General features: G+C 33.9%; 1 protein-coding gene across 1 annotated transcript; it reads right to left on the bottom strand.

Annotated features, from left to right (window-relative positions):
* Window positions 1–21,230: 21,230 nt before the first annotated feature.
* LOC140433479 (uncharacterized) lies at window positions 21,231–38,348 on the bottom strand. Its single transcript, XM_072521467.1, has 3 exons — window positions 38,216–38,348; window positions 36,706–36,874; window positions 21,231–21,579 (listed from the first exon to the last, which is right to left on the bottom strand). Exons 1-3 carry the CDS (start codon window positions 38,289–38,291, stop codon window positions 21,339–21,341), a joined length of 486 nt encoding a protein of 161 aa, XP_072377568.1. The 5' UTR covers window positions 38,292–38,348; the 3' UTR covers window positions 21,231–21,338.
* Between the last annotated feature and the right edge of the window lie 33,741 nt (window positions 38,349–72,089).

Below are 72,089 nucleotides of genomic sequence, written 5' to 3'. Positions count from 1 at the left end.
CAGCTATGGCCTCGATGTTCTGGCCGTTTTGCATATCGAATCCGCCGGGCTGAACCTTTCCTTTGATTATATTTGACACTTGTCAAGACCGAAGTGCATACTAATATCATTAGAGAAATTTCCTACTGTTTTTAGCATCAGATACAGGTGGCTTCGAGTGGAAGCTAATAGTTTTAAATCATCCATATACAATAGATGATTAAGCTTTGTAACAATAGCTTATATTATTATTATCTGCTATCTTAGTAGGTATGTCGTAAATTTACTGATGGAGGACCTTAATCTTTTGTTAATAAGAATTGTACAAAGAAGTAGGTATTTACAAAACAATTCAATTGGAGTTACTACTTCTCTGTCTATAGGTTTGTCTGCCACTCAGGTTCTTTCAATACTTATATCCGGAGAGTAGAGGAAGAGGGTCCCGGAAGTATTAAACCACTTGCATTAACTTTGTCTTCGTTGAGACAATCGGCACACTCCGGAAAGACAGATTTTAATGCACTCCTCAAGTTCTCAAGCGGCAATAGAAGCGTTAGTCTGCACATGTAATCCGCGCAAGAAATATTGCGATTTACGGATGTGAGTGATTTACCATGCGAGATTAGGTTCTGCTAGATCCTGCAAGCTATCCTTACGCTTTTTATATTCCACCGAAACATCTTAGTTATCAATTTTCACTTTTTTTTTTCAACTTTTGATGACATTACAGTATGAAGTCCAAAAAGAACTTACAATACAGTTAAAGGATTACCCGTAAAAGATAAACAAAAGGAACAAAATAACAATATTGTACAATACAATCGAGGGATTCCTCGTAAAACAAAAGAAAAGGATTGCCACCTTGGGAGATTTTAATTCCATAGTTTTTTTTTTATTTAAGTAAAAAAACAATTTTATGTAACGCGTTGTTTGAACCCCCGTCCCTTCCCTGTAACGGACCGTAACGTTTTACAAGACCCTTCCCCCCTAATTGTGTTACGTAATACTTGAACGACCCTTGAGCTCTTCATTTATACGCGTAAATTTAGTCATATTTACTTTTAATACCCTATTGTTGGCTTGTTTTATGTATGTTACTTTCTTTAAAATTTGGAAGATAATTTTACTCTTCTGTGTGTACTGTGTCCAGATTTAGGCATTGGTAGCCTCCATGACAATTTTTCAAAACTACATCATAGGATTTCTTCCAGTATCTAATACCCTAGGCATCTAATACCACTGGAAAAGGCATGTGCAATTTTCTATTAGACAAGCTATTACCTAGTCTGCAGCTCAAAGTTCAAGATATACGGGATCAGGGTTCTGTTTTTTTTTTTTATTTTGTTCAAGTGGTTTATAATAATTGCTTTATATTTATAATTGATTTACTAAAAGAGCACGTGAAAAGTCAAATTATAAATCAGTTAAGTGAAACAAGATGGGAAAGTCGTATCAATGCTATTAGATCCCTAAAATAAGACCCAAAGAACATTATTACTGGATTAAATGCCTTAATTGAAGATCCCACCAGACACAGAAACAAAAATGCGTGCTAAATCAATAATTAAAAATTTAAAAACAATAACATTTTTGCATTCAGTTGTAATTTGGCACGATTTATTATCAAGAATTGATTGTCTTTAGTAAAATACTTCAAAATTCTAAATAAAAATAGAGGAACTCATTCAAGGCTTAGATAATCTTAAAAAATTTGGAATTCTAAATGTCTGACGATAATGTGAAAATATTTGTAGAATCAGCAACAATACTTTCTAGAGATTTAGGTATTGATCCTGAATTTCCTATCTCGAAGCTTAGGGAAAAGGTCCGTTTATTTGATTACGAGGGCAGTGCTGAACTAATAGTTTCAAATCTTGTCCAGCAGTTCAAGACAACTTTCTATTTTGAAATTCTTGAACACGTCATCTACTCAGTAAATAAAAGATTTACCTTATTATCTGAGTGCTATTCAATATTCTGCTTTCTGTATGAGTTTCATAACATCTATAATAATAACCTTATAAAAGCCTGCATGGACATATATTTGAAGTTACAGCTACAGGATGAAGAAAGTATCATGAAAGATATAGACAAGTTTTTAATGAAATAACTTGCAATGGAATAAGTGCAATTCTTGGCCAACTGCTGTTATTCTTGACTTAAAAGAATAAACAAAAATATTAAACTGCGTATTTACAGCTGGTACGTAGGCTGGCAGTAGGTTAACTCTAATAGCCCCAGAATTATGGGTCGAATATTATGAACAAATGCTGACAGAAGATCGAACAGAATTCCAAGATATTTGCTACCAAAAATATGATATTTCCTACCGCGAAGAAACTGAAATAACACCAGAAGAAATTAAAAAACACGCCAAAGCTATGAAAAATGGAAAGGCTCCAGTACCGGGGGGAGTACCCATTGAACTGATTAAATATGGCCCTGACAAACTATTTCAGCTATTGGCTTATACTTTTAATTTATTCCTGAGAGGAGAAGAGCTACCCCCAGAATGGAAAACTGCATATATCAGCAATCTATACAAAAATAAAGGCGACAGAAAAGATTGTAAGAACTACCGAGGGCTTAGTGTAACTAACTCAATCTGTAGAGTCTACGGGAAGATAATTAAAAGCCGAATTGAAGATTGCTGGGAAGACGCTGAAGATCAGAGTGGCTTTCGTACTGGTCGTTCTTGTATAGACAATGTGTTCTGCCTAAAACAAACAATAGAAAAGCGTTTGGAACATAATATGGAGACACACATGGTATTTATTGATCTTCAAAAAGCGTATGACAGTGTCCCATTAGCCAAGCTATGGCAGGTGCTAGAAGACAAGAATATTCCACCGATTTACATTAATGCTGTAAGGGAGTTGTACGATGATATGACGAGTGTAATAAAAATTGGACAAAAAGTGACAAAAAAGATAAAAGTGACCAAAGGACTTCGCCAAGGCTGCTGCATTGCACCTACACTCTTTAAGATTTATTTGGAGGGGGTTTTGGATATTTGGAAAAGAAAATGTGAACCTATGGGTGTTAAAATTGGAGACCATACACTGTACAGCTTGCATTTTGCTGATGACCAAGTAATACTTGCAGAAGATCAAGATGATATCCACTACATGTTACGAAAAATAGATGAAGAATATACTAAGTGGGGCTTATCAATTAATCCATCAAAAACAGAGTACGTAGTAGTGGGAGGTGAAGGAAAGCACTTAGAACTAGGAAGCAAACAAATTAAAAATACTGATAGCTATAAATATCTCGGTGTAAACATTACAAACAATGGTCGGAATACAAAAGAAATAGCTACTAGAATTGGTCAAGGAAATTCAGCAATACGTCAACTGAATAGTATACTTTGGAATAACCACATCACCCGAAACACAAAAATTAGGATATACAAAAGTATCATAGAAAGCATTGCTACATATGGTTCAGAGCTTTGGGTAATAAATAAAAATGACGCATCCAAAATAAAAGCAATGGAAATGAATTATCGGAGAAGATGTTGCCAACTCACTAGAAGAGATAGAGTAAGGAATACTGAAATCAGAGAGCGTATGGGCATAGACATTGACGTCCTGGAAACTATAGAATGCAAAAGGCTGAAATGGTATGGCCATGTAGAAAGGATGAATGATCAACGATGGTCAAAGAGAATGTTACAGTGGATCCCCACCAACCGCAGGAAAAAGGGAAGACGAAGAAGATCGTGGAGACAAGAAGTAAAAGATGCAATGGAAGATAGGGGTCTACAAGTAGATGACTGGAACGATTGCAAGCGTTGGAAGCTAGGTTGCGAGAAACGGCGGCAGCTGTAATAAACTCGTTATATATATATATATATATATATATATATATATATATATATATATATATATATATATATATATATATATATATATATATATATACGTAAACACCATTGGATATAATGAAATTTATTTTCTTAGTAATACGATAAGAATTACTATTCGGCGTCGCTATCCATTGAGACTACACATACGTTACACGAGGTTTAATTGACTATATATGTATATATTAACCAAATTTTCTTACTATAACGAATATTCGAGAATCTTTGATGAAATCTTAAAATACGTAAGTTCCGTATAAGCCATTTTCCCCTGATAGGGAAATTCATTATTCCTAATATTCCGTGCCATCAACAACGACGCGAAATATCTATGGTGAACCGTAATTATCAGAGATAATGTTCTCTCGGCAAGAGAGTAATAATTAAGGCAGCCATTTAAATTGAGGTCTACACTAAGAGGGAGAATTGTTAATTTCGTCGAAATTAAAAATACAGATTTTTAAGGAAGTAAATATGTTTGTTGAAATATAAAGAAAAGTAAGATAAATTTACATGAGGAAAAATATTAACGAATGAACTAAGCTTCTAAAAACACAGGGATGGTTAAAAAATTTAAGGACAGAATAGAACCCAAAGGGATGGGATATATTATTATGAAATAATTCAAGAATATTATTGAGGTTTCTGCAACTTCAACAAAAAGATCAAAGATCTTCAAACAGTTGGAAATAAAAGTTACTAAAAATCATACTTCAGGTAGTACGTATGGGATATGAATTTGAGAAAAGTTCAACTTGAAATTACCACATGGTTTTGATTTCTGAAATCCGCCAAAATATTTATAGCTGTATTGGACGGTTGTATGAAAATGTTAAACTCTTTCAGAGAACCAAATATTGGTCAGGCAACGAATTATAGGGCAATAAGAGAATGTGAAGAGGGCCTTGCACTAATTTACCAAAAACTAAAAGAGCTTTCGTTTTTACAGAAAACAGGTTTAACAGACTGTTACAATGCTCTCAAGACAGAATTGGTATTTCTACTCGAAGGCTGGACCAACGTTTTCGATTGTCATATAAGACTGTCCAGAGAACATTGTCCAGAAATTATGTAAAATATTGAAAAAGAAGGAAGTGTCCGAAACACTCTTCAAAGGGTTACTGTATGTTGCCTAGCTTTCAGACGACAGCATTTTCTGAGAAACTGTGTCACAGTAATTGAATATGGTACATATTTTACGCTCTCACATTCTAAAATAAAAGTCAACGATGGATTTACACCTCTAATATTGAAAACTATTTAAACGAAGTTAAATTTAAAGCATGCGGAATTTGCTGACAAAGTTTAGTTTGTTGTGCAATTTCAACACTATATATATTTGTTGAGTTTGAGGAAAGGCTTTAGATGCTAAGTTACCCAGAAATGTTTATCGAAGATTATGCTTAATTTCATTAATATCCATGAAAGATGAAATACTGTTTTGGCGTAATCTTGTTTAGCGTTATTATATCAGGAATCGCGAATGCTTGGAGCAGCATAACATCAATTATGTACCAGGAGAACATAATCCTTCAAATGCCCCACAATCTAGTTTAATAGTAGAATTTTAGTTAATATTAAGTCGAAAGCTTTGTGGAAAAAGTTGGGTAGTGCAGCACCAATAAAAATCAGTGTGAACAGCAATAGTGCGTCTTAAAAACTACAACGAAATGGAAGATTTCTTAATAAAAGAGGGAGTAATTCAAGGATGGATACTTTCTGTAATGTTGTTTAATTTATACGTAGAGTGGACTTTAACAGAGACAGTGGCAGATTCTAGTAAGGATATAACTTCTTTTAATTGATCTAAGTCTCGCAAGTGAAGCTTTGAGTTCGAAAATAAATATCAAATATACGAAAACTATGATTTAAGGTAGAAATATTTATCCAAATGCAAAGGTACCTAGCTGTAAATGAAATTATGAAGTTTTTTTTTTTTTTTTTTTTTTTTTTTTTTTTTTTTTTTTTTTTTTTTTTGTGGAATTTATGGCTTTGGCGAGAACCAATTAGCCAGACTATGTTAGATTGAATCATCAGGCCTGAGCATGAAGTATTCATTTATTTTGTTAGTAATATATAAAATGTGTAAGGTGTTTATAATTTTTTTTTCCGCGTTAGGGCGTCAACCCGGTTCATCCCCTCGGAGGTTTCAGCCCTCTTTGTGTGCTTTACATTTAGTTTCTTTCGCAGAATTGCTTACAAAATTGGTTAGTAATTTTACAGTTTTAGTTTACAGTTTATGATGTGTTGATGAAGTACATAAATGATATCATTATTTCCTGAAAAAATAATACAATTTAGGTCTATTGGAAGGTTTATCTTGTAGTGAATTAAGTTTTTATATAGTTTATTAACGTTTACATTATTTATTGGACATTCAAGTAAAACATGTACTAATGTACCCATTTTACCACAACTACACCGTGGATCGTCTGTAATTTTCATTTTGTGCTTATAATAAGGTGTTAGTGCATGATTAGCACGAACTCGATTTATTGTGGCGACAAAGTTTCTGTTTGGTATTTTGTGAAACCATGGTTTTCTGGAATTCTTTGCTGGTGTTTACAAAAGTTTGTTCCGGTTGTTGAAGCGTTGTGTAGGTTTTGCCACATCTCATTTATTTTGTTTCTTTGGTTTAAGAATAGGTCGGACGGGGGTAGTTTAAGATTTAGTTCTTCTCCTGATGTTGGGGCTGATTATGAAGTTAACCAGATTAAATGCGCTGGTAAACTACAGTTATAATCCTGAGACTAAAATAAAGATCAGGATAGAACAAGCCAGTATTGTTGTCTTGAAAATGCGTAATTTTATGAATGATCGCCAGTGGCGTAATGTGGACTAATCTAGACATGGGGGATGCCACATTAGCGAGGCCTTTTCTTTAAGTATCTGTTTCAAAAATCTACCCAACAGATCAATTTCTATGACATACCGATTTGAAAAAGATGCCTAATATTTTGTAACATGAATACCTAAAATTTTACGAAAATGCCTTTTGGCTAAAATCCATTAGTAAAGATTTCTACTGCTTCGATTGATATTTCTAAAGCGAACAATATGTCCTGCTTCATACAGTTTCTCAAATAATTTCTAATAATTTTGAACTTAAAACACTTCTTTCTGTGGAAGCTGTACTTACAGACATATTTCTTCTTAAGGTAGGTACCGTCTTCTTTCGAAGGTTGGTGATCAACATGACTATTTGTATTTTCTTTACAGCTGCCCTAAAAAGTTGATTTAAAGAACATTTGAACCACTCTCTCAACGATCCGTTTTCCTATAATCTTCCCCTGCATGATAACTTGCAAAAGGGGTACCCTTTTTAGTTCTCCTTTGCGAAAATAATTTTAGTGCTTCAGAAAACAGGCCAAAGTGTGAAAAGTACTACGAATTCAAACGAACGAAAGCTAGCGGTTCAGCAGTACATGAGTTAATTAGGCAGTGCACACTCAAGCAGAGACGCGGCGTGTAAGCTACTAACAAGCGACTTGTTAGCGATGTGGGCTGGGAGGACACCATCTTTGGTGTCGAAAATGGCCTCGAAAAATGCTAAAATTGCCTTTTTTCATAAGAAATAGGTTGTTGTGGAAAATTTTCGGTAAACTAAATTATTTACGAAGTTTATTAAAGAAGTATATATTAATCATAAATATTTATGTTTTCCAATAAAACTTACCTCAAATATTATTAAAAAAAATTAAAACCTGAAAAAAAATTAAATTGTTTAAACAAATTAGATGGTTTCTTTACTAATTTAATTATTTAAATAATACATATTCGTAATGTACGCAAAATATACATATAAATTAAAAAAAGAACGTCGAAATCCGTAAACAGGAGCTGGAGATACATTTAACAGTTCCTTCCCCCTCCAACGTTTTCACGAGTTACAAAGCCGGCCGATTTTGAGGACCGCATTTTTGTATTATAGCTTTGTGAACGATTCTATTAAAATACAATCTTTTTCGAGTTTTGCACAATAAAACTTTAAAGCATGTTCTTTCAGATGACCCTAATAAGATTTCTTAATTGTTATACATAAAGTTACTATCAATTTAAAAAAGCCACCAACTTCTTCCCAAATTTATAAAAAAATACAGGCTTTCTAAATATGAAACAATAATTTTCTTACAGGCAATTGTTAAAAAGTTATTATAATTGTTTATAAGCAAAAAATCGACATTATTATTACATCGACACAAAATTATTTTGCAATATTTAAAATTATTTTTCCTCGTTTTTTTTAATAATATTTATTAAATACATCTTCTTCTTTCAGAAACTACCCGTATAATTACTATAACTACATAATTTTCTGACTTATATTGTTGCAAAAAAATTAATTTCAGATAAACAAATTAAATAACCAAAATGTTTGACTTATTTTGCAAAAAACGTAATTTTGAAGGTTTTTATATGAATTAAAAGTTTCTTACTCTCAAATTTGTTTCAAATGCTTCACTTTTTGCTGATAGATGGAAAAATCGAAAATTTAGCGTTTTTGGACTTTATTTGTTAATAATTAATTAAGTCCAAATCCATACTACTCAAAACAACTGTCGTTTGCCTGGACGGTTTAGTGTCACAAACAGGGTACTTTTTTTGCTTATATCCCTGGGCTAATAAAAATTATAATATGTACTTTCCCTTCTCATAAATTAAAGACCTACGATCAGCATGACATGATCTTCTGCGCCTGCCAGCTTTTTAACATGCAAACTATTCAAACCTAACTACCCTAAACAATTTTGTTTATTTGCGTTTGGAATGTTACAAGAGAAGATTAAAGCATCTAATGTTTTATGTATAAATATACAAAGTTTGCATGTTTATAAAAGCAATGATTTATCAAATAACATTGAAGTTTTAATTCTATAAAGTTTCTTTTTCTTCTGAAATATAGAAACATTCAGACAGTATCATTCATTATTGTATACCTGATTTTCATCTAGTGGCAAATTCTGCTTCCGATTTTCATCTAGTCGCTCAGGTGTTGCGAGTGATACTGTAATCTGGGTAAAAAATATGTTGCCTCGCAATATAATAAGCTCTCTAATTATTACAACATTTTTGTACGCCACTGGAAGACCAGGAATAACGCTGAATCAGCTTCACCATAGCTTGGAATTTAGTGCCTACAATTTTGAAACTATACTATATTATATGTGTGATGATTGGCTACTTTTTCAGCATTCTACTGTATTAATTTTTTTAATTCATTATATTCACCTGAGTTTGTTCCTTATTTCTACCTATTAATCTAGTTCTGTATCATTTTAATGGTTTTAGTGGTTCGATTAATGACTCCATGATTTTTGATCTAATTCAAACGTCATGATTTTTACTGTTTATTTTTTTACTTTTAATTATCAAAGAGCGAACTTTTTAAACACGTCAATTTGCAAAGGCCTCTCCGCTTAACAAGCGGTGATGGGGACAGCTGTGTCCGCCCGTGTCGAGCAGTATAGTCGCCGTCACCACCAACAGCCGGACCAGCCAACTTCAACTTCAAGTGCAATAATCCATAACCGCAGGCATGCGAAGCACGATACGGTGTACATGAAAACAATGTAGGACGTGCAGAAGTGCCCTGCATGGTAATATCCAATCATCCGCTTTGGAGAGAATCTAACCCCGAAACTAAATTCCCACATATTAATAAGCTATAGCTGGTAGCGGCATAACTTTAAAGAGAAATCCATAAAGCATACTTGGTCCATTACCGAAATAAGTAGACATGCCGATCTAGAGACGCACATAGTCTTGAAATTAAATTTTGACATTGTATGCCAATGGAGTGTAATGCAGTTTTTATGAATAGAGTTTTTTGTCTGAATTGTATTAAGTTAATAGCATATGGTACATACAAAATGGACAGTACAAACGCTGTATTGCGGTAGTATATTAGACTTCACAGAAAATATGCATGTCAATAAGGAGATTTAATCAGAATTTAATTTTAAACATAAATATATTTGAAAAATCCTCATATTCTTTGTACACACTTATGACAAATAAAAGAATGAAAAAGATAAGTAACTCGGCTCTGCCCGTAAATTCTACTCTCACGTCCTCGAAGACATTATGTCTCGTAACCACCGGGTATATGGCGTACAATGGATGTGCGTTATATAGCAGCCGATAGAAGGCGAAAGGCGAGTTTCTGGCGCCTTAAAACTGGAACATGTCGACTAAGGGAAGAAACCCTAACAGAAAATCCTGGTCCTCCAAGCTTGGGGGTTGGAGCGATGGGCCAGTCCCTCATCATCTGGAAAAAACTCTTTTGACTAAAAATTCTAACACCGGGCCTCGGAATATGGCTGGAAACTTACGACGACAACACCTGGCAAAGAAAAGGACTTTGAAAATTGGTACTTGGAACACTTAAGGCATGATTCACAAGACAACGGAAATTTTAACTGAAATGACGAAGCAAAAAATAGACATCATAGTGCTCTTTGAAACCAAAAAGAAAGACCAAGGAAATGAACAGATTAAAGACTACATTCATATATGGCCAGGAGTAGAGAAACACGTACACGCTAAATCAGGGGTCTCAATTCTTATAAAAAAATTGTTAAAAAAATATATAAAAGACTATGCGTACATTTCCGAAAGAATTCTGACAATGACTGAAATAGACTGAAAGAAATTTACTTTAAATAACATTAGGCAAGAATACTATTTATTAAAAAAAATGCAACAAAATATGCAAAACTATGAACAACGGGTTAATGACACATATATTTATTTTATACCGAAAATTTAGCAACGTGTAAACATTATGGAGAACACCAGTGCAGTTTACCATGCCTTTTACTACGACGAAAGGTTTTCTGAGAATCCCGTTAATCGTTTAGAGGTGTAAGTTGGTTGAATGTACTGTATGTATTAACTTTCCCAGCGCAGTGGACCGTTAAGACAAAGCTTTATTTCCTACTCCAAAATGGCCGCAAATTCTTGAAATATACTTTACATACCTATTCTAAAGAACCTTCAGTGGGGTTTTTCCATAACTGACGTCTAACGGCATCCCTATTAAAAAGGAATCCGTTGAGAATTGATCTCTTTCTCTGAAATATTTGCTTAAAAAATTTACCTTTCACATTCAAGTTTCAAAAACTGTTTTACATAACAATGAACATTATCCCAGAAACCCTCTTTTACACCAAAATTGAAATTCGTTTTATACCGTTTTCGCTTTCATGTAATTTAATCCTCGCTCCATTTCACTACAAACAGCTGGAAACCAACAAACGTTACTATTACAATTTTATTACCCCATTCTGCAAGTAGTTTTGATTCGAGCTCTTATCACATGCCACTTCTCTTTTCAAATTAGGGTCTGCGTCTGCAGTTCAGAGTACAACTTTGTACAAAATTTATAATTCTTTGTAAAGCCTTTTATTTGGAAGGGGTGGATTTGCTGAAATATTTGGAAAGTAAAATTTTACAAAACATTAAACCGAAATTCTAATTCACACACACACACACACACACACACACACACACACACACACACACACACACACACACACACACACACACACACACACACACACACACACACACACACACATATATATATATATATATATTTATATACAGTGTGTCTGTAAAGTATGGAATAAATTCGATATTTCCTAAATGAAAAGCCATTTAAAAAAATCTAAAAAACGTCGATTTTTAAATTTATTGTTCTACATTTTACAATAAAATTTCATTATACAATGTGATACACATTACAGTGATGACATCATCGGCTCTTTTTTTAAATGTAACACCCTATAGGGTGGACATTTTTAGATCGATAAAAAATTGTAATAATTCGTGACTGTTCTGTATTATTGCTTAGAATTAATTTTAAGTAGAAATGAATTTGAGTGTAAAGCAAAGAATTGGAATACTCATTATGATTGGGTATGGAGACAAATCGCGAACTAAGATGAAAGTGTGTAATTTATTTAATGATAAATATCCAGAAATACCCATCACGCAGTAACAGTAAGTAAGATTGAAAAAAAATTTCGAGAAACTGGTACGGTTGAAAATGCACGTAAATCAGGTCGTCCCTCTGTAAATTATGTTACAACATTAGATGTTCTACTTGTTTTTGAAGAAGATGCGCACACTTCTGTTCGTAAGGTTAGTAGTGATCTCAATGTTTGCAAAACAACGGTACACAAAGTACGTAAAAACTTCTCTGAAAACTGAAACCCTCTCTTTGTTCAAAATATTATTTTTTTCTGATGAGGCTAGATTCAAATTAAATGGAGAGGTCAACCGTCAGAATTGTAGATACTGGGCAAAAGAAAACTCCAACTTAATGCGAGAACAACATACACAATACCCGCAAAAGGTAAACGTATGGGCTGGCATTGTAAGAAATAAAATCATTGGACCCTACTATTTCGAAGGTAATTTAAACGGGCCAGCATACCTTCAGTTTTTAAGTGGGTATCTCGTACCTAATTTAGTTTATTTATTCCCCAGTACAATTAATCTTGAAGGTTTTGATAAAAGTTTATGGTTTCAACAGTTAAACGAAATTTTTCCGAACAGGTGGATTGGAAGACGTGGACATATTGAATGGCCAGCGAGGTCGCCAGACCTCAATCCTTTGGATTATTTTATGTGGGGTCATTTAAAGAATGTTGATTATAAAACAAAACCTGCAAATATTGGAGACTTAAAAACAAGAATTTGTAAAGAAATAAACAATATTTCTCAAGAAAGCATAAACAAGGTTCAAGAATTTGTACAACGTTTGGGTTACTGTCAAATGCAACAAGGACTACAATTCGAACATTTAAGATTAAGTCATATATTAATAACTGGATTACTTTCAAGTTATTTGTTATAATTTATTTATATTTTATTAATATTATAAATCAATAAAAATTAATTTTCTAAGCGCATATCTTTTAAATTGTATCCGTTAGACCCGCAGTATTATACTTTTTTTTATTTTATATTTTTTTTTGGAATTAGCTCATTTTTATCGATCTAAAAATGTCCTAAAATACAGGGTGGTACATTTAAAAAAAGAGCCGATGACTGTAATGTGTATCACCTTGTATAATGAAATTTTATTGTAAAATGTAGAACATTAAATTGAAAAATCGACTTGTTTTAGTTTTTTTTTAAAAAGGCCTTTCATTTAGGAAATATCGAATTTATTCCATACTTTATGGGCACACTGTATATATATATATATATATATATATATATATATATATATATATATATTATATTATATTACAGTATACTCCCTCTATAACGAACACGGTTATTACAAGGTTTCGCTTATAACGAGATACATTAGATGTCCCGTGAAATTTCTATTGAACTATAACCGTCTATACCGAGGCAAATTTGGTTATAACGAGAGAAAATAAGATCCAAAAACGTGTTTTTTACGTTTTTGGTCGGGTCGTGGCTATAAATAAATACCTTTTCAAACAGCCCCTCAATAAACTTAACTGCAGCCCGCAATAAACTTCTTTACAATGAATAAATACAACTGTTTCACATCTTTAGAAAATATGATGGAATGATACTGGACCATTTAAAGCAGTTAAAAATAACAGAGTTCTTAAAATTGCAGAAGCAATAGTTTATGATATCCTTGAAAATACGCTTTATACATTATGTAGTTGGAAAAAAATATAAGTACAGATTTTTTGTTTTAACGTATATCATTGATAATAAAAGTAAACGACTCTTTTATGTTTTAATATATTTCATTGACAATAAAAGTAAATAACTTTTTTTTCAAAAACGCCATTCAAACAATATTTATTAGCATCTTATATTGCTCCGAATGGCTTCACTATAGGAAGTTAATGGTTTAGAAAACTACAGATTCATATGTATGCACAGTATTATTATTGTCTGATATAACGAGATCGGCTTATAACGAGGTAATTAGTCTGTCATTTCAGTTCTCGTTAGTTATAGAGGGAGTCTACTGTATATATATATATATATATATATATATATATATATATATATACATATATATATATATATATATATACATATATATACATATATATATATATATATATATATATATATATATATATATATATATATATATATATATATATATGTTAGTTGTTGCCCTGGAAACCATCAGGGTCTTCTAACTCTAATGCCACAAATTGGTTGCATTGCTCCTGTAGTGATCCTTTCCCAAGTTAATATGCTCCTTTTCTAACTTGGCTGCACCGTACTGAAGACGACCAATAGTCAGAAATACGTATATACGGTTGCCTTCCATCGATATACCATTTTTGGTTTTCTGTTTTGCGAGACATGCCATTACTTTTTACTTTTATTATTCACTCGCATTATCCTTTTCCATTTGTTTTAAACGTTTCAACGTTTGGCATTCCTTTCCCCAGGTAGCTGTAGCTTCCTCCGTGGTTGGTGTTAGTTGTTGCCCTGGAAACCATCAGGGTCTTCTAACTCTAATGCCACAAATTGGTTGCATTGCTCCTGTAGTGATCCTTTCCCAAGTTAATATGCTCCTTTTCTAACTTGGCTGCACCGTACTGAAGACGACCAATAGTCAGAAATACGTATATACGGTTGCCTTCCATCGATATACCATTTTTGGTTTTCTGTTTTGCGAGACATGCCATTACTTTTTACTTTTACTTATATATATATATATATATATATATATATATATATATATATATATATATATATATATATATTGTTATGAAATTAAAGCTCCTAAACAGTTTTTTTTTTTTTTGAATAGTATGAACATAAAACAAAATGACAATATTGAATATACCACATATATATTTAACTCAAACAATTGTATTATTGTTGTTAATTTAATAGTTGAAACTAGATTCAACAATAAGAAAGAAACTAAAAGCAAAAATAAGCAGAATTCACAGACATGTAACAAACCAATAAGGACTATATTGTATCACCAGATTTAATTAATGTTTTCAAAATAATTTTATTATTATTATAATTAAAACCAGTTGGTTTATTATAAACAAATTTAGCATAATAGAAATAAGATTCTTTTAATACGTGAGTTATTATAGCCACTGAGTTATAGTTGGTTGATAAACACTTTTCAATAAAAAAAATATATAAAAAAAAATTAAACCAAAAACAATTGTTGATCATGAAATTGATTATGATTTAAACTTAAGTTATTGTTCGTTATATATATATTATATTATTTATGTAAGAGATACTTACAGAATAAGCCAATATAGCCACAACATAAAGATACAAAAAGCAAATATCAAACCACTTCGGATCGAGTGGAAATAAAAACCATAAATTTGTATTTATTAATTAATTACAATTTTTATTATAATCCAAATTCTAATATATACAAGTCAATAGAATCTTCAACAGTCCTAAAACAGATAAAATATTTAAGTCATTTATTCACAAAGTAAGAAGTTTCAATTTGTTAGTAAACATACAGTTAACATGGATAGAAATCGGAAAATAAAACGTGTTAGGAGGTGAAATAGGATATATCTCATAAATAAGAGTTCAGAATGATATAATCTTTAATGGACAGGTAATCTGAAGACAATTCTCAGTGATTCAATATCAAAAATGCTTTCAGATAGCTTTAAAATTAAATAAAAGCAAAATAAAAGCAACTAATTCATGTTAAAATTGGTGTATGTCAAATTTGTTAGTAAAAATTTTAATATTTAAATTATCATTTGTTGTAGAAATTATATGTCAAAAGAATGCTTAAATTCTCTAGTATTTGTTTCAATTCATTTCAAAAGTCAATATAATTCTCAAGATTTAACAATTTATGAAAATTTAAAATATTTTTATTTTAATCATAAATGTCAAAAATATACAAAAATCCTGTCAGATCTTAAAAAACATTGTCAAAATGCTTGGAGATCTGGTAAGCAATGAAAAATAAAAGATAGAAAATCAATAGTTACGAAGGGGCAGAAAATTTTTGATTATTTTTCAGCAGTCACAATTTTTCAAAAGTATTTTAAAAAACCTTAAAAAAGTCCTGAATTATAACAAAGTATATTCAAATTACCTTGCCGATAAGAAACCATCGTTTCTGATTAAATTTTAGCAAAGCCTGCAGATTAACAGTATATTTTCCGATAAGGGAATTGTTAGCAGTCATCATAAAGAGGTCCACAGCTACCAGAAAGGTGAGTTTTTACACTCATTTGAATTCTCGCTGAATAAAGAGACCGTTTGGTGTTTATTTTTGACTGAAGATCATTTAAAATTCATTTTGGGTACTTATAAATATTTCTCAACCATTGGAGAGATAATTCTGATAGTTTTGCTGCCCTAATCCATTAGAAGACGTCACTGAAAGATGCAATCTTTGTTATTGAAGATTTCCATAAAATTTTTAGAGAAGGGATTATCTGAAAGACGAAAGTGAACTTTAATAAAGTTAAACGCAAGTTTTGAAATTTCTTTAGAAATAATCTTACCTTTTTTTTTAAACAGCCTATATCATTCTAAATCATCTTTGTGTTAAAAAACAAAATAATTTGAAGTCAAGTTCACAAAAATTTTATTATCGCTTTTGTAATATTAACCAAATATAATTCACCGTTTCTTTTGCTTACTAAAATCATTAAACAAAACAGTTAAACTAAAAAATTGAAGGATTATAAACCTTTGTTTTCGCTCTAAAAAGATAGTAAGTGAGGTTATAAATACTTTGACAAACAAACACGTATTAGATCTTAGATCAAGTATTTCTTGTTGCAACTTCACAAAACACTAATTTCATATACTTACTTCAATATTGTATTACGTCATAAATCTAAATCCATTCATATTAGTATTAAACGTTTAAGTATTGGCTTATTTATTGGAAGAATCTTAAATAATTTTTTTTATATATTATACAAGATATCGTTGTGTAATATTTAATTGATCACTTGTGAATAATTGCACAATACATTAAAAATAAAACTTCTTGTGTGGTGATTTTTGCTTTATATAATTTTATATAGCTTTATCAAGCAGTACAGGTCACAGAACTCGCTTGAGTTAAGAGTCTGCATGTTCTAAGACAAATAAGTAAAAAAAATTTAAATTCAAAATACAGATTTAGAGAATACAAGGTGAGTAGAATAAATGTTTGTCAAATTTTTTTTTATTTTCAGGCGTTCAATAATTTTTATTAAAAGCATTTCTAAATTTAACAATATTACAAATTAATCAACTTAAAAAAATTATTTTTATCTTCATAAAGCTAGCCGGTAAATAAGAGCAACTTGTAGTTTTCTTGCATCGAATTCACACATATCATAACAATATATATATATATATATATATATATATATATATATATATATATATATATATATATATATATATATATATATATATATATATATATGAAAATTACTGAGTTCTCGGGAAGAACCGCGTTGAGAATTTAAAACTCGACGTTTCGGCACCCATTTTGGAGCCATTATCAAGAGGGATACGGTTCGGTTCGAGTTCGGGGTCTCAATCTGCCTACTCCCCTCACTCGAGACGTACCAGTATCGTGTTCTATATTGCAAGAACTGTCTCTCGGCACTGAGGTCTCAATCTGCCTACTCCCCAGTGTCGAGTGACAACCGGTCTTACCCTGTGTGGCTGCTTTTATACTCGCTGTATGCGCGGGAACGGTATGCGCTGACGTGGTCTGAACTGACGTGGCCTGAGCGGTGTGGGCGGGAGGTCGCTGAAGAAGGGGTCGCCATGTTGCCGGCAATCGTTTCGCGTCATCGCGCGTGTTCAAGCTGTGAGGCCGTTTTTCGATTTCGATAGCTTCACGAATGATTCTCGCTTTTAATGAGCGGATGGGAGCGATGGTTTTTGCTTTTTCGAAATCTATTTTGTGGCCTGTCTGAATATGATGTTGGGCTAGGGCTGAAGTGGTATCGGAATGTTTGACTGATAGAGAATGTTCGTAAATACGGTTATGGATTCGTCGGTTTGTCTGTCCTACGTATGTACGTGGGCAACTGGAACAAGGTATCTCGTAGACACCATGGTCTTCATTGGGGATTTGGTCTTTTACGGATCTAACGAGATTGGACAATTTGGAGTGAGTGGTGAAGATGGTTTTGATATTAAGAGGGATAAGAGTTCTACTGATCTTGTCAGTGACACCTTTAATAAAAGGTAGAAAGATTTTGGGTTGATCCGGCGGCAAGGTTTCTTTTTTGGATGGAATGGGGTTTAGAAGTTTTTGAATGCTTCTATTGATTTGGGTTTTGTGGTAGCCGTTTTGTAGGAGTGTTTGTCTTATTGAATTGATTTCGGATGACCTGTGATTGTTGTCGCTAAGTCTTATGGAACGGGAAATAAGAGTGTTGATGACTGAATTAAGTTGGGCGGGGTGATGATGTGACTGGGCATTGAGATAGCGGTTTGTATGAGTGGGTTTCCGGTACACGGAATAGGAAAAAACTGTGAGGTGGATTTTTCTGAATAAGAACATCAAGGAATGGCAAAGACGCTTCAGACTCAACTTCCATCGTGAATTGAATGCTGGGATGTATTCCATTCAGGTGGGAGAGGAAGAGATCTAATGTGTCTTTACCATGGGGCCAAATGACAAAGGTGTCATCAACGTACCGTAACCAGCAGGTGGGTTTGAGATTTGACGAGGACAAGGCTACTGTTTCGAAATGTTCCATGTATATATCTGCTATTACGGGAGAGAGGGGCGATCCCATTGGGGCACCTTTGATTTGACGATAGAAACGATTTTGGAACGTGAAATATGTATTAGACATGCAGTGTTTTATAAGAGATAATGTGTCTTGGGGAATTTGATGTTTAGAGTCCAAGATGGAAATGGTTTCATCGATGGGAATGTTGGTGAATAAAGAAACAATGTCAAAACTGACTAGTATGTCTGAGGGCGAAATAGAAAAGTTTTTCAGAAGATCAATGAAATGAAAAGAGTTTTTGACAAAGGACGAGGCGTTTTCGGCTAATGGTTGTAAGGATGAAGCGAGATGTTTTGCCAATTTCTGAGTGGGACAGTTGTATGCACTGACGATGGGTCTTAGGGGAACATTGGGCTTATGGATTTTTGGAAGGCCGTATATCTTTGGAATTCGGGATGATTTTTCTCTGGGTATAAGAGATTTTTTGAGGTCTGGAGATAGAGTAGACTTATTTATAATGGATTTGGTCGTTTTTTCTAGATATGTGGTTGGATCATTTGGGACATGTTTGTATTCTGTGGAATTCAGAAGTTCGGACATTTTGTCGAAATAGTTAGAAGAGTTGAGAATGACGGTGGCATTACCTTTGTCGGCCGGAAGGATGACGATGTCAGGGTTGTTGTAAAGTTCTTTGAGGGCACGTCTTTCTGAAAGACTGATATTTGAAGGTGGGGGTTTGGAAGTACGGAGAATTCTGGCGACATCTTGTCTGGCAACTTCGGCTTGGTCGGAAGGAAGATGGGAAATAGCTTCTTCAGTTTGACAAATAATTTTCTCAGTTGGAATGGAAAGAGGAGTGACAGAGAAATTGAAGCCTTTTGACAGAGCTTTGGTAGCTGAATCGGATATGTGAATATCTGAGAAATTATGGACAACAGTAGAAGGTTGTTGATTTGAAACGGGCGGTGGATTTTGCTGAGAGATAAGTTGGTCCAGTTTGCGTTTCTGGGTTTGGGTTTTGTTGTCAGAAATGTGTTGGGCTTTTTGGTGAGAAAGACGATCGAAAGTGTCCCATAATAATGGATGGATATTGAAAGAATGGATGTCATTGTAGGTTTTAAGAAGTTGGGAATTTGTTGTATCTAAGTTGCGTCGGGTGGAATGAATTGAATTTCTAAGAAGCGAAAAACCAGTGGCTCTAAGAATTTTGGATCAGTCAAACATTCCGATACCACTTCAGCCCTAGCCCAACATCATATTCAGACAGGCCACAAAATAGATTTCGAAAAAGCAAAAACCATCGCTCCCATCCGCTCATTAAAAGCGAGAATCATTCGTGAAGCTATCGAAATCGAAAAACGGCCTCACAGCTTGAACACGCGCGATGACGCGAAACGATTGCCGGCAACATGGCGACCCCTTCTTCAGCGACCTCCCGCCCACACCGCTCAGGCCACGTCAGTTCAGACCACGTCAGCGCATACCGTTCCCGCGCATACAGCGAGTATAAAAGCAGCCACACAGGGTAAGACCGGTTGTCACTCGACACTGGGGAGTAGGCAGATTGAGACCTCAGTGCCGAGAGACAGTTCTTGCAATATAGAACACGATACTGGTACGTCTCGAGTGAGGGGAGTAGGCAGATTGAGACCCCGAACTCGAACCGAACCGTATCCCTCTTGATAATGGCTCCAAAATGGGTGCCGAAACGTCGAGTTTTAAATTCTCAACGCGGTTCTTCCCGAGAACTCAGTAATTTTCATTTATCTGACCGCGGAAACTTATCCGAACATATATATATATATATATATATATATATATATATATATATATATATATATATGTTCAAAAATTAGCACAATTAAACCTAAAGCTAAGATTAATACTATAGATTATAGATATATACTAACAGCGGTCGGTTCATTTATACCGTCGATGGTGACGTGGTTTGGGTGGGGGTTAGCGTGGAAATTGACGCGAGGGTTTGCGCGAAGATTTCTGACTGGTGGATTTTGATTAGTGAGTGGAACTGACGATATTTTCTTTATAAGAGGTCTCCATGTCGAAGGTAGCCGGATGCCCTCATCTCTTTTATTGAGAAAATCTGGCATTTTTTCAATTTCTATGGCTTCACATATAGTTTTTGGTTTATAGAAGCGGAGGGGCTATGATTCTTGAGTTTTCAAAAACAATTTTGTGACCTGTATGAAGATGATGTTGACCTATAGCTGAAATTGAACTTTTTCTCACATCCAAATATAGCCGTTTTTTGACAGATCCGCCCTGGTCTATTAAACTACTATATCGTAAACAACCAAGACTGGTAAGGCCATAAGAAATACTAGGAATTAATTTCCTCAACCTGAAACCTGAAGCATTAATATTCTTATAGTTCGCAATATAACGTTCAAAAATAAATGAGTATTTTTGAGTAAAAATTGAAAAACTCCAAAAGTATTAGTTAGGAGCTTCAACCAGCCTGCAAACGAAATGTGATTGTAACGAAGAGCACAAATTAAAAGAAAAATATAATAGAATTGAAAAATCGTAAACGTTAATATACTGTTGTTAAAAGCTATAGTTAAAAGTTAGTTTTTATTATATTTCTACTTCATTGTCGAACGGCTGAGCTTGAAAAACTAACAGGGGCCTTAAGTTTTTAATGGAAAACCTACGTATCTATAAACTGTGCATTTTATATACAATCAGAGAAATAAAGAAAGAATTTTATAATTAATAACAACATAAAATAACAAAAGTAACATTCAAAATTAAACAACTATATCAAGTTTATAATAATACTAATAATTTTCTTGAAAAAATCACCATAAATGTCTTCCTAAAGGGTCCTCTTGCGGTTTTTGGAATAGCCACTGATCCGCGTCTAATGTGTCTAGAGTATTATTTAAAATTGCATTCAGATTCTCGTCATAGGTCAAAAATCTATCGGGATACGCTACAGAGGTTATTTTTCCTTTGTTGTCAAGTTTCCATTTTTGGTGGTCGTTATTGCTTTTATTTGCCATTACTGGAAGAGTTGGCGTTCTAGCTTCAAGTACTTTACTAAAAAATATGAAGACACTAATAAAAATATAATATTTAAGATAGGATAGCTTGGCAAAATTATAATATAAGGTCTTCAAAAATTTAACAGTTGGTAGTGTTGTGGTAACTGTTCAATGGAAAACGGAATTTTGAATTCTTCCAGTTACTTGTTGGTTAATATTATTAGGATTTCCCGTGGTATTAGTAAAGAACTCAAGATCGTAAATGAAACTGTTTAATACTTCTATGTAAACGTAAATGTAAAAATATAAACAAACTTAATTGTTTGTAATAATGAAATAAAAATAAATGTTACAAATACATTATTAATACATATTCTTTTTCTTCCACTTTATAAGCAATTCTGCTTGTTCATTGGCCGATTAATACCTCTATGAAAGGTTGTCACTCCATTTTTTGCGCGGTCGTCCGATACTTCTGCCGATTGGTGACTTATCTCTTGCTATTTTGACGACACGGGTCTCCTCCGTTCTGCTTATGTGGTTATTCCATTCTTTTTTTCTATTTTTACTTACTGTGTCACATCACAAAAAGGGAGACAGGATATGGTGTGGTAATTATAGTGCCATCAGTCTACTCAATACAGCATATAAAGTACTGTCCAACGCATTATGCAAAATAATGCCCCCTACGCTGAACGACTAGTGGGAGGATATCAGTGCGGCTTTCGGCCTAATAAATCAACAAATGATCAAATCTTTACAGTGAGACAGATTCTTGAAAAAATCCTAGAGTTCGGCATCGACATCCACCATATATTAGATATTATAGATTTCAAAGGCGCATACAACTCAGTTAATAGATTTATTCTTCTCCTGGCTATGATGAAATTCCAAATACGGCTTCAACTAATTCAACTAATTGTACTTACACTTACAGGAGCAGCGAGCATGGTCAGAATCCAGAACGACCTTTCAAGACTCTTCCATTGCATAAATGGACTAAAACATATATCGTGTTTTTATTTAACCTTGCTCTAGAAAAGGTAATTCGATAATCAAAGATTAACATAAGTGGCACTATCTTTAGTCAATAGCGAGCCTAGGTATATAAAGGTGTACTTTATATACACAGACCTTTATATACACTAAAGGTGTGGACAGTAGTGGACACCTTTATATACCTAGGCTCGCTATTGACCAAAGGTTATACCGTCAGCGAAGAAATTAAAAGTAGAATAGTGCTTGTCAGTAAGTGTTAATAAATAGAGATATACACTTGGCATTTGTGGACCTGAGAAAGGCGTATGACTCTGTACCAAGGTCAGAACTATGGGAGGCAATGTACAAATTAGAAATACAGACGGAACTCATAGAAGCTACAAAAGCTCTGTATAAAGAAAATAAAGTGTCCATTAAAATGGGAACAAGAATCATAGGAGACTTCACCACAACAAAAGGGCTCCTGCAGGGTTGTTCCACATCTCCAACCCTATTCAAAATATACTTAGAGAAAGCCTTGACTACATGGAAAAGAAAATGCTATACATTAAGTTTTGCAGACGATCAAGTAGTGATTGCACAAGACCAAGACGACCTCAGCTACATGATGAAGAAACTACAAGAAGAATATACCAAGGCTGGCCTAGATATTAACCTCGCGAAAACAGAGTACCTATCTACAAGTGAAGAAGACATAGAAGATCTACAGATTGATGACAACGTAACAATCAAAGGAAAGGATAAATTCAAATACCTGGGGTTTATAATCACGAAAAAGGCAACAACAGAGGAAGAAATTACACAAAGATTAGGACAAACAAGAACAGCAATCCGACAACTTAACTCAGTATGGTGGGATAGACACCTAAATATGAAGACAAAAACATCATCATCATATAACGGGGGTCCTACGGCGATTGCCGCTTCCCGCATTTCAGCCTCCATCTTTTCCTATCTCTCCAATCTCCCTCTTCTAAGCCTCTAGATTGCATTGTTTTTGTAATTTCTCTTCTCCAGAAATTTGGTGGTCTTCCCCTTTTCCTTCTTTCTGGCGGAACATACATTAAGGCTTTCTTTGGCCACCGCTCCTCCTCCATTCTCATCACGTGACCATACCATTGTAATTGCCTTCCTTGTATTCTATCTGAAAGAGTATCTCTAATTCCTGTATGGTTTCGTATTTCCTCATTCCTGATTCTTTCCATTCTCGATACTCGACATGACCTTCTAAGATAATCCATTTCCACAACGTCTACTTTATCTCGTTCATTCTTTGTCATCGTCCAACATTCGGCACCATATGTGGTAATTGGTTCTACAATTGCTCTGTATACGTGAAGTTTGGTATGCATCTTTATTTTATTAGACCACAGTAATGAATTCAGTATTCGGATGCATTTTTTCCCTTGGGTTATTCGGTTTTGTACATCTATCTTAACTCTGCCATCTGCTGATATGATGCTTCCTAGATATTTATACTGGTTGCAGCCTTTTATGACTGCGTTTTCAAGCCTCAGATCTGTGGTATTTCCTCCAATTTTTAAATAAAAATAAAAAATAAAATAAAAAAAAGACAAAAACGCAGATTTATAAAACATTAGTGCGAAGTATTATGACATATGGGGCTGAAAATTGGATCATAAACAAGAAAAACAGCAGTAAGATAGTAGCAACAGAGATGGAATGCCTGCGAAGATGCTGCAGAGTAACAAGAATGGATAGGAGAAGTAATGACGAAATAAAGCAAAGAACATCAATAGAAACAGACATACTAACATATATAGAACAAAAAAGACTAAAGTGGTGTGGACATGTAAGAAGAACTAGCGACAGCAGATGGATAAAGAGAATAACCGAATGGAGCCCCATAGGAAGGAGGAAAAGAGGACGACCCCGAAAATCCTGGAGGAACGAAGTAGACGACGCCATGAGTAAGAGAGGACTAAACGATGGAGAGTGGAACAGGTTGAGATGAAAACGGTTGAGCGAGGGAAGGCAGTGAATACTGTAGAATCCCTAAATATATATAGTAAGTGTTAATATGGTTAGAGAATACAGATGACCTCAAAACTAGCCAGAAAAATTGAAGTGCCGTCTATAAAACACTAATAGGACCGGTGCTGATATATGGAGCAGAAACGAGGTCACTTACATAGAAGGACCAATAACTGCTTAAACGTTTCGAACGAAAAATCCTAAGAAGAATATATTAAGGAATAAAAGAGCAAGGTTTGTGGCGCAGACGTTTCAACTTTGGGGTGTATAGAAGTTTTGGGGAATCTGACGTTGGAAAATGCATTAAGGTAGCACGCCTTAGATGGATAGGAATGTAATCAGGTGTGAAGAGTTGCCAGAGACAGGAGTGAATGAAAAATTGTTCTAAAGAAGGCTTTGGCTCATAAAGAACTGTAATGCCACTGATGACGATGATGATGACTCAGCAGCTGAGTTTTATATATTGTATTTAGTTACAAGAAATACCTACTCCAATTGCTATTGTTGCCTTTAATTCTTCTTCTATTGACGTGTTGCCAGATACGTGGGTACCCAAGTATTTAAAACTGGACCTTTGTTCGAACTCATCACAGTCCAGAGGAATTCATGGCTAGGTATTTAAATTAATGAAACTGCACTTAAAAATAAAAACAAAGATTTTCTTCATTTAAATTTGTGTATAACAGAAATCCTCTCATGAATTAATATTTATCTATACAGAATTTTTTTATGGCAATTCAGAATGAAAATAAATTTTTCAAACTGTGATTTTACAATAAAATGTTGATATTTGCCGCTGTGTGAGTTTTCATTATATTTTGTTGTTCGTTGATCGTTTTGTATTTTCACGTGGAAACATTAATTATCCATGACACGAAAGGATGAAAACTACTGTCAATATTTTTAAATACTTTTTAAAATAAACGTAGTAGTTTTATATTTACAAATAATTTCTGTTTATGACAGGAAAAAATATTTTTAAAGAGTAAAATGAATTATCTACTAAAAAAATCTAAAATGAAATATGAAATTTGTGAATTTGTGGAAAATAAAACATTTGAAAATATTGTAATACATATTATCAATATTTCGTCGATGTAGCTAAGAGCAAAACATCGTTAATATGCAGTCCGTTTACTCGGGACTTCAACACTTTCGATTAATCGCAAAACGAATAATTTTTTTGAGACAGTTAGTTGGGTCTCTCTTCAGTCTAGACTTCCTGGATGGAGTGTAGTGTGCTTGATCTGGTGTATGGTTCACATCTATATATCTTTGTCTCTAGTCGTTTATTTTAATTTGTGCATTGGTCTTTTGTAGACTATATGCAAACATCTTTGTTTTAGTCAATTCATCGTATTGGACGTGATCATTCTTCCTTGTGGTCTAAGGTCCTTTACCTTTCGTTGAATGATGAGTCTCTCCAATTTTTTTTTGTCTTATCTCATATCATGTCCAAATTATTTTATGGTCGGTTTATGGAATTTGTGACATTCTTCTTCAACAGAACATTTCAGTGAACAAGTTCCTGGTGTTGGTCGTCTTTACTTATATCCTAGCACTATGATCTCCACATCTCTGGTATATCTTTCTTTGTTTGTTTTTTAGGTTTTAGGATTTCTGTCTGATCTTCAACGGCCCAGGTTCTGGCTTTAAACTTTCTTATTACGTATCATATTTTTCTAAACAGGTTTTTCGATTGGTTGTTTCGATCATGGCTCACAATTTTCTTGCGTATATTGTGTTAATATTATTGTTTGTTATATTTTTATCTTCGTTGTTTCGGACACTAGTTTTTTTCGTTTTCTGTGTGTACACTAGTTTGACAAAGATTTTTTCTACTCTCAATGATTTGAGATGTTTTGTCTGTTATTAAATATTTCAAGCAAGTAATTTAATTGAACCCAGCCTTAGAGACTTCTTGAAATGACGTTTGGGTCTAAAAATTCATTGGTGCGAGGTGTATTAATTCGTGTATAAATAGGAATCACTTTACCAGGCTCTAATGCTTCAGACCATCCCTTTCCCCCTTATACAGTAGACTCCCTCTATAACGAGAACTGAAATGACAGACTAATTACCTCGTTAGAAGCCGATCTCGTTATATCAGACAACATAAATACTGTGAATATATATGAATATGTAGTTTTCTAAAACAATAACTTCCTATAGCGAAGCCATTCGGAGCAATATAAAATGCTAATAAATATTGTTTGAATGACGTTTTTGAAAAAAAGTTGTTTACTTTTATTGTCAATGAAACACGTTAAAACAAAAAAGAGTTGTTTATTTTTATTGTCAATGATATACGTTAAAACAAAAAATCTCTACCTACATTTTTTTCCAACTACATAACGTATAAAACGTATTTTAAAGGATAATATTAAACTATTGCTTCTGCAATTGGAAGAAGTCTGTCATTTTTGACTGCTTTAAATTGTCAGTATCATTGTATCTATCATATTTTCTAAAGATGTGAAACAGTTGTATTTATTGTAAAGAAGTTTATTGCGGGCGGCAGTTGAGTTTATTGCGGTGCAGTTAAAAAGTGTATTTATTTATAACCACGGCTGGGTCAAAACCGTAAAAAAACACGTTTTTCGATCTTATTTTGTCTCGTTATAACCAAATTTGCCTCGCTATAAAAGATTATAGTTCAATAGAAATTTCACGGGACATCTAAGGTACCTCGTTATAAGCGAAACCTCGTAATAACCGTGTTCGTTATAGAGGGATTATACTGTAGTACTTTGATGCGCGATAGGGACACAACTATCAGCCACATGCTCTTCATGTGGGGGTCATGAGCAATAGAACTCCAACATGGTTCCCTAACCGATTCAAATTCAGGTTAGCGTTAAGCGCTTTATTCCCTGTTATCCTCTAGTGCAGCGGTGCTCAAAGAGTCGATCACGATCGACCGGTCGATCGCCAAAGTTTTCGAAGTCGATCGCGATTCACGGAGAATATACATGGACTGTCCTGATTCACCACACGTGCATGATCGAAATAATTATGATGCTATCTCTTCACCCGAAAGTTGCGATAATGCCGATTCGGCATATCAGCATTCACAGATAAATTATGAAATGGGAGTGTGCTGTATCGCCATTGTATTGCTGTTAGTCAAGCATTAATCATTAATTACTAAGTTATTACTAGTAAAACATTTTAGTATTATTTACATTAATATTTGAAACTCGATATGAGTGCCGCGAAAAAGAGTAAAACATATCATTTTAATAATGTGTGGGAAGAAGAATTCCTGTTTACTATGGAGAAAGATAAGTGTGTTTGTCTTATTTGTCGGTCTTCCGTTGCTCTGCCCAAACGCGGAAATTTAGAACGGCATTATAAAACTTGACATAAAAACTATGAAAATGATTTTCCGCAAAACAGTTTGTTTAGAAAACGGAAAGTGCAAGACTTGAAGACGGAACAATCAATGTTCACTAGGCCCGTTAAACAATCAATAGCTTCAACAATTGCGTCGTTCAAAATTTCTTATATATTGGAACAACATAAAAAACCATTTGAAGGTGGAGAGGTAGTGAAGAAAGCATTCATTGAGGCTGCAAATCTATTATTTGGGGACTTCAAAAATAAAAGAGATATTATGTCTGCCATCAAAGAAGTCCAGTTATCACGTCCAACAGTTACTAGACGTATCGAAATCGTGGGCAAAGATTTGGAAAGCCAAGTTAAAACTGATATTATGAAGTGTATGTACTTTTCTTTGCAATTTGACGAGTCAACCGATATGACTGATACCGCCCAGTTGTGTATTTTCATTCGGATGCTATTTTCTGACATGTTGGCTAAAGAAGAATTGTTAACAATGCTGACTCTGAAAGAAAAAACTCTCGGAGAAGATATATACAACGTTTTTATAAATTTTATGAAACAATACGAGCTACCGATTTACAAACTCGTGTGTATTACAACAGATGGTGCACCATCCATGACTAGCGTTAACAATGGATTTGGTGCATTATGTCGAGCTAACGATGACTTTCCATCTGTCTTTGAAACAAGTAACTCTGCAGCTCACAGCATTCTTTGGATCAACATACTTGTGTGAGTCTGCATTTTCCCAAATAAAGATGAAAGTGAAATCAAAATATCGTAATCGGCTAACGAATGATGAACATCTCTCTTCATGCTTGTTGTTTGGCCCTCGGTAATTACGTACCATCATATGAAATACTTGTGGATGATATGCAGTGCCATACATCAACATCCAAATAAAATGAATATGAAAAACATGACTTTAATTACAACTCTCTGCAGTTACAACTTTTTATCAACTAGAAATGTGCAATAAAGTTTTTATTTTCAAAATTGTTTTTTTACTATGCTTTGTTTTTAAACCAGGAGGAGTAAACTAAAGAGACAGATTCACACCCAAGAAAGTCTCTAGAAAAGTTACCAAATACATCTTCTTTTTTGGATGATCATATCGGCCTTCGACGGTAATCCAAAAATATTATTATATACTAATACGTCGCTGAAGAGTTCTAAAAATAACTGTTTTTTATATAAAAGCTGACTAAAAATCTAAAAATTAAAAGAATAACGCAGAAAACACAAAAAATCGCCGATATAACTTAATTAACCTATTAAATGCCATTAGTGTCAAAATTTCATAACAGTGGAATAAACTTGCCTGAGGTTAGACCAATTACAAACAAACATTGCGGCGCGGTAAATTTGAATTACTCCTCCTGGTTTAAAAACAGGGTATAGCAGTCGATCTCCGGACGCTTGCAGTATGTGGTAGATCCCATGCAGTATAAGTCTGAGCACCACTGCTCTAGTGACTTATCGGCGAAACTGAACAAGATGTATTTCCGATTCATAAAATTGTTTGTTTTTATAAACTTTATTGGTGTTGTTATTACATAATGTTTAACAGCTTCCCGTATTTCTTGTGATGTACCAATAAAAATAGAGGTCATAATTTTTCCTACCTCTAGGAGGTCTTTCTCATTTTTTATTTCTGGTTTCATAGTCTCTCTGCGTGTGTTGTTTAAGCTTTATTTTTATTTTAGCTATGAGAAGAATATGATCTGATCCGCATACCATTCCCGGATATTATCTAACCAAGTGAGTATTTGTTGGTAATAGCGAACTCAATTAAGTGATCTTCTCTTTCATTTCTTTCACCTATAACAAATTTTTCAAGAATATGTCATCATTTTGTGTGATATTAAAGTCGTTGCAAATTACAGTTAGTTCCTGTGATTATTTATGATGTTCTTAATCGTTGTCTGGAATTGTTAGTAGATTTCTTCGATCTTTGTATCGTCTGAACTTATTGTTAATGTATAAACTTGAGTTTATGTGCTTTGTCCTTTAGTTTTGTTAATGTAAGCTCCCGGACTAATTTAATATTCAAGATATAAGAAAAAGAAGAATTAAGTTTTAAGGTTATGTCTATGTTCTCTAATGTAAAAACGGTTACACATGTGTTTAATTAATATTCTCTAAAATAATTAAATGGTAAGTTTTGTCCACCAGTGCTGCCTGTAAAAATTTTACCAAAGTTAGTTAATTCATACAATGATAAAAAATCCAACACAACTTCATTAGACCACTTCATAGTAAAATTACCACGACACTGACCGTATCTCCCCTGGCCGGGTCCGACAGATTGGATATGCGGTGCATTAGCTTCTGATTGTCTTTGAACTGTGCTGATTTACCGACAAACAAGGGGACATAACGCGCGTGCCATAAATACACAGTTTCGTCCAATTTAAGGGATCGTAAACCACAAATATTAAGAAGAAAAACGGCATTTCACGTTGTGTTGGTTCCCGCTTTTATATTTTGTCTTTTTCAATAACGTATTTTCTATTTTTCTTCGCCATGAAGAATGCCACACCGCGACGCTGTCCATACCTGCACCTAGTTACGTCGGAAGCGTTGGGGGGGTAACTATATGCGATTCATCAGCTTCCGACCGTCTTTTAAACCGTGTTGAGGGGAAAATGGTATTCCACGTAGCGTTGGTTCCCGTCTTTAGATTTTGTCTTTTTCTATTATGTATTTTCTGTTTCTCTTCGCCAACTGTGAACCGATGAAGAAGGCTGCTCCACGTTCTGCGAGATCCCGGCTTAATACGCTTAAGGAAATTCTAATCCTTCATCGAGGGCGTCCCAAGGTGGTTAACAGAGAGATTATCGGGGAAATACTCGATGGGGAACAAAACTAGAAAAACCAGATGTAGGACTAGTCTTGAGAGTTCAGAAGTATGTCTAGAGAAGGAACATCCTGAATAGGAACTTTAAAAAATTGGTAACACATGAGAAAAATACTGATCGAAGATATGAATACCAGAATATGAAATAGACCAAAATACCACATCGAAGAATATTTAGATATCTAGAGACAAGCAATTAATTGTTTATGTAAGTGAAAACATTAAAAAAAAAATAGATAAACAATTTAGCTGCTAGAGCACACAGAGTACCGGAATACGGAAGTGGCCACTTCTTGATACCACTTGACTAAGATGTAGCTTAAAATATTTTGACAAAAAAAAACAAAACAATTAAGTAAGTAATATAAATATAACTAACAAAGATCATATAAATCAAGAAATACAAACTGGAAAGTTTAAAGTACGAAAAGACATAAAATTACTACGCAAAAATTGGCTCAGACATAAATTAGATAAAAAGTTTATTGAGAAATCTGTAGAAAAATTATAAATAAGCTCCCGAAAAAATCAATTCAAGCAACGGCAAAAGAAATTTGTGGACAGAAGCGACTCGTTGGTGGAAGAGAAACAACAGAATCTGAAACACGAGGAGGTAAAACTGTACCTTCTTCTTCTTCAAGTTCCGCTCCTATCGGAGATTGGAAATCATTCTGGCAATTACAATTTTGTTCGTTACGCGCCTGAATAGTTCAATTGAACTGCATCCAAACCATTCACGGAGATTGCGTAGCCACGAGATTTTACGTCGTCCTACGCTTCTTCTGCCTTTGATTTTACCCTGCATTATATTCCTTAGTAGTTCGTATTTTTCACCTCTCATGATGTGCCCCAAGTTTTATAATTCCCTGATTTGTATGGAATTTAAAACTTCGCATTGTTTTCCTAGTTGTTTGAGAACTTGTTCGTTTGTTTTGCGATCCATCCATGATATTTTCAAAATACGTCAGTAACACCACATTTCGAATGCTTCTAGGTTTTTAATGTTTAATTTTTTAAGTGTCCAAGCTTCAACCCCATACAAAAGGGTAGAGAAAATATAACACCGAAGCATTCTTATTCGGAGCGATATATTGATATCGCGATTACAAAAAAGTTTTCTCATTCTATTAAACGTTGACCGTGCAATTTCAATGCGGCATCTTATTTCTTTTGTCTGATCAGTATCTTCTGTGATCCATGCTCCAAGGTATTTGTGCGAAGATATTTGTTCAATTTCTATATTATCTAGTACTAGCTTAACTTTGATGTTTTGTGCTTTTGTAAATATCATGAACTTGGTTTTCTTCAAAACTGTACCAAAAGTGGCTTATCATGCAAAACTTACAATACTTGAGGAGTCGAAAAGAGCAGGATTCAGTATTAGACGAAAAATAACCAAAAAAAATGGACAATGATAAAAAATTGGGTTTAAATTAGGATAGAAAATATTTCTAGCAATGAGTTGCAGGAATATTTTGAACATTTGATAACACAACAAAATACATGTTAGGAAGAAAAAACCTTTTAACAAAGGTTTTGACAAAAAATGATTACCCATTGTAATTTATAAACAAGAAATTTCACAAGCTTAAAGAAAGGAAACAACAAAACACCACAAGCAATTAAGAAATACTCACAAGAAGGGATTCAAAGATACTAACAATACCATATGAAGGGTTGTACAGGTCCAAAAGGGTGCAAGTCGCAATTTTTCATAAATCGATCTAGTTTCGTCAGCGAAGTAGTCAGCGGCTTGTTACACATCCTAAAAGTGCCTAGTTCCCGTGAAATGCTAATTATAATTTACGCATACACCGCCAATAGGGGGCAAGTCCTCATCAGACAGGTCCTAAAAGGGTAAAGTCCATATAAACAGCTGATAGACGTTGATATAATACGCGCAGCTTAGAGTTAGGTTCGTCGGTTAAGCTAGTGTTTTCATTGTTATCCAAGTGATTTAAAGTAAATAACAATGAATATAGATAACAATAGTAGTGAAAATGAGACTGAAGTAGTGCCTAGACAGAATGAATCAAAAAAAGAGGAAAAAGCACGACAGAATGAGAGATATTATGAAAAAAATTAGACTGCAGACTCACGAGGTAGATGCAACTTGTAATTGTAGTAAACAATGTTTTCAAAATGTGCCCGAAGAAACAAGAAAAACTGTACTCAAGAATTTTAACCCAATGACTTCTATTAATGAGCAGAACTCATACTTATGCGGATTGATTACAGTACTCCCTATTCGCCGATGAAGGCCTAGGAAAGGTGAAGACGAAGCAAATTTAAGAAGTGCTGCATATTCTTACAGGGAAGGTTTTAGCACTGATAATAGCTTTAAGGAAATAAATATTTTATACAAGATTTTATGTCTATTCATGGAATAAAGAAAAAAAGTAGAGATATTTCAAAATTCACTAAAAATGACTGGAGTCGCCCCTAAAGATAAAAGGGGAGAAAATAAAACCATCCTAGAAAATTAGAATTCTACGTTCTTACAGCAATATACGAACATATAAAGTCATTTAAAAGGCAGGAAAAGCCACTACAGTGTGAATGATAGTAAAAAATTATACTTACCTGAAGACTTAAACATAAAAAAGATGTTCAAATGTTTCTATGAAAATATCCTACGGGTCTTACAGAACAGTCTTTAATACAAAATTTAACATAGCCTTTGGATATCCCAGAACCGATAGATGTAGTTCCTGTGATGAGTTTCTTATAAAAATAAAATCTCGTCAGTCCGATGTTTTAAACAGTTTCGATCTTGCTCAAAATAAACGCTTGCAAAAGGAAATACGCCAGCTTACGATACAAAATGATGTACACAAAAAAAGGCTGAGGTATTTTACAGTAGAAAAAGAGCTACGAAGAAAAAAGTTGAACCTCTGTAACTCACGAAACTATTATGGAAAAAATCTCAGTGTCCCAAAAATAACAACAAACGTTGTTTACTATAAGAGCCAGCTGAACGTCTATGCCTTTAATGTCCACATTCTATCTACAGCAAAAAGTATGTTTTACATTTACCCGGAAATACTTGGCATAAAGGGAAGCGACGATGTATGCTCAATGCTGAATGGCTTTCTATGGAATATTCTCTATAAACAAGTAAGATCGCTTGAAATATTCTGCGACTCGTGTGGGGGACAAAATAAAAATTTCATCATGTTTCGTTTTTTGCATTATATTGTCCACAATACACGTAGACTTGATTATGTTAAAATTACTTTCCCTATTCGTGGGCATTCCTACATGGAACCGGACAAAAATATGGACTTAATAAACTCCAAACAACGAGCTGAGATTCCTTCAGATTGGGTTGAAATTTTTAGAAGTGCTCGTGCAAAACTATCGCCATTTGACGTTGTGGAAATAGATCAACCCTACTTTCGAGCATGGACGATTTTTTTTTAATACTAAAACATATTATTTTAAGAAATGTCCTTTCAGCTCCCGTCCAATTCGAGAATTAGAAATACATCAAGAACATCGTAGACTAATATATCACCGGGAGTCCTATAATGAAGCATGGGAGGCAGCAATAGTGAAGAAAAAAGAATATAAGCGAAAGGGACCTGTACTACTACAAAATGAATTTGAACTCTGAACTCCGTATTCTTATTCACATATAAAAAATATTAATATCTTGGAATACTATTATTAAACATTATTTAGGTTTGATACCAATCTCGGCTAAAAAATTTAATTGCCTACAAGATTTGAAACGATTCTGTGGTGACGAAACAAAACAATTTTTTGACAACTGTCCAAGAATTAGAATTATTTCATATTAATAAATTTTGTCTACTTGTCATTTTGGCTTATTTTTTTGGACTTGGCCCCTTTAGACCAATAATGTTTGGTGGTTTGACCAATTAAAGCTTATGTTCTATTTTGCATAATATCAATATAAGTTTAATTTCTTGTCTGTTTCTCATTAATTACCCAATAACTGATCTAATCAACAGGGTTCATGATAACCATCAATAATTTATCAATAACTGGTTTAAAATTTAAACTTCGTTTTGTACGAAATAAACATTTGTCGACTTAGCTCTTTATGGACCTGTACCCTTCATATGTAAAGGGCTTATCATAAAAATTTAAAAATGACAGGTCTATCCTGTCCAAAACCAAACCCAACCACACATAAGAAAGATCAAAGAACTGCTTTTTTTTTTATAAAATACCCTGTGAGCACAACAATTTCTATGTAGGAGAAACCGTAAGACCACTAATTATCAGGATAAATGAGCATGAAGCATACACCAAGAAGAGAGACTTCGACAAATTTCAGATATGAAAACATGCCTGGGAAAACGAGCAGAGTCCAATGGAAAGATGCATCAATAATCATGAAATAAGTAGTCCAGTCCTCAGAGATTTGACCTCTAAAAATCATACGAACAAGCTGAATTTTGCTGAGAATGTCAATTTTGGGACCCCAAAAAAGATGCAAAGAAGTTTACCAGTTTTACCTCAAGGCTTCCCCCCAAAACCACCCCTCGTATGTGGGCAAAACGAAAAAATCCATTTACCAAGAATCTGTATGACGTAAAACAAAATGTTTCCGATAAAAAATGTAACTGAGATAATTTTGAAAAAAATGTTTATCAACACTTTTATGTAAAGTGAATTGTTCTCGAAGAAACAGCGCTTGAAGCCAGTGGTGATTTTCAATGTAAGATACGCGTGCAAAATCAATTTTAAATAAAATTTGTATCAACTCAACGGTAAAAATTCGATACCTTTTGATAAGAATGTGAAGCTTTCTTAAAAATTTTTGTATATTGTCGCAAATAAAGTCAGTTTCTATCTTCTTCTTTTTATATAGACATGACTTTGTCTGTGTATGTGCCTCCAGTAAGTTGTCGTTCTATCGTTTTCGTGGTCTTCCTACTGATCGTCTTCCTATTGGGGAACCGTTTCTTGCCATCTTTACTACTGTACTTGTTGTCATTCGGCTTTTATGATCGTTCCATTCTACTCTTCTATTTCTTACCCAGTTCTTGATGTTCTCCACCTTGCATCCATGTCGTATATCTGTACTTCTAGCTCTGTCCCATAGTGTCATACTATCAATTTTTACGGATTCTTGCGGAATACAGATTCTTGGTAAAACGATTTTTTCTGTTTTCAGTCCACTATCGGAGAGGGTTTTAGGGAAAAGCCGAAGGGTAAAAGTGATAAACTTTTTTGTATCTTTTTGGGGTCCTAAAATTGACATTCTCAGCAAAATTCAGCTCGTTCGTATGATTTTTAGAGGTTCAGTGGCATTTTCGTCTCTGACGACTGAAGTAACATGAAAAATAGAAAAGTCAAAGAAGCAGCTCTCATACGAAGAAAAATGTGTAGCAAATCCATCAGCAAAATGTAGCAGGCTTTGGTAGAAGTAAAAGAAGAAGTAGATAAGAAGAATATACTAACAATAGCGGAGTAATAGTAAAGCGGAGTAATAGCAATAGCGGAGTAGTAGACATGCATCTACATTTTGTACATCATAATATATGCAACACACAATACACAAACATATAATCTACGTACACACATTACATAAGCATATAATACAAAAAAACACACAAAACTAAACTATTCCGAGGGTAAAACTACTATCCTCTGATTTTTTCAACCATAAGCATACTGTTCAAGATGGCCTACAAGATCAAGGCCAAGTGAGTCAACGATCAATTTTTAAAAACATAGCCTACTAACAACAACTTGCTGATTACATATTTTCTCAGAATTTTTTAAAATAATCTTTTTTTGAAAACGATTTCGGGAGTGGAAATCGCAACGTCAAAAATTAGTTAATTAAAAATGTAATTTTAGTTACAATTAATTGTGGCTTAATTCCATATAAACGTAATATTTAACTTAGACATTCCACACATTCCACAATCAACAATTTGGGAGAAAAAGTAAAGAATGAAGTAACTGTGCATAGTTCGGCAATTGGATAACTTAATAACTTACCCATTTCCTTCATTAACAATAAAGTAGATATCAGAATCATTTTTCATTGGGGTGATATTCCATACCATAGTACCATCATCATCGTCAAAAAAAGTGGTTGTAACTTCGTCATTTTGACCACTCAACACCAAACTTGTGTACTTGTTTTTTATTGCCACTCCATTTTCAGCTAAAATATTTTGCAATTGTTTATGCTGTTAAATTTTTTGGATGCTAGATGAAAAATGGAAAAAATAAAGAAATTAATATACGAATCAGTGAAAGAATCCTATGAAATTAAGAAAATATTGATAATCAAAACGATCGAAAATATCTACCAAAACAACACAATAAAAGTAAAAGTAGAACAAGAACTAACCGACCCTATTGAAGCTGGCAATAGGATAAGAGAGAGGGAGAAAATATCGGAAAAGAAATGAAAGGCAGAATTTACAAAACAGTCATCAGAGCAATAATGACATACGCGGCAGAAACACGACCTGATACAGAGAGAACAAAAAGGATGTTAAAAACAGCAGACATGAAAACACTTAAAACAATTGATGGTAAGATGGTAAGTACAACAAATAGAGTAGTAAAGACTGCAAGAGACGGTTCTCCAATAGGAAAACGATCATTAGGACGACCACGATAACGATGGAACGACAACTTACTGGAGGCACATTGAAAAACAGACATGAGTCATGTCAACATAAAAAGATTACAATGAGGCTAAACAAAAGATCTAGAACATAGACAATCACAGCAAGATGCAAAAATTAGTAACCATATGATAGAAGTGTTAGAGAAGTTGAAGATGATAATAAATATCAAAAAGCAAGATAATGAGTTTTAAAGCAAATGCAAAGACAATAACATAAAAAGAACAAAAACTAAAGGAGGTCTCAATATTAGAATATCTAGGAAGTATCTTTTCAAATGATGGAAAATTCGATTTGGGGAAGTAAACAATAAACAAAGAGTTCATTAGTGGTATGAAAGTTAAATAAATGCTATTGAAATAAAAGTATCGAGGAAAATTGCATACAGCACAATACACTAGGAAAGACAGAATCAGACATGATCAAATAAGGAACAAAATAGAGCAAGAATCCATAATAAGTAAAATAACTAGAAAACAATTGAAATGGTTTGGGCACATACAGAGAATGGGAGACGAAAGATAGTTATATTATAAATAAAAGGACAAATAAACAAAAGAGAGGAGGATCAAAAAAAAGTTAAATGAGATTATTTAAGCAGGTAAAGCCAGATAAATGAACTACACACAAATTAAATTGATATCGAGAAATAAAAAGGAATGGAAAAAGAGAATAGACATCAACGCAACAAACAATTCGACACCTTAGTGGGTAAAAGGAGTTGAGACATATAGTGAAAACCTAGTGCCCGAAAGATTATTGAAACAAAAAGAATGCAAACGATTATGTTTTTAGGTATTTGGTGAAATTAATGAACAATGTTAATTTCAACTGTTTTGCTATGAATTGCGATTTATTCAAATTCTTACCCTCACAAGTAACCAATCTTGAAAATGTGGTTATAGTTAAACTTAAAATAAAAACATTGATTGGTAGCTTAGACATTCTTATAATAGTTGTCAAACTACTTTGTAATAATTAAATGTTATCTCTTGATGCTAATCATTCCATGTGGGAGGTAGAGTTGATAAGAAAATGTGTATAATCTGGTTTGTATGTAAAAAATTTGATTGTTAGATTTAATTCTTGTATAGGTGAAAAAATCAGTGTTGATATTTTAGGAAATCATAACTTTTATACTTAGATATATAAATGATTATTTTTATACCTTTTCATTTCCTCATTTCAGATCTTTTCTGACACCTTTCTAGTTTATGGTAAACATTTGTTTACAATATGTAGGAGGTCCGATAAGTACTTAAGCCGAAATCAGACAGCTCGTGGAATGTCACTCTTCGCTAGTTCACGTCGGAAAAGAGAAATAAAAAATGTATTCAGTGAAAAAGAGAGAGACCACGGATATGCGGTGAATCAGCTTTAGATTGTCTTTTAACTGTGCCAATTTACCGACAAAAAGGGGACATCACGCGCGGGCCATAAATATAGAGTTTTGTCCTATTCAAGGGTTCGTAAACCACAACTATTGAGAAGAAAAACGGTATTCCACGTAGTGTTGGTTCCCGTTTTTATATTTTGTCTTTTTCTATTACATATTTTCTATTTCTCTTCTCCGATAAAGAATGACACTCCTCGTTCTGTCAGAACGCTCCTCACCCTCACCACCCGATAGACACATATGCGTCTATATTCTTTGGCGCTACTATCTAAAGAGAAATCTAGTATCGTATAATACATTTTCGTACACGGCTAATGTCAAAATTTCAGCCGAATCTGACTCGTAGTTCTGTTTTGACCGCGTATGAAAGCGGGCGTGTCCGCGGATCTTGGAAAAATGGAAAAAGAGCAATATCGGTTGGTAATTCGATTCGTGTTTTTGGAAGGGAAATCGCGCAGCCCTTTAATGTTGTATACGGTTACTCTTCTCCTTTGATGGCAACCATCAAAAAATGGTTTTCAACGTGGCCGCACGTCGGTTTTTAATGAACCACGCCTCAATGCCCCGAAAATGGCTACCACGGAGGATAACGTGACAAAAATCTACGATCTCGTATTGGCAGACCACCGAATGAAGATGCGCGAGATAGCTGAGACAGTAGGCATATCAATCAATACCGCGTAAATCATACCCTGTATGAAATTTTTGACAAGAAAAAGCTGTCAGCGCGATCATTGCGCTATTTAAGCGTAATCCGAAGGAGTTGCTACATCGTTTCGTAACCATCGACGAAACATGGATCCACTGGTACACAGCAGAGACCAAAAAACCGTCGAAACAATTTTCGGGATTCACAAAGGGTGATGTATATCGATTACCTGGAGAAGAGCAAAACGGGCTGTACTACGCCGAATTATTGAGCTGATTCGACGCCGAAATGCAGAAAAAACGACCCTATTTTACCAGAAAACAAGAAAAAACTGCTCTTCCACCATGACAACGCACTTACTCATACCTCCGCCATAGTTATGGCGAAATTGGGCTACGAACTGTTGCGCCATCTCCATCCACCGTATTTTCCAGATTTGGCCCCGTGTGACTAATTGTTGTTTCCAAACATGAGAAAGGCAGCCGCCTGGTAGAAATTTAAGTAGAATAAAAAGGTAATTGCTAGTATACTTGCACCAATACTGTTCAATATTTTTTATAATAACGATCAGCCTACCCCTGTCCACTCAAAACACTTTCTATATGCAGACGATCTGGCAGTAGCTGTTTAAGACCAGGCCTTCTGTGGGGTAGGTAGTGGCTAAGCTAGAAACAATACTATCCACCATGTCCGAATTCTATGACAAGAACTCTCTAAAAACCAACCCAAATAAAACTCAATGTATCTTTAACCTTAGAAACATGGATGCAAATCGCCAGCTTAAAATTATCGTGGAGGGGAATGATCGTGGAATACACATCCAGTCCAAAATATCTCTGAGTGCTACTGCGCATAGTTTCTTTTTCTTAGCCTTCTGCCGTCCATTTTTGGATATAGGCCTCTCCCAGTTCCTTCCATCGATCTGTGTCCTGAGTAATTTACTTCGAATTTTTTCTCGCTACTCTTTTTATGTCATCTACACATTTCATCTGTGATCTTCCTCTTGGCCGTTTATTTTTGTAAGGTCTCCAATGTATTGAGGCGTTCCAACGTTGGTTTTTTTTGTCTAGCATAGCAGTCTGGCCTGCGAAGCTCTATTTGAGCTTGGAAATTTTTGTTGTGATATCTTCGACCATTGTTTTTGATCTTACCCAGACATTTGTATACCTAACATTGATCTTTCCATTGCACTTTTTATTGTAGCTAGTTTAGTAGTTCATTCATATTTGCCTTGGTTAGTGTCCAGGTTTGCAACTGAGTTTTCCAAATCCTGCCCATGCCAGTTTTGCTCTTCTAGTGATTTCCGTACTGGTTCTCTTTGTCAAGTTTCAGAATTTGGTCTAGGTAGATATATTCATTAATTTGCTCTATCTAAGTGACATTTCTATTAACGTTCTATCAACCCTGCTAATAAAGGTTTTAACTAAAACTGACTACCCATTGTTATTTATAAACAAGGAATTTCACAAGGTTAAAGAAAGAAAACAACAAAATACCACAAGCAATCCAAAAACACTCACAAGAACGGACTCAAAGACGACAACGATACCATATGTAAAGGGCTTATCAAAAAAATTGAGAAGGATAGGAAAAAATACAATATCACAACAATATTCAAAACAACCAACACACTGAGATTTATGCTGTCCAAAACCAAACCCAACAACACACAAAAAAGATAAAAAACTACATTTCTATGTGTTAAAAACACGGAAACAACACCACTAAGTGTCAGGATAAACGAGCATGAAACATATATCAAGAACAGAGACTTAGACAAATCCCAAATATGCAAATATGCCTGAGACAACAAACACAGAGTACAATGAAAAGATGCATCAATAATCATGAAAAAAAACACAGACATGAAAAAAAAAAAGTCAAAGAAGCAGCTTTCATCCCATTTAACGAAGAAAAATGTGTAGCAAACACATCAACAGAATGTACCAGGCTTTGGTTGCTACTACTAAAAGAAGAAGTCAATAACAATAATATACTAATAATAGCGGAGTAATAGGAAGTCGGAGAAATATCACCTACAATTTCCAATCCATACATATGCAACACACAATACACGACAATCTAACACAGTGTTAGACACAGTGCTAACTATAGAACACAAACCTACATTACACAACTTACGTATAACATATAATACAACATATAACATAAACATATAACACAAAAAAAACACAAAACACTCAGAATTTTATATTCCTAGGTAAAAGACCACCCTCAGATTTTTTCAACCATAAGAATGCTGTTGCCTAGAAGTTCGAGGACAAGCATATGTCAATCCATAAATTTTGAAAAGATATAAGTTATACAATTCGGCACAATTTTTAAAATAATCTTTTTTGAAAACGATTTCCGGAGTGGAAATCGAAACGTTAGACACCAGTTAGTTAAAAAAGGTAATTTTCATTACAATCAATAATTGTGGCTAATTTCCATATAAACATAATATTTAAGATAGAGATGCCACAAGGAAGTAGTTTCAGAACCATATTATAGAGTAGTTCCAATTTTATAATTTTGGTAAATTACCACTTCACATTAATTAGGAAAGTAAGAGATAGAAAAATAGCATTAGATTTATAGGTTCTTAAGATAATAGATCAATAGATTATCATAAGAATAATTAGACTCTCAGATTAGTTCAAAAATTTTCTAATATTTCACCAAAAAGCAATATTTACACTTTACACATCCTCTATAAGTACGAGTAATCATTCAGTATATATCATGAGTCAACTTAAAACATTATAATTATTATAAAAGTATTAGAAATAAATCCTTTTTCATAGACGCACCCATTAAATATAAGTAAAATTTAATATTTCCGGATATTTGCTGTTTATTGTAGGGAAGGCGTGCCGTTGATGTAAGTTGTAAGGAGTGTTTTCAAAGATGAAGGAGTGTTATCAAAAATGAATTTAAAATGTATAATGTCACGATGTACTGCAATTAACAAAATTAAAAATATAAGTTAAATAATAAAGTAAAATAATAATAAGAAAATTAAAAAATGGACTGGTGGTCAAAAAATAAAAAGTAATATAGGTAGAGATAAACTTGAAGTACGTCAACATAAAAACTATTGGATCTACGACATTAATAAAACTGCCTGCTAGATGAGCTTGAGGAAAAAGTTACGGTAAATGACTGGTGGGATGTCAACAGAAAGGTTGTGGTGGGAGTGGAAGGGGAAGTGCTAGGAATAACATCTGATAAAGGCCCTCCTAGAGACAAAGAAACTAGGTGGTGGAACGATGAAGTGCACCAGAAGGCTAGACAGAAGAAAGAAGTATGACAGGTCTAAAAGAGAGGAAGATAAGGATATATACAAGGTAGCAAAGAGGAAAACAAATTGAGCTGTAGCTACTGCTAAGGAAAGATCGTTTGCACAGCTGTATGAAGAGTTGGAAACACCAGAGGAGATGAAAAGGTTATACAGCAGTGCTAAAGCATGGGACAAATCATCAAAGGACTCGTCCCACGTGCGGCAGATTAATGGTGCGGGTAGAAGAGTGTTCAGAACCGATGTTCTTCTTCTTCTTCTTCTTCTTTTTCTTCCTCTTTATAAGCAAGTCTGCTTGTTAATTGGCGAATTAATACCTCTATGGAAGGTTGTCACTCCATTTTGACGACACGAGTCTCCTCCATTCTGTTTATGTGGTTATTCCATTCTTTTTTTCTATTTTGTGTCCATTCATTTATACACTGTACGTTACATTCTCTTATAATGTCTTCACTTCTCTTTCGATCTCTCAGCGTATTTCCTGTAATTATTCTCAGTTCTCTCATCTCTGCCGTTTCCAGTAGCCTTTGCGTTGTGGCTGTGTCAGGTCTTGTTTCTGAGGCCTATATCATTATTGGTCTTACACTGGTTTTATAAATTCTTGATTTCATCTCACTGTTAATGTGTCTATTTTACATCTGGTTGGTTCTTTGCTGACTGCTATTGTTTTAGTTTTCTGAGATGAGATTGTCATATTAAATTCTTTTGCTGTTATTTTAAATCTGTGGACCAGTCTTTGCAGACTACCTTTATCTTGGGCTATCAATATTGCGTTGTCTGCGTAATAGAGTATTTTGATTTCTTTGTTTCCCATTCTGTATCCTCTTCCTTTGTTAATGCTTTTGATGATTTCATCCATGATAAAATAGGTTCTGTAGATTGTCCATCTATTCTGACTTTCATTTTGTTGTTTTGGTAGATATTTTCGATACTTTTTATAATATTTAGGGGAACTTTTCTATTATACAGAAGATGGATTACATCTTTGAGTCTTACTCTGTCAAACGCTTTCTTTAGGTCAATCAGACACAGAAATGCTGGTCTATTATACTAGTGATTTTTCAGTAATTTGCTTTATAACGAATATTGCATCTGTACACGATCTTCCACTACGAAAACCCTGTTGTTCATCTGCTAAACTTATCCTCTGATTTATTAGCACTTGGAAAATTTTTGTTGTAAGTTTTAGCGTAGTATTTAACAAGTTTATACCTCTCTCGTTTTCTGGCTGTTTTTTTTTGCAAGAACCGATCTTGAAATAAAGAAAAGATGGTATGAGTACTTTAGAAAGTTGCTAAATGCAGAACAACGGAGGAGAGACAGAGGATGCGTAATCTCAAATTGTATTTGCAGGATATATTGTGACCAATGATGAATAGGATATATGAGGAAGAAAGGATGCCCAATACATCGAGAGAGAGTGTGATTTTATCACAGTATAAAGATAACGGGGAGATTTAAAATTGTAGGAACTATAGATGGATATAGTTATTGTCGCACACAATGAAAATTTGGGAGAGAACAGCAGGCCGAAGGTTAAGGAAGGAGACATCGATAGGAGAAGAACAGTTTTGGTTTATGCCAAGGAGGAGGACAACAGATGCTGTGTTTGCTTTTAGGCAGTTGGTAGAGATATACGGCGAGAAGAATAGAGAACTACATTTGGTACTTATAGATCTTGGGAAGGCGTACGATACAGTCCCTAGACAAGAGCTATGGAGATGTATAAAAAAGAAATGAGTTTTTATGTATGTATTGACAGAGAAAGTAAGGGAGGGGACTTAAGAACTGGTTGGTTTAACTGGAAGCGAACAAGCGGAGTACTTTTTAATCGAAAAATCGGGGAAGGGCTGAAAGGAAAATGTTAGGGTGGATGTTGGGTGAGACTAGAAGAGACATGATCAGGAACGACTGGATTAGGGAATGAGCCGGGGAGACTACAGTCTCAAAAATATTCAAGAACGAAGACTGCAAGGGTTTGGTCATGTCAGACGTAGACATGAAAACTATGTGGGATGAAGGATAGAGCTGTTAGAAGTTAATGGAAGGAGAGGTAGAGGAAAACCGAGGAGAAGATGGAAGGACTGTGTGACAGAAGACTGAAAAGAGAAACATTTAGGCGAAGAAGATACGATGGACAGAGATAAGTGGCGACGAAGAGTAAGGAACAGCTACCCCTGAAAAGAGAAAAGCTGAGAGAGAAAAAAACAAGTCATACACCCTCACGGCGACGTTAGATATACCTTTAAGCGAGGCAAGAAGTTTATTTCATAGGGAGCGGTAAGGAGAGGCACTAATAAATATGATAAAAACACCTCTTCCCAATGAAGTGGAGTTAAGGTTTTATCTTAAATAGATAAATTAGAACTATGAAAGAAAATCACGAAAGGAAGGAACAAACCTTCTTACACTTCAACAAGGAAGTAGAAAAAAAATGAAACATTTGTAAGTGGTACCAAGAACTGCTTCAGAACCAAAACCTCAGAGTCTGGGATTAGCAGCAGAGCTCCAGTTAGGCCCTAAAGTCGACAAGGCCTCTAGGGGTATCATGATCTCTAGATGGCATGGAACATGGACTAACTGCCGTTTATTAATAAAAATAAAAATGTTTATTGTCCTAACTAATATGTTGATTTCAAAAATATATTATATATATTTAGACCTTCTTTCTTCTGTGTCATCGTTCCGCTTCTGCACCGCTTGCTTTATGGGACCGAACTTTTTCGGTTACCTGATTCTATATTCTACTATGCTGTTGGTTTCCTGGACGTCTGTTTCTGTGGGTAATATTTTTGGCACCGTACCTACTTTCCTGATTCTCTATCATCAGCAAACATCTAACTAGTCTTTAAATTAGATGGTCAATCAGTCTATGGGTTTCACCATGTATCCTCTGTACTCTATTTCTGTCGAGGATGTCCCTGGTCTTAAGAAGTCTTTTTGTGATCTGGTGGTAGAAATTTCTGGTCCCCTTCATGGTCCCCTCTCAGTGGTGTATACTGTAGCATTTCTTGGATGGTTGGTTGCATTTGTTATTCTGTCTTGTACGTCGATCCTTAAATAATTTTGTAGTATGCCGTCTTTCTTATCTTATGAGCTTTTTTCAGTTGGTTTCTATTGTGGAAGTCTGCACTTAGGCTACATATAACATCACAGCTCTAAAGTATCCTGCTATAACTGAATCTTCTTGGTCTGCGATAGAGAGTTGCTCCTAAATATGTATGATTGACTTCTCTGGGTATATTTCTTCTCTTTTTATCTTAAGTTTGTCTGTGTAATCTTAAATTCTCTCCAGGTGATTTTCTAACCCCTCAACATCCGTTGTCTTAAGCTGCAGAATATAACTCTGTATCGTCTACGTATAGTTTGTTTTTTTCTGGCATCAGAAGACAAATCATAAAATAAAAATGTTGTATATTATTGGTAATAAAATGCTGCCCTTTTAAACTGCTAGAATCCTGGACAGCTTTTTGTCAGCTGAAACCTGAAAAGTTCTGTTGGTAATTTATGATGGTTTTTAAATTTTGACCGTTCGAGAATCGTTGCGAATTGAATTCTATTATCGATATTTTATTTATCTGTTTATTTACTCTTTTATTGACAGATATTGTTTTAGTATTTTTCATGCTTGTTTTTAATTTAAACTATCTTAGAATAAATATATGATGATTAGAAACGCATTGATACATACTAGTAAATCGATGTGAAGACCGCTATTTCGTGATGCTACCCGTGACGACGCCATCTTGAGGCGCTAGTTTGGTGACGCTCGTGTCAGCATTTTACTGTAGAGAAAAAAGTAATACAACGCCAGTATAGGAAACTTCTCTTCAAAAAAGGGAATCCACACTATGCTTCTTTCTGATTTGGAGTTTCTGTATATCTGAGCATGTCTGATAACTAGCGACATGCGACGAAATTACACTTTCAGACTGGTCACGAAACAGTCTTTCGTCAGGTTACAGACAAATCTAATTTCAGAATACACTTCTAAAGGTTTCATTCGGTTCAAAGTACCTAGTTGCTTATAGGATTTGAATTATCCTATATAACTACCATTTTTAATACATAATGCATAAAAATCAAGTACAGAAAGCCACTGGAGAGACGTTTTCCGAGTCCATGAGAGCAGCCCAAAATCGCAAGAGATGGAGAGAATTGACAGCCCGCATTGTAGGAAATCACGATCCTCAGCAATGAGGAAACGACAAGAGAGAGAGAATGCATAAAAACAATTTAAGCAAAAAAAAACAGAGAGTTTTTCGAAAACAAAAACAAGTTAATTTTTTTGGTGACAATAATTCTATCCAAAAAAGGAAAGAAAATGTTGAATATGTTAGCGTAACTCGAACATATACATAAATATCTTTAATCACCCTACAGGCGCATTGTTGCTAATAAATCCCAAATTCTTTTTGGAAAAAGAAACACCAATCTGTTATATACCTAAAATCTAAAAATAAAAAAATGATTAAAACAATAAATTACATAGTGAGCAGGTATAAGAAGATAAGCCGCTCACAGTTTAACGTACCAGCTGCCAGCAACATTCCTATATTAAAAAAAAGAAAAACTTAAATTGAAGAATGGCATGACTTCACTGAGAAACTAGCATTTTGAACGTAAGTTCACGCAATACTTCGCTCCATTCATGGGCGGCACGTTGATATTAAATTGAATTTATAGAGAAGATTCTACAGGACCGTCCTCAATCAGGGTGGGTTAGCCATAAACTATTAAAACTTAATCAAATTTGCTTTACTTTTCTATGTAGTCTATTTCTTTGTTGTGAAACAAACTTTTAATCAAGTTTGTTTTTATTTGCCTTAACGGCAATCGAATGATAATAAGTTTGAGTTGTAAAGTGAATATTTAACTGCTCGTCTTACTCTTTTTAAAATCCCATTTACAATTTAATTAAATCGTTTTCGTTCATGACCGCCAAAGCAGGTGGCACCTCTGTACGGTAAATCACCACAATGGTCAAGTTTTAGGAGACATTCGTTGGACTTTCCGAGTTTGAATTGAAATGAGTCATAACACTCTATTGATACCGGTTCGAGCATGGGAACGAATTTGTCCTCCTAGGCCAGGGGTCACCAAATGGCTGAGCCTGTTTTCTGCGGACCGCCGTTAAATTCAAAATGTTGTAATAAAATTATAGTGTAAAATTATTATCAAATCTAAATATATAAATATATTTACATTTTTAAAATGCACAGTACTAATACTATAGTGAAATATAATCTAAACAATTTGTTTCGACTAAACGAATTTCCAAAATTACACGAAATACCTACATAAAAATAATCTTTTAGCAAACTACAATAGGGAAGATGTCTGAACACTAAAATTATTTTAATTTGCATATTTATGACGTACCCAGTAACCAGTCTATAATAAAACTAAAATGTTCTTTCCAAACTTTCAGGTAATAGAACCATAATAAAATGATTTTTTTTGTATTTCAAATTTTGAAATTCTTTTGTATTTCATAATAACATTTCAATTTGCATATTTCTGACATAGTAACCATTCTGTGGAATTTTATAATAATTCTATTGTATTTAATAAAACTATAAATCACTGGGGTTGATATTTGTATTGATTGGATATTTTCATTTAACTTTGATTTAACTCCCAGTCTCAGTTTTGCTTGTCGCATCACAGTCTTCGATCAGTCGTCATTCTCAATGTTGTTTATGTTTTTATTCTTTTTATCGCGTTTCTAGTTAATACTTTCAAGTGTTGTTTTCTATATAGTTTTAGCGTTGTTTATATTTTCCATTCATATCAATATGGATAAGAAGAAAAGAAAAATCGAATCAGAACACAGGCAGTTTCAACCTGAATGGACAAATTTATATTGTTTCACTTTGCCAAACCGAGTTGGAGCAGTACCTGTTTGTTTGATTTGCCATCAGACTGTGGAAATAATTAAAAGTTCGAATGTTAAACGGCATTACGAAACAAAACATAAAACATTTGACAAACAATACAGAACAGGAACTCTAATTCGTAAAAGTAAACTTAAGAGTTTACTTTCAACTTACACTACATCTACGGAAATTATTAAACGATCAATGACCGATCAAGAAAAATGTTCTGAGGCTTCTTTACGCATTTCCTGGACGCTTGCCAAATATATGAAGCCATTTAGTGACGCGTCTATCGTTAAAGAGTGTTTTCTGGAAGCAGGAAATTCATTATTTCAAAATAAGAAGGACGTTGTCGATACTATTCAGCGTATTCCAATATCTACTACGTCAAGCACAAGGAATGCACAGGTATTGGCAGATGAAACATACAAAACGTTAAAACAAAATCTTGGCTGTCACTAAATATTTTGCTTTGTCATTGGATGAGTCATGCGATATTACAGCTTGTCATTTTGGTGCGCTACCTGGACAGCACCAGTGAAGAGTTTGTTGAAGAACTTTTGACTATTTTGCCAATGTCAGGAACTACTACAGAAGAGGATTTACACAAGGCTGTGTCAAAATCAAATTCGCTTAAAAATGTATCCCATTTATGAAGAAAGTAAATTTCTATTATATATAAAAAATATATTTTATAAAAAAGTTGGGCAAATTATATATATTATATCGTTGAGTTGCGCCAAATGTAGGCAACCAACCTGGTAAACAGTAAAGTTTTTGGTAACATTTAGCTTGAGTTTCTTAAGAATAGTTTCAATAAACGAATAAAGTTTAATTCAGAATTTATAAAGTTTATCCAGTTAGTTGGTAATTAATAAAGTTCTATTTTATTTACGTTTATTTACTTTAATATTGGCTATGAGCACGTGTGCTTGGTTGTATAGTAATTTCCAGCAACTTCTAGTCTGTCAAAAAGTAACAAACTTCGCAAAAAATAATAATTACTAATCACTAGACAGTTCGGACTGGGAATAGCGAACCGACTATAAATGTAATATTGATAATTATTAAAGATATAAAAAACAAATAAAAATCAGTGGAAGATTCGAACCTCGATTACCGCTATGTTGTAGAAATAAAAAACTTTTTGTATTTTGTTTTTCACTATTGTGAATGTATTGTTAACTCAAACTTTTTTCGAATCAAATTTTTTATATAACAAATTTATTAACTAATTATAATGTTTAAAAATAATTTATGTTTTATAATTACTTATTATTATTCTCTACATCTGGGCTAGTCCGTTTTCCATTTCGTTCCATTCATGGGCGGCACGGTATTAAATTGATTCCGTAATGTAAAAATTGTATACAGACGCCGCACGGTATAATTAATTTGTCATACTTTAATACCGTAGGATACAGTTACACTGTAATGTTCAAGAAATACATTACAGCGGGCGTGGCTACTAAGTACTTACATGAGAAATTGTTCCTATTATGCGGCGGTTTGGTTAAAAAGCTGCATTATATATTTAAAATATGTACGGAAACCGTAATCATTTTAATGAGGAATTTTATATACATAATGAAAGAACTACAAAGTATACAAGTAAAAAGCATTTTAAAAAGTTTATTAAATATTAAGGTAGAAATTACACTAATTTTTTCCTTAGATGTACGTGTCCGAAATAATGGTGACTATCATATCAGCAAGGAAAACTACGCCTCACAACTATGAATACTGTGTTCATTTGAAAATGCCGAAAATGCTAAAAATGCGACATGCCGAAAGAAATGTCAAAACACGACAACTTTTAACTTGAGGAGACACAGAACCGATCCTAGCAGGAGTACACCGTACGCGGCCGGTCAAACTAAGGGCGCATCTAATTTTATCAAGAATTCAATAAAAATTCAAATTATTCACGTATTTCTCAAAATAAAACTACTTTATCATCTTTTTCTTCTTTGGGTACCGTGCTAAAGTTTTAGGCGTGGGTAGCTTCCATGACGATTTGCCGATATCGTTCTCAATCTTGCGCGCATGTAATAATTCATCTGCTGATAAGCCAGTCCATTGACGGCCGAAGGTTTCGGAGCCATGAGTATTTCTTCCTACCAATTCCTCTTTTTCCGTCGATCTTTCCGTTGAGTATCAACTGCATTATCCTGTATCTGCTTCCTCTCATTATATGCCCCTTTTTCATAAGTTCGTAAAATTATAAGTTATTGAAAAATTAAAATACTAAGTCCTATCGTTTCGATAGCTTAGCTTAAAAAATGAAAGTGTAGTGCAAAATGTGTCAACCCATTAGAGAGGAATCAGACTGCTCGACCGGACCGACCGTCCACGATCGACTAACATTACGAGTGTATGAAAATGTATGCCTAGAGTCATACTGATGGACCGTCCATCACTTACAGCGACCGATTGCGATTGTCCAGTTTTGAAATTCGGACTTGTTGGAATTTTTGATCGTTTGGTCGATGAACATTTCGCATTCATTTATATAAAATACTATTCTGAGCAATGACATTGACCATTGATATTTCAAAATTTGTAATTAACCTATAAAATTTGGGCTTGCTCTTGCGATAATAATTTTGAAATTTAATAGAATCATTTAATAGAATGGGATATAACACAAATAATTCTCCTTGTTGGTGTCTTTAAAAAAAATGTCACGTACCCAAACTGTCCTACGCCTACGAAGACGTCTCCACATCAAATAAGTGCAAAACAATTTATCAGTAGAATTATCGCTGCTAATTTTATATATACAGTAGACTCGCGATTACCCGAGGTAATGGACAGCCGGAGTGTGACGTCACGGCGGCCATATTGTTATTATTACTTTCCAAACAAAAGTTGAAATGTCCAATCTCAAGACTTTTTAATTTCTATAAAGTTAACATTTTGCTTCTTCTTTCTTTTAAGTATAGTGTTTTTTACGATAATACCATCATAATTCAGTGTTCCATTTCTATGAAATATAGTTTAAAAGTTCAAATTAAAGAAATTCTAACCTTACTTTATTGATACATGCATTTTATTGCTATTTTTATAAAACAACATGCTTTATTATTTACACAACCTTGTAAAATTATTGTAGTAACTATTGATTGATATTGGTATTAGATTGATTATACTGATAGAAAAACGTGTACCTACGTAAATAATGATTAATGTGTTTATTTCAATAACTAAGAACTAATATAAAAGTAGTATAAAAGATAAAAAAATTTACCTTATAAATATTACTGTTTATAAAGTCTTTGATTGATTTTTGTTTCAACCTCATACCTGTTTTTGAGGCGGCGATGTTGCGCCAACGTTAAAAATGGAGGACGTCTAATGGTGTCGATTCTTCTTGTTGCTCGATGTATGCGAGAGCTGCTTCAAGGGACTTTAACCCATCGGAATGAGAAATCTTTTGAGTTATCTCATCTGTATCTTCTTCTTCTTCTTCATGGGTGACGTTTAGAACTAGATTGGCAATTGCATCATCTGTCAGTCCCATTTCTTCATCTAGATTCATTCGATCGATGATTTCTTGGTTTCAGATTGTTTGTTCTACTGGTAATTGATTGGCTAGGTTGGCTATAGAATCAACTTCACAGTCATCAGTTTCATTTTGAACGTCTTGTGTTTTGTTGTCTATCTTAAATAATTTTTTTCCAGGACTTCTGAATAGTGGACACTTTTACGTCGTCCCAAGCAGATGCAATCCAATAGCAAACATCTTTAACCGTGATCTTCTTCAATGTCTTAATTACAGTCAGCCCTTCATCCAGCTTAGTTAGCAGTACCTGAAGAAGCTTCCGCCGATAATTCCTCTTTATTGCTTCTATAAACTCTTGGTCTAGGGGTTGGATAAGAGGCGTCACATTGAGTGGAAGGAATGATGGCATCAATGACTGGCACGAAGTAATTAAAAAACGAGTCCTTAAAAGTGTTACAGTACATCCATGCATTGTGTTGGTTGCTATAGAAGTTGCTACAGAATCATGGTCAGACTGCTCAGTGTCTGTGGCGACTGATTCTAACAAATATTGAAGTCGCTGTTATTACGGTTATAATTTAATTACCTTATTTGCGTTCAATTTTCACAATAGTGCGTAAATAGTTGCGTTGGTGCCTGAGACCGATATTAGCTGTTGACCGAAAATATCACACTAACTAACGGTGCCGTCAGTCTCGATGAAACGTCAAATGAGGTGGGGAAACTCATAGAGCGGCGGACTTTTGCAAGCATATTTGGCGTTTTTATGCATATTTATAGTGTCTGTCGGTCTGTGAGACCGTACGCGACTAATGGAGGGTTAAGTAACTAATACCTAATAGCTAAGTTAACTAATACCACTGGAGAAGGCCTGTGCAATTTTCTATTAGACAACCTATTACCTAGTCTATATATACGGAGCCAGGTCGAGACTGTACGACAATGGATCGAAAATGAAAGAGAAACATATACTGCTTCAAAAACAGATTCTTGATATCAATCCTAGAGCGTTATACGTGCCCTGTGCGGTATTTATATAAACTGTGCCCTAAAGTTTATATTTACTTTTCTGTGTCCCCATGTCGATGGGATTTACTAAAAGAGCACGTGAAAAGTGTAAATTTAAAACCGTTAGTGAAACAAGGTGAAAAATTCGTTTAAATACTATTAGACCTCTAAAACAAGACCTACAGAACATTATGACTGCATCAAATGTCTTAATTTGAGATCCCACCAGAGACACGAAAACAAAAATGTTAAAGTTAAAAAAATTTAATAGCTCCAGCATTAGAGAATGAATCAGATACACTAATATATAATTTGAGTAATAATAAAATAAAATGTTTATTAAAATATTAGTGGTCATTTGTATACTAATCAACCAATTTTAAAAACATGCCAACCTTTTAATTTTTTATTAGAAACATTTTCGTACTACCTGCACTACTTTAATACCTCTATTATTATTCTGAACTCGGACATTTGCTGGTATGCGAAGTATCTGAGAGGCATCTCAACTATCTCCAATTATATATCTACGTTTTTTAAAAGTCCTTGTGTTCGTGCCGACAAGAAGAATGAGCGTGTTTTGCTTCAAAAGAATATTTTTTTAGGGATTACGAAAACGCATTAAATTTTAAGTAGAATTCAGCGTTATACGAAAAAGCTACATATGTTGTAGTTGTTTTATTGAAATGATTGGAGTGTAGGATGTTTTTTTTAGTTATTGGTAAAAGGTATAAACATGTAAAAATCATAGAGAATTAAATTAGATTAGATTTAAAAATCATCAGATTTAAAAATAAACATGAATTATCCGTATTTCATAAACCTACCCATACTGACACGACTATACACAATTCATCATCCCATCCTACACAACATAAAATTCGGATGTCAAAATACAACTTTGAGACAACAAATAGGTACAACAAACAAACAATTAATACAATTTTAAATCAAAAACTACACAAGAAACCCCTGAACTTAGTATTTCTACCACTAGAGAAAAAACCACCAAAAGTACCTTCTGCTCGATTACATATATAGGCAAAATAACAACAAAAATAGCCAAACACATAAAAAAGAAATAAATAACACCAGCTTTTAGAACAAACAACAACTTAGGCAAATATATTAAAATCAACAAGAGCCAAAATAAAAAGCACTTACACAGTGGTGTATACAAACTTAAATGCTGCGACTGTCCAAAAACTTACATCGGTCAAACTGGTAGAACCTTTAACAAACGTATTGCAGAACGTAAAAGGGCTTTCAATAATAGGAAAACAGATTCTACATACGCAATTCAACTTCTAGATCATAATCATTCCTTTAATGACGAATTTCAAATTCTTCACATCCAAAATAAAGGCCTTAAGCTATCTTTACTTCAATCTATGGAAATAAACAAATTAAAAAACACAGACATAATTCTGAATGACCAACTTGGGACAAACAGTTCTCCCCTCCTCAACCTATTTCGTAAAGACTATAAATTGTAACCACAATCACACTAAGAAAGACACACGTCCGAAACAGCTGTAGTAACAAAATATTATAATAAATTTTGTGGAAGTTTTGAAAACAAAGTTTTCACGCCCAGTTCCACCAACGCGGTTTAAGTGGAAATTTGGTTTTAAAAAATAATTTTCACTTAAGTCCGTTGAGTTTCGTTCCACCAACTAAAAATATTTACTTAAGTACAAATATTACTTAAGTAACCTACTATGACGAATTTAGCAAAAATTTTAACTTGTAGCATGCATTGAAATTCATCTTCTGTCATATATTGACACATAAGTGAGGTTAAATTTCTTCTGTTGATCGTCGATGTTAGGTTAACTCGAATTTTTTCGGTCTAATTTGATTTTTTATGTTTATATTCTTATTTAATCTATAGTATAGTAAATCGTAATATCGTAGTATAGTAATATATAGTATAAAAGTAGTATACAGTATATAATAGTTTATAGTGTATATAGCGTACGTACTTCTTGTGTTGATAGGATTTTTATTGTTATATTTTTTTTGTTGTAAATTCCACCGAATTGTATAGTTTATCGTGTATATATAGAATAAAGTGTGTACCATAGTTTAAACTATTATATTTATTTTACACTAGCTACAAAATAAAATATCAAAATATACAAGAACACAGGTTACCATTTACATTTACAATAAATATTGAAATGAAATTGAATTAAACACAGCATCAAAAATGGCACAAATGTTCTTATTTTTCTTCTTTTTTTGTTGTTTCTGTATTAATAACTAGTCAACAATTTAAGAATTTCTAACAATTTTGCCAAGTTGGTATTTCTGAGAACTTAAGGTTTTTCTTGGTTAAGTTGAGTAACAACTTGTATGGTGGAACACAAATTACAACTAAGAAATTTTTTGACTAAGCAAAACTTAGGTAAGATTTTACTTAGATCACGTTGGTGGAACCGGACGTCAGTGTTGACGATTCATAATTCTTCTTATTCTTCTTTGCGCGACTAGGATTACTCCTGTGTCTGCCTCTTATTCTGTTTCAGTCGTTGTTGACTGTACATTATCTTTCCACCTTTTTGGCGGCCTTCCAACGGGTCTTCTGCTATACGGCTTGTTGTTTTTACAGATGTTCGCTAATCTATCTGGTCCCATGCGGTTTACATGTTCGTTCCAGTTTTTTTTTCTTGTTTTTATCCATGTGTTTGAATATTTTGAATTTTGCATTGTTCGCGTATACTTCCGTTGGTTTGTCTGTCTCTTAATGATATGCCCGCTATTGATCTTAATACTTTCACTTCGATATTGTTTATGTGTTGTTTCGTCTTTCTTGTATCGGTCCTTGTCTCCGCTGCATATGTTAGGATTGGTCTTACTGTTGTCTTGTATACTTTCATTTTGCTTTCCGTGGTCAGATATTTGTTTCTCCATATGGTTTCTCGACGGCAACCACTTACTCTTGCCGCTTTTGATGCTTGCCTTGTGGTCTCTGTTCTTATATACCTGTCACTAGTAATCTTTACTCCTAGGTTATTGAATTTCATTACTTGTTCTACAATTTTGCCGTCTATTTCTAGTTTGCATCTACGCGGCTCTTAACTGATCACTATACATTTAGTTTTTTCTGCTGATATTCTCATATTAAGTTTGTTCGCTGTGATATTGAAGGTGTGGAGCTGCCTTTCTAGGTCATCTTCGTTATCAGCAATTAGTACTGCATTATCGGCATAGCATAGTATCGTGATTTTATGCGCTCCCATGTGGTATCCGTGTCGTTTTCTTACTTCGTGAATTATTTGATTCATCGCCATATTGAATAACAATGGGCTGAGCGAGTCTCCTTGGCGGATTCCTCCTTTTAGTTCTATGCATTCTGTTTCCCCTGTTGGCATTATAACTCTGGTCTTGTTGTTCTTGTTAATTTCATTAATTGTCCTTATTATATGATGGTCTATTTGTTCAGCTTGTAATAAATTTAAGATGTAATTTTGCTTCACCCTGTCAAAAGCACTTTTTAAATCTACAAAGCACATGTATGCTGGTTTTCCATATTCAATAGACTTCTCTATTATTTATCTGATAATAAAAATTGCGTCTATTGTGCTGCGGTTCTTCCGGAAGCCTTGTTGTTCATCTGCCATGTTCGCTTTTTCCTCGATTTTATCTTTTATGACTGCCGTTAACAAGTTTAATGTACTATTCATCAGACTAATGCTTCTATAATTTTCAGGATTTCTCGAGTCTCTCTTTTTAAGTATCGGTAGCAGGAGACTTTCCTTCCATTCCGCTGGTACTACTCCGGTATTTATTATATCGACAAATAATTTTAGGAGCCATTTGCGTAGTGTTGTTTCTCCATATTTTAGCAGCTCATTGTTTATCTTATCAGGACCAGGTGCTTTTCTGTTTTTCAATTTTTTTTATTCGTTCTTGTAGCTCTTCTTCTGATATTAGCACTATATCGTGAGTTTCGTTAATGATCCTTTCTCTGTTCTCTTCTTCTCCTTCTTCATATAATTTCGTGAAATGCTCAATCCATTGTTCCTCCGTAATGTCATCTGTGCGTACAAATTCATTCATTTCTGTTTTTTGTCTCCTTATCATCTTCCACACCTTTTTCTGGGATTCATAGAGGTCGTATTCCATATGTTTGGTAAATTTCTCCCAGTGTTCATTTTTAATTTATGTTTGTTTCTTTTTATTTGCTAGTGCTTTCATCCTTTCGTCGTACCATGGTGTTTTGTATTCCCGTTTATTTCTGTTAACTTTTCTTTTACCTAAAGCTTCTTCCGCTGCTTGTAGGATACATTTTTTAATAATTTTCCAGGTTTCTTCTATATTCTTTTTAGTCTCTAGGTTATGGCTGTTTAGCTTTTCTGTTAGTCTGTTTCTATACAAGTTTTGTGACCCTTCTTCTTCTAAGCTTTCTATGTTTAACTTTTCTTCTACTTTTGTATTTCACTTGCCTTGTGTGATGATTGCTATATTTATTTTTTCTAGTACCAGGCCATGGTCGGATCCTACATTGGCAGAAGATAGAGTGCGCACATCTATTATATTCTTGGGTTGTATTTGTCTGTTTGTTATAATGTAGTCAATCATAGAGTTACGTCCTCTTGTATCTGACCAGGTGATCTTATGTTGCATAGGGTGGTCAAAGTATGTGTTTTTAATTCGGAGGTTATTCATTAAACAAAGTTCTAGAAGTCTTTCTCCGTTGTCTTTGAGCGTTTCTTCGTTAAATCTTTGTGTAGTTCCAGCCACAGGTATGTTGCCTACTCTGGCGCTTAGGTCGCCGAGAATTATTGTTTTACTACCGGCTATTGTGGTGTCCAGTAGATCTTGGAGCTGTCCATAAAAAGCATCTTTGTCTTCCTTGTTTTTGCTGTCATCCGGTGCATATACGGGGATAATATTAAGTATCGTCTGGTGAAGTTTAAGGCAAACCAGCATCATGTGTTCGTTGATGTATCTTTTTGAATATTGTTACTATATTTATTGTGCATTAAGATGCCTACTCCTGCCTGAGCTCGTTTGCTTTTATCTACTTCGTTGTACAGGAATATAAATTTGTTTCTATTGGCACTTCCTTTCCCTTTCTTTTTTGTTTCGTTCAGGGCACATATATCAATTTTATGGAGCTCCAATTCCTGCACAACTTCCTGTTCCCGTTTCATAATTCCCGATTCATAGTTCACAATTCATAAAATGAATTTCCATCAAGTAACGGTAGAATCCATTAATTGTTTAAAATTCTATTTAATTAATTAATCTGCTGCTTAGACTAGAATACGCTATGTCCAATAGACCTATGGTGGAGCAGTACAGCAAGAAATAAGAGCTTGCGGCTCTCGGTGATACTCCTTCATAGATATCTCCCTACCGAAAGCGCATGACGCCTATCATACTGGTATATACGGAAATTAAAAGTAGCAACCTATATGCAAGATCAAAAAAGGCGATCAAAAGAGCAAATTAACAGCACTGGACTGCAGTCATGCAGCGCCAATACAATGCAAAAAAGTAGATTGAGTGAATTCCGATCAGCCGCACAGACAGAAAAGGCCCTTCAGGCACCTAATATCCTTCAAGTAGGTCAAAAAGACCAAGCTCGGAACCTGAGCATCGAGATCACGTACCGATAAACGTGAGCTCGATGCTCGATGGCAAGACTCTTCCGGTGCTTAGCCGACGAAGAGAACAAAATTTATTTGCCAATTCGACGGCTGAATGACCGAGCACACACAATACGGCGGGGAGTCACACACATTTTGGGACAAGTCCAAAGTAATGTAAAAATTAACTTCAGTCGTTCATAGAGAGAAAAGCTCTTCTAGATACCCCTAAAATCAGGTGGCTTAACCACATAAAGTGAAAGAGAGAATGTTCCAGGGCATCAAAAGTAAATTTCAGCAAAGCCTCTCCATTCGTTATGTCCTGTGACATAAGATAGCTTGGCGGGGCAGCAGCACTGGAAATGACTTATTCTACGAATAGCGATAACATAAATAAATAGAAAAATAAAAGTAACGATAATTTTTTAAATAAAAAAGTCTCTCAAACGAAGCACTTAATTTTGGCCTTAATTCGGAAAAACAGATTGTGAATCATAGAAAACTATTGTGAATAATTTTTATTAAATTTATCTCGCCGCATCTTTTCTTGAACAAATATAGCCATATCATATAAAGGATATCTTTATTGTCTTTCACTTGAATGCAATAAAAATTGTGTAAGTAAGTACTTAGATATTTTTTATAATGTTCGAAATAAAAAGAATGTTGAATTATACAATAACATTCTACGTATTTTCATAATTGATTTATTATCGGTAAAATGGTAATTGTTGGCATGTGTAATATTTACTTTAGAACTTATATATAAATATGGATATGGATAACTAATAATCATTTTTGTTTACGTAAAATAGTAAAAAAAAACCTGCATATTCTATCATATCTATAAATTTATTCAAGATCTAGAAAAATAGACATGGTGGCATTCTAGCATTCTAGCATTCCTTTATGTATTGCAATCTGTTATCAATGTAACAATAAACAATATGTATGAAAGATATAGAGAAATGACACAGTGGGAGCTACACCCAATGGTGAGCACCCTTTACCTATATTTATTTTAAACTACAAAATTTATAGCTTTTATACAAATGAATAACTCCTGTCTAGTTCCTAGCGGTAGTAAAATTTAGAGGATCCATTCTTTTTAGTCTTCTAAGCAGTAGTGGGTCAGGGGATCGTTTGCGAGTGGATTTGGATGCGATAGTAGTCGCTTAATGTTGTTTATACACTGAGTGATGGGCGCTTCTTAAACAGTTTTAAAGTTCATGTAATGATAAATAACTTGGTTTGGCAAATACCATGGGGCATTTCAGACATCACAAAGGACTTTTAATTGAAATCTTTGTAGTCTTTGCATATTTGTATTACTGGCAGTTCCCCAAATTTGAATACCGTACATCCATACCGGTGGTAGTATTGCCTCGTATTGAGAAGAAGTTTGCTTTGGATACTTTCTATTCATAAACCAAAAACTAGTACATTTTCTTGTAAAGCATGCTTCCTTGTAGTCGTTTGGACCAGATATGTTTTCCCCAATGTAGGTGATTATCTATGTTGATACCAGAAGGCAGTTCTCCCTTTTTAGCGTGAATGTGATGTGAATAGATTTAATATTATTTACTTCGACATGCCATAGTTTTAACCACTTTTCTAATTTGTTTAAATGGTTTTGCAAATTTGTGGATGCTAATCTTGGATCAAGTCTTTCAAGTCCGTTTAAAGTTAATAGAGGATGAAAACAGGGAGATCCCCTGTCAACAGACTTAATGAACCTAGTACTAGAAAAAATAATTAGAGGAACCAAGAGAAGCGGCACGATTCTTAACAAAAGGCAACAATGCATAGGTTTTGCAGATAACTTGGTATTTCTGACACGTTCAAGAATAGAACATAAAAATATTTACAAAATTTGAAGAAAAAGCTAGAAGATATGACCTGACTATAAATCAAGAAAAAACAAAATATATGGAAATGAGAGGGGAAAATGAAGAAGCAACTAAATCACTCTAAGAACGAATGACGCAGGGTATAAAGTTAAGAAGGTAACAGAATTTGAGTATCTTGGAGTAACAGTTATAAATAGAGGAGGCGAAGAGAGAGAAATAGATACGCTATTATATTAACAGTGCAATAGAAACGCACTGTTAAAGGCAAAAAACGTGTCCAGGGCAGCCAAGAATTGAATTTATGAAACGATAGTGGGACCAACAGTATTGTATGCATGTGAAACTTGGACAATGAATCACAAATAAGAAAAAAGTTAGAGATTTGGGAAAAGAAAATCCTAAGAAAAGTTTTTGGTGGTATAAAGAAGGCTAACGGAGAATGGAGCAGAAGAGCAAACCAGGAGCTAATGGAGATTTATAAGACCCAAAAAAACACAGAAAATCAGAGCACAGATAGTTAGATGGTTGGGACATGTTTTAGGAATGCCAAAAGAACGACACGTCCTAAGAGCCCTGAAAGCAGGAGAACAAGGAAAGAATAGAAGAGGAAGACCACGAAGTATGTGTTATGTGGGAACAAGAGACTGGAAATCACAAGTGAAGTAACAGTAAAAAGTGGAAAAAACTAGTCAAAACTATGGAAGATAAGAGTCTCTAGGATCTGTAGTGCTCTTATAAATAATCTTGAATTCACATGAGTGGCCATTATGGTATTATCTGCAGGAAGTTGACGTTATACTCAAACACGATTCTGTTTGAGTATAAAAAAGGTAAGACTTTTTTAAATGCGTTTTTCTCGAAATAATTTTTTTCAAGTCGGTGTTTACTGTATCTCAAAAACTACTTGATCGACCCTTTCCAAATTTTGCACACTTCATTTATAGATAAATTACTAGGTCGCAATGTCGAGATATTGTCCATTTTGTTGTTACAATTACAAATGAAAATTAAAAAAAATCGTCTTTTTTACTTCTAAAATTTGAAAAAACGATAAAATGAACAATATCTGGACAGATGAACCAGTTATAAGTTGCAATAAACACCGCAAAGTAACTTCTTTTTCATCTTGGAAAATTAGCTGTCATTTTCTTAATTTTGCATATTTTTGTACCAAAATTTCAAATACTCTTGAAATGATGTACCTACTATAATGTACTAATATATTATAAATAAATTTATATTAAATAGTTTTAAAAAAATCTTAAAAATATGTTTAAAATATTGAAACTAAACCCCTTCTCCCCCCCATTAAGGCACGCTGATAGTATAGCGAAAGAAACGTATAATAAAAATATATAGTAGCACTTTTAAACAAAAAGTTTCAACGAGAAAAAACTTCTCTCGTGTCTAAACATTTAACAAAATCGAATTGTTTGTCATATCATCTATTCACATTCACTTAGTTATTTTATGATGCGAATTTACGCGAAGAAATGATTTTAAAAGCCATTATTAACGCCCAAATTATTATTTTTTCAAAATTCAAAATTTTACTTTTACTAGGTACATAATTATCACTAATATTGTTCTAAATATGGAAATATTCGTGAAATTGTTTTATATCTTTGCATTTTTGAATTTTGGGCCGACCTATAAATAGGACACTGGGGCTTACGGTTATCAAAATTACAAGTATGTATGAATGAGCTAAAAATAGTTGTGAGAGTTAGCACTTAAAAGAAATAAGTTTATGTTTTATGATATTGTATACAATAAGTTTTACACAATGTTACAGTAAATATTCCCCAATATGTTCTACTAGCTTGTGCGAGAATCTAGTACATACTATAATCAAAATTAGATTATATTATCGTTCCACTTTACAAAAAGTATTTTTCTGTTTACATCAAATCGAAAATCATATGATCCACGAACTTCTTTACCAATCGTTTTTGATCATGTATAGGACGCTTCCGCTAATCTATTTTTCCGCAAGGTTCCGTTTGCTCGGTATCCACGTCTTTGAAAATGAAATATTAAATCTCTGCTGGTATAGTTTATTTCACGAAAAATGGTTGAGTGCTTAATGATTGCAATAAAGCCCGACCGCAAGTACCCCAGCTTAGTCAACATTAGTTGAGCAGGTAAGTATTCAGGTAAAATTGAAGCTACTGTGGATTGTCGTTATCTTGTTTGTATAACAAATTCTTGGTAATATAAAAACGATTAAAAAATCGTATAAAATTATAAAAACGATTAGAATACATTTTATTTCATAAAGTTGTAAACATTTTAACAGTGAGTTTCACTATCAATGGTTGATCTTTTAATGACCACAATAAATTTGTTGATCGTTAAGTATTTCCTGGAATAATTATACAGGTTCCCTCTATTCTGTATAATTTGTAAAAGTATATAAAACCGATGAGAAATTTTTAAATACACCTTTTGTTTCATTTAGTTGAAAGTGTTACAAGTGTTACCAGTGTTATACCTATTTATACCTATAAAACAGCATTATGTGGCGTTCGTGGAAAAACATTGATGGTGCTTCTTCCAGTGTTCCAGTAAAGAAAAAGCATTTATCTGCTGACGCTAGAGAAATCGTAAAAACAATATATAGTTCTTTACTTACAAGAGGACGTACTGCTAATACTGCTGCCAGTGAAATATCTGATTTAACGAAAATACCTCTAACCACAATGAAAAGAATTACATCAAATCCCATTAAGTCAAGAAGGAAGGGTAAGGATGCCGGTTCTACCAAATGTATTGACGAAAGTGATAAGGACTTAATAAGAAGAAAAATTTACACAATGTACGAAGAGCAACGGATACCTACATTAGATGCTTTAAAACAACGGCTTACTAATGATGATACACAAATAAACTGTAGCCGCATTAGTCTTTGGAGGATTTTGTCTAAAATGGGCTTCAGATATCGTACAATTGACAAAAGGCAAGTGCTTATGGAGTCCCATCGTTTACAAAAGTGGCGTACTGAATATATAACTTCCATAAGAAAGTACCGTACAGAAGATCGACCAATAATTTATCTAGATGAGACATGGTTTGACACTCATGAAACACCATCCAAAGGATGATCCGATTCTTCCAACAGGTGTCAAATAAAAGCTCCATCAAACAAAGGGAAAAGAATAACAATTTTACATGCAGGATCAGAAAATGGTTTGGTCCCAAATGCCTTATGGCTTTCTGCAAAGAACATTAAAGACTCCTGCGTGGACTACTATGAGGATATAACGGCAGAGCTTTTTGAGCAATGGTTTAAGAATTGTCTTATACCTAACCTTCCTCAAAATAGTGTGATAGTAATGGACAATGCAAGTTACCACAGTCGTCAATTACATAAGTCTCCAAGTGCAAATAACACGAAAATTGAAATTCAAAACTACCTGTTAGAAAACGATATATATTTTGAAGAAAGTTATTTAAAAAATGAACTGTTAGAAGTGTTAAAATCATTTTCTATTAAAAAAGTATATGTTTGTGACGCATTGGCCGAGGACATGGAACATACAGTGTTACGGCTTCCGCCCTACTATTGTTTATTTAATCCCATAGAGCATATGTGGCACCAACTAAAGTCAAATGTTAGGTCACAAAATGTTTCTCCGACTTTAAGTGGTAGTGTAGTCGAATTAATAAGGAAATGTGTTGATGATATCTCCCCAGAAAGTTGGAAAAATTCAGTACGCCATGTAATGAACGTAGAAAATTCATATGTTACTTTGAATCACATAATTAAACCAATTGTTATTAATCTTGAAGAGGATAGGGACAGCGAAACAGAATTAGGCATTTAGGAATTCATAAATATATTTTGGTTATTTTGGGTATTTTTTTTGTAAATATTAACTTGTATATATTTTTCTATATTTTTTTTTCAATTCATCTATGTATTTTGTATTCGTTTGTATGTATATACTGTAAATACAACTATTATTACTGTACATTTTTAACGATATCCGATTAGGAAGAGCAAAAACTTTTAAACACGCCAGTTTTTTGCTGACAGTCCTAAGCCTGTAAAAAGTGTGAAGGAAAGAACCTTTCTGAATTTAGATCCATATACTACAATTATTCACGTAGAACAAAAAAACTACTTTCTTCATGTTAAAAATTGTTCAATTATCAAGTATATTCACTTGAACAACCTGAAAATACCATATGAAATAAATTAATAAATTTTTATAATCGTGTATTACACAGCTACCAATGAAATATATTAAATAACAAACTTTCTGAACTGGGACCCTGTGTACTTCGGTAGTTTATTGAGAGACTCTTGTATACACAATAGGATCAACTCAGGTAACCATTAAGCACTCAACCATTTTTCGTGAAACAAACTATAACTAAATTATTAAAAAATAACCAGTGGCTCGCAGGTTCAGAAATGCAATCTAACATATGAAGTACTACTCTTGATCCTAAGGTCAAACCTTTGCAATCATTTTTAGGTATTGTTTTGGCAGTATAAAATTAAAATTAAAACAGTATCCACTACTTCCACAAAAATTCCAAAATTTGTAGCCGAATCAAATAAGGTTTCTTCGTATAAATTGCTTCAATCAGTTATGCCCGCAGTATTTCCCAAATATTTATTTACTTTATTTTTATCTTTATTATCCATTCTTTAAATTTAAACAAATTTTAAAGTTGAAAAAAAAATTAAATTTACAGTGATCTACAAATAGGACGCTGGTCTATAATGGGTTTTACGGCATACTTCGGTCTGCAAACTGTTTTGGATCTAATATCTTTGGAATTAGAACAAACGTTGATATTAGCCAATCGTCTGGTATTTGACCACTATTATATATATCCTGTTACATGGATGTGTTAAGTATTTAGTGTTTACATGTTTCACTACTCATGTATACACATTATCGTGTCCTGGCCTTTTATTGGATTTCAATAATTCCAAAGCTCGCTGAATATCGAATTCCGACAAACTCGATCCATTAGATCAATCAGACACAATTAACTGCTGTCAATGCAATACCCTAAATAATACATGAAACTGGCAAGTCCTGAACAGAAAATTTTAGCAATTGTTTGGATTCTTTTACATGTTGCAATAACTTAGAAAAACATGTAATAAAGAAAATACTAACAGCTGATTTACCGGTTGTAAATAGATCTATATTTCGTAAAAATTTCTTCTTCTTTCAGTACCCTCTCCGATTATCGAATGTTGGAGATCATTTTGGTAGCAATAACTTTGTTTATGGCAGCTCGAAAGAAGATTACCGGATGTATTTTAATACCACTCTCTGAGATTTCGGTCCTTCGACTCTGATTTTTGTTTGTGTTGGTGCCGCTCTCTTGGGTGTGAAGTATTTCATGGCAATTTTTATTTTACACAATACTAGGCAATGGTTGCTACTTACATCTGCTGAGTTTAAGCAACTGAAGTGTTCGAATATGCCCGGAGAAGCAACTATTTATAGACAAGCAACGAGAGAGTGGAAGTATTACAAAAGCACCTAAAACGTCAGTAGGAAGAAAACCCATTCATAAAGACGATACGAGATTAAAGGAACCGTTCTTCTTCTTCTTTTTAGCCTTCTGTCGTCCATGATTGGTCATAGGCCTCTCCCAACTCCTTCCATCGGTCTCTATCCTGAGCAACATATTTCCAATTTGTTCTGGCTATTCTTTTAATATCATCTGATCTGTGGTCTTCCTCTTGGTCGTTTACTTTCGTAAGGTCTCCAATGTTGTATTGTAGTATTCCAACGTTGGTCTTTTTGTCAATTTGCCAATTTTAGCAATTTTTGTTGTTATGTCCTCGACTTTTGTTTTGGATCTTACCCAGTCGTTCCTCTTTTTATCTGACAGTCGTATACCTAACATTGCTCTTTCCATTGTTCTTTCTGTTGTGGCTAGTTTATTCATGTTTGCCTTGGTTAGGGTCCAGGTTTGACATCCATATGTCATGATAGGAAGGATGCATTGGTTGGCATACCTCAAGTATTGGGGTATTTTGCGGTTCTTAAGTATCCAACTAAGTTTTCCAAATCCTGCCCATGCTAGTCTTGCTCTTCTAGTAATTTCCGCACTTTGTTTCTCTTTGTCAAGTTTCAGGATTTGGCCTAGGTAGATATATTCCTGGATTTGTTCTATCTCACTGCCATTTATAGTTATACGTCTGGGATCATCTGTGTTTGTCATTATTTTTGTTTTTTTTCATATTCATTTTTAGGCCGACGTATTGGGAGCTGGCTGCTAGTTCCCCCATCATAATTTGCAGTTCTTCGAATGTGCTCGCTATAATCACTATGTCGTCAGCGAATCTGAGGTGGTTTAACTTGTTGCCATTAACGTTAATGCCATAGGTTGACCAATTTATAATTTTGAAGACGTCTTCTAGGGATAAGTTGAAAAGCTTTGGCGATATTACGTCTCCTTGACTCACTCCTCTCTTAATGGGGATGGGATTTGTATTTTTGTCTAGTTGTACTATCATAGTTGCATTTTCATACATATTATGTATTAGTTGCCTATATCTCGAATCTATTCTACAATTATTAATAGCTTGTTCCATGGCCCACATCTCGATGCTATCAAACGCCTTTTCATAGTCACCGAAGGCAAGAAATACGGGCAGTTGGTATTCATTTGCCTTCTCTATCAATGTTCTCATTGTCAGCAGATGGTCTGATGTACTATATCCTTTGCGGAAGCCAGCCTGTTCAACCGGTTGGTAATTGTCCATTTTGTAGGTTAACCGGTGGTCAATAATTCTCATAAATAGTTTGTATACTTGACTGGGCAACGATATAAGTCTATAATTTTGTAGATCACATTTGTCCCCTTTTTTGTGTAAGAGTATTACTAGACTCTCGTTCCAGTCTTTAGGGATCTTGCTATTATGGAGACATCTATTAAATAGCTCTGTTAGTACAGGGATTGTTAATGTCTTGCTTGTTTTCAAGAGCTCGGCAATTATACCGTAAAGCCTGGAGCTTTATTATTTTTTAGCTCTTTTAAAGCTCTTTCTATTTCGAATCCCTTTATATTTGGTAGTACTTCTGATCCCACGTTTTTTATTTTTCTTTTTACGTTCTTCTTTGTTGTTTCATTAGGCTGGCCTTGCGAGCTGTACAAGGATGTATAGAAGTCTTCGACAATATTTGTTATTTTATATTTTTTGTTCTTCTCTTCCTTATTGTTGGCGTCTTTAATTTTGATGATTTTTTAAACTCCCAGTGCGGGTCTTAGACATTTTAAGCCTCTGTTGTTTTCAATGACTCGCTCTATTAAGTTCTGGTTCCATTTTTGTATGTCGCGTTTTAGTTCTTTTCTAATTGTTTTATTAAGTTCTCTGTATTCTTGAGTATAGCGTTTGTTTTGCGCTAGTAGTTGTCTTCTTTTCGTCATTAGCTGTTTGGTTTCATTGCTTATTTTGTCTTCTTTAATCCTTTAGTCCTGCTGCGAGAAAGTTTGAGAACTCTCGGAATTGCTCTTCATTTGTTCTTAGTTTAAAGGCATCTATCCTCGTTGTTTTTTTTTTTTTAATCGTTTTTCTCTCTTCTTTCATATTTATTTTTGCTCTAACTATACGATGGTCACTACCCGTTGTTACGTTGTTTATTGTTGTGACGTCTTCAAATATTCCGGATAAAATAAATCAAATAAGGAACCGTTACCTAACACTAAATGAAGAAAGCAAGAACTCTTGGATTGGCTAATAACCAAAGAAATAATAGTGCCAGCAGAAGGTTTACTTCGGAATATAGTTTCTAAGTGTTCGAATATGCCCGGAGAAGCAACTATTTATGGACAAGCAACGAAAGAGTGGAAGTATTACAGAAACACCTAAAACGTCATCAGGAAGAAAAAAAAACAAGATTAAAGGAACCGTTACCTAACACTAAATGGAGAAAGCAAGAACTCCTAAATTGGCTAATAACCAAACAAATAATAGTTCCTGCAGAAGGTTTACTCAAAAAAGAGTTATTGCAGCTATGCAGACAATATTCACCAAAATTTAAGAAGTATAGTGTAGATGAAATAGCAAAAGAACAGAGTTAAATTGTTGCGATTACCACCTTACCACTGTGAACCCATATAAATAATCTGGGCTCAAATGAAGGGATATGTCGCGAGAAATAATACAACATTAAGGGCCGATTGTTCGAACGCTAATCAAAACTTGATTGTAATCAAATATTTAATTAAAATCAAATATGTCACATTTTGAGGTTATGTTGACTGATTTATTTTATTCAATTTTATTATTTTGCGTTTTAATTTAAAATAAACCATAATTAAACTCTTTCTGATGTTAATTTTATTTTTTTATTTACAAATCAATAACAACAATAAGCAATTTTTAATAATTTTAACAGCTGCTGTGACGTATTAAATTAAATATTTGATTACAATCAAGTTTTGATTAGCGTTCAAACAATCGGCCCTTAAACTTCAAGATGTTCGTCAACTCTGACTCCATATCAAAAATTTCATCTGACAATAGGAAAAAATCTATAAGACGTGTCATAGCAGAGGAAGAAACTCGATATGTTAATAGTGGAAAGAATAGAACCAATTATTATTTTTATGTAAAATTGTAAGGAAATTTCCTAAACCAATATTTAGTATTTTTATAAAAATGAATTTGGATATGTAATATTGACGTTTCTTATTTTTTTATGTTAAAATAATTTTATGTTCTCCGCCACTGAGACGTTCAGTTATTGCTTAATCCCTTACGGTTTGCTCATTTGCATTTTATGATGTATAGTATTTGAGGTTTGTCGGGGTTGTCAGTATATTGTAATTCAAACGTGTAGTTTCAAGTGACCAACATGTTTAGACGTAAGCTGGATATTGATGAATTAATTGCAAATGTGCATAAATACTTTACCAAGGAAAGAGACAATGGTGTACCTTTAAAGTCATTATTATGTATAAATCAACGCGTGAGACAATGGTGTACCTTTAAAGTCATTATTATGTATAAATCAACGGGCGGACGTAATTTCGGCCGGAAAAAGAGCAGGTACTAAAAGCCGGTAGGTAAATTCGGCCGGAGGTTTTAAGTTGCTTCCTTATCTCATAGGTATTTTCGGCCGCAAATCAAATAAAATAACAGAATGCTTTATATTAAAATATTTCTTTATTTCAATAAAATTATTACATCAACTTATTTCTATAAATTAAGTAAACTATAAATTTTTAAAAAACGTTTTGATGTGATACAGATTTAACGAAATTAATTCTAGAAATATTGTCAGATCGAAGCATATTTACCATGTTTTCGATAAATTTTAGTTTGTTTTTTACTTGTTTGTCTTTAATTTTTGCTGGAATATTTAAATTTTTTATTTTTAAATATGCATCGATCTGACAATCTTTTAATTTTTCTATAAAAATAAATATAGAAGGGTGACTTGAATAAAAACTAGAATTAAAGTGCGAATGGAATGATTCGCAGGCATTTGTGGTTCTTTTAATTGATGGGTTTTCATATGCCCATATATTTGGTGGAAAATGAGATTCTGGCGCTATGTAGTTTTCTAATAAATAGTCTGCGTATTTATCTATAAGTTTATGGTCCGGTTTGTATGACATGAGATCAAATATGAAACAATCTTCAACTTCAGAGGGGTCTAAATAAGTTAGCCCAAAAGTATGAGTAAGCCATTTGCTTTCCTCGCAGTTTTTATCTTTATACATTTGGGTTAACCCTAATGATTGTATTTTCCTATACCACGCCTGGTGCAAGTGGAATCTACAACCATTTAGTTTGGTTTTGGGAAAGACAACTTTTAATGCGTTATGAATTGCGATTTCAAAATCCACAAATACCTCCTTCGGTTCAAAAACAATATTATAAAGTTCAAAAATTTTAGATTTTACCAACAGAAAAAGTCTCATATATGTGTCACTGGTCTTATTGGGCAACAGACAATACAAAAGAGGAACATAATGCCCATTTTCCAGTCCATGGATGGTAAATAACTGATAAAAATATTTTGTACAATAAGAAAATGTGCCATCCATGTAAAAATCTTTCATTTTACATAAACTTATTATATTTGTATGGCAAGAAAAAACAATGATATTATCAGCTGTGCTGTTAATAAACAAAAAATTTTCACCTGTTGTGGTTTTCGGTCCATAACTATCGAGTACAGAATGTACATCGTGAATATCCTTAGGCAGGGCTGGTAAGAGCTTACGGCGGCTGTTGTACAAATTTCTTCTTATTAGACTGACATCTATCGATGACAAATTCTCTGGCAAATGATTTGAAAGAACGCTTTTAATAATTTTTGAAGGTTTCTCCGATATGTCTTCCTCAGCTTTGCGCTTGCATGAAGTCGTCACTATTTTTCTCTCCAACGTAGTTTCATCGGACTCGTGGTTGTGGATTAATTCACTTCTAGTAACTGTGTATTCCGCACCAACAGTGTACAGTTTGGCTAAACATCTTAAATTTTTCTTTATACACCTCCAACGTACTTCACCACTTTTTAATACGTCCTGTTTACAAAACTGAAACTTTTCTACAACTAGTAAGTCACAACCGCGTGAACTCTTAATTACTGAAACAGATGCCATCGTATACAAATAATATATTTTATGCTTTCTATCGACTAGTAGCTTCAAGATAAGTTATAATACTGACTAGCTATAATAATTTTATACCTGTTATTTGTGAATTTTATACATTTAAAGGAATAATCTTAAGTAGGTACAACATAGTTATTAGAATAAAGAGATAAGTAAATTAAAGGTATTTCCGACAGGTACACAGGATTAGGTATTTCCAAATAAATACACAATTAATATTTTACAGAAACTATGAAGCGTAATTACCAATATTTTAATCTCATCGTAAACATCAACCCCTCGGCCGAAATTACCCCTGTCATAAATGGTACCCCTTGATTTATGCAGGTAGGCCAAGGGATTACCGGCCGAAATTACGCCCGCCGAAATCAACGCGTTTGTGACGAACTCGGGATGAGGGAAAGTAAGCTAAAAACTGTAATGAAGACTGTCAGACATAAGAAGATCTTACTGTGACTGAGTATCACGAAGACAATAAAACGACTCGTAAACATTCTAGGAGCATTGCCTTACCCGATGGAGAAAAATTTGAAATTCGCAATATTTTGTATCGAATGCGTGAAAATAATCAACATGTCAGTTTAGATACTTTACTGGCAAAAATAAGAGAAAGACAAGTTACTGAAATTAAGAGAACTAGCCTTTGGAAAGTGGAAAGCCAAAAAAAAAAAAATAATAGGTTACCTACTTTTATGCAAAAGGAGTAGTGTGGTCCACAAAAGAATTAAATTTTTGAGAGAATATACTAGACTTAAATATGAAAATACAACATTCGTATAATTAGATGAGACATGGATATTTGCAAAAGATGGAATTAAAAGAATTTGGCAAGACGACAGCATAAAATCAATTAAACACACAGATAGCGAAGGCAAAAGACACATCATTCTTTATGCAGGAGGGAAAGAAGGCTTTATAAAAAACGCAGATTTGATTTTTTCTTC

The sequence above is a fragment of the Diabrotica undecimpunctata genome, chromosome 2 (assembly GCF_040954645.1).
Source record: "Diabrotica undecimpunctata isolate CICGRU chromosome 2, icDiaUnde3, whole genome shotgun sequence".
Classification (NCBI taxonomy): domain Eukaryota; kingdom Metazoa; phylum Arthropoda; class Insecta; order Coleoptera; family Chrysomelidae; genus Diabrotica; species Diabrotica undecimpunctata.
Note: the sequence above shows the minus strand (reverse complement) of the source record. Positions and strands in the feature narration are given on the sequence as shown.

What these genes read in the sequence shown, in the direction of transcription:
- LOC140433479 (XM_072521467.1), bottom strand. Translation starts at nt 38,291, where the DNA reads ATGTCTAAGCTACCAATCAATGTTTTTATTTTAAGTTTAACTATAACC. An exon ending in AAGATTGGTTACTTGTGAGG is followed by an intron (nt 36,875 to 38,215) that starts GTAAGAATTTGA and finishes AAAATATTTTAG; the next exon opens with CTGAAAATGGAGTGGCAATA. An exon ending in ATTGTTAATGAAGGAAATGG is followed by an intron (nt 21,580 to 36,705) that starts GTAAGTTATTAA and finishes CATATTTTTTAG; the next exon opens with TAAAGTACTTGAAGCTAGAA.